We start from the raw sequence: 72,089 nt of genomic DNA, 5'->3' as shown, positions 1-72,089 counted from the left end.
AAAACATTGAAGTTCCAGGTTACTTTAGCTATACTACTCAAACAATTGATGGGAGATATGGAATTTACATTCCATGTTACCCTAGATTCCCTTGAGTATGATGTCATCCTTTGGTGAAACTTGGATAGGTGAATCATTGTATTCAATAGATGAATCCATGTAAACAGTCATCTTGAACACTCCTGCAAACAAGCAATGTACAATTGTTATTATGGGAGGAAGAGAACTTGCAGGACCTGGAATTTCCAACATATCTTACTGAAAAGATCATTGTATTCAATAGATGAATCCATGTAAACAGTCATCTTGAACACTCCTGCAAACAAGCAATGTACAATTGTTATTATGGGAGGAAGAGAACTTGCAGGACCTGGAATTTCCAACATATCTTACTGAAAAGATCCCTAGGATTCTGGTTGGATTGGAAATTTCCAATAAAATTACCACAGCTCAAGCACAGCGTTATCCAACACGAGAACACAATCTCATGACCCTCGAGCTATGGGATTTATTAGGTCAACCAACACTCACACGGCACATCCTGAAAGAATTTCCTTTATACAAGACTTGAACACGCCATATTTGGGGTACTTTAAACATACAATGTATATTGAAACTAACCCCCTCACTTACAAGTTTTTTATGATTGAGTATGTGTTGGAAGCAGATTTGATCTTGGGGCATGAATGGACTATTGCTGCCCAAGCACCACTGTGCTTTGCTAGCGATAGAGTCATCATGATGGTCAACGACAAAAGGTTGACAATACCATACTGCAAGGAAGGGGATCCAACTTTAATGGATTTCTATGATGCTGAACGCAAAAGGATACAAGACTCTTCCACAAAAGCACCTCTACACAATGACCTACTATCTGTCAAACGACCGACGCCGTTAGAGCATTTATTCCTTCAACCTCTTCCTCATCTATGAAGTTTGATGCCAAAACCTCGCAATCAATAGCTATTCGTTGTTGTGAAGAAGTTCCCACAGCTCAACCATCTATCTCTATAATAAGGAACTCAAAGGAAAAGACCCGAAGCCTATGCCTCTTCATCGACAAACCTCACCAAAGGAGACAACCACATGCTCGAAGGCCTTGTCACATCAACAATCACTCCACAAGAGACTCTAGCCTCATTATCGTCAACAATGCCCATGAGTCTCAAACATGTAGCCTCCGTGCCAACCAAAGTCAAGGAGGGCCCCAAACCTTCCACATCAACCCAAAGGAAACTCCACCAAGACAACCACAATCAAGGTAACTTAATAGTATCAAGATGTGGGTGGAGAAGCAACTACTTGTAGCTCAAGGCTACTATGAAGGTGCCAATCAAATTTGGGTTCCTCGATAGTCAAAGCCTCTTCCTCAACGCAGCACTCAGAGGCCAAGGAAAAAGAAAAGTACTCCACAACACCGTCCACAAAAGCCTATGCGAGTTCCTCAAAGAACTCTACCAAGTCAACAAGTGTGGTGGGTACCAAAAACACTATTGCAAGCACAAGGGTACTACCAAAGAAATTCCAAAGCTTGGGTCCCCAAATGCATCACAAAGTCACCTAAGGTTGCACAAAGAAGGAAGCCTCAGCACCAAGCACATCAGCCCACCAGTTTATAATGTTCATCAAAGATGGGTGCCTATGCATGTGCTTCAACAACAAGGATACTATGATGGTAATTTCATCATATGGTTGCCAAAATTGAACAATGTAAAGAAAGCCTCACCACCGACTTCAACCCCAATAGCTTCACCTAAAGTTCAACAAGAATGGAGGCCCAAGCAACAATAAGCAAATCACTTAACCACTCTCCTGCATTCAACACCAACACAAGAGCTTGTATGTTTAAGCAAACAATCAACAATCTTACCTACTGCCTCGACAACATTTGAGCAACAAATTCAAGAATCAATATCCACGTCTGCAACAACAGAGACTTATGAGCGTATCAAGAACAAAATAACAATGCTCTTGTCGTCCCTCTCGATGTGAGAAATAAATGCACAAGCTCGCAAGTCATGACCTAGCTATCCCATAAAATTAATTTTAAAAAAAACCATCGAGGTTAAAACCTGCAACTTCACAGAATTACACTTCACGGAATTCCATCTCCACAGCTTTCACTTTCACGGAATTCCATCTCACGGCCTGCACTTTCACGAAATTTCATCTCACAGAATTACACTTCACGGAACATTTGTTAAGCTTATTGTTTACTATTCTTTTGGCTAAATTAATGTCGCAACTGCTTCATGAGTATATATCCATACTCATGCATAGGAGAACATTTACACCAAAGCCTCACCATCGATAACTTCCAGGTACATCTCTGGATGGGGGGGCATGGTAGGCAAAATCTTGGTCAATGGTACAACCCATCGCTTGGAATTTTTCTTCAAATTATAAACCTCTCCAAACGACACCACCATCTTCACAAATCAATGATCTTCGATCCTTAGTGAAGATATCTATATTAGCCTCACAAGTCGACGTAATGCTTTCAATCCTTACAAATAAGTGGCTAATTCAATACATAACAGTTCAATAAGAGTCTATATGACTCAATTCTTGTACTTCTTCATATCTTCTTCATAAGAGCACTTAAATATACATAAAAACATAAAAATCACGTGGGTAGAAGAAGACAAGAACAGGTCCTACTCAACAACATTTGACAAGAATCCTGCCACACAAAGGGACATCATCAAAGGCCAATTTCTTCAAATGATGAATATCGCTTCAATGAATCAAATGAGAAACAGAGAATCATCATCTTATTCTGATGATTAAGTCTACGTTCCTCCGGATCCTTTCCTCTCTTCTATTCCATTATTAACATCTCTTAGTGTCCCCACTAACAAAAATCACTTAACCACCTTGCTGCTTCTGATTGCCAAAAACAAACTAAGCAAAAAAAAAAACATGCTCACACAAATATAAACATGCAATCATTCGTAAAAAACCCACCCCCCAACCCGTTAAGAATTCCCAAAATAAAACACTAAACTCTTCATTCACTAACTAGCTTTTCTTATTCCTTCTTCCAGAGAAACAAAGACCATTGAACATCAATCAACATCAAAGTCATTCAACAAAGCTTGTCCATTCTCCCCACACAAAGGTCTTCAACACGATCGCCATCAAGAAGGGGGGATGTTAACCTAATTCTAGGGTTAACAAGAGCTACCACCATTATCTTACATCAAGGAGTCACAATAGATACACCAAAGAGCATTAGGGAAAAAGGAAGCTCATTTTGGGGCCCTATAAGAAATTCACTATTTTTTTATTTATTTCTCTCCTAAAAGACCTCAAAAATAGTAAAATACGAAAACGTGGCTCAGGAACTGTCAGCAGTAAGGACTACAAAACTGTAAGTTCAGAAAGGAATAAGATAATCTTTTGTTTAACTAACACGATTTTGCATTAAATATCTCCTTAGTTTCTTTTTTGTTTCTCGAAGATTCCGCATCTCTTTTGACGCCGTGTGTAGGCCTCTCATAAAGAATCCATCACTGAACTTGATGATTGCACTTTTTCAAAATATTTACATGGATACCGCCACACTTCCACGATTCATGTTACAAAAAGTCTATGAGATTGACAAGCAAACTTTGCAACCTCAGAAGCACAAAAAATGGCCGATACTAGTGAGTCACAATCTCAGAAGAAGCGATTACACCATCTTCACATCGACTTAGAAGAACAATATGCTCCAGCAAAAAAAAGACAAAAGGATACGGTGCTGAATGCTCAACAACAACAGGAAAATATGAGAAGAGAAGGGCTTCAACATATTGACTTATGGTGCGATGGAAGCATATATCCAAAATGTCTAGTAAAAAACTCTATACCTCCATTTGTCAATCCAACCACACTACTGAGGTTTGCGGGCGATGGACAAAATGGAATTCTTGGTTATATTTCAGCACAGTCTGCATTTGCAAAAACATATAAAATGATGTACCTACAAGAAAACGGGGCCAGGATGCAAGAGATAGCCATTCGTGCAAAATTGGAGTAGCAGTTTTGCAGAATGAAATTGAGGAGCATTCAAAGAGTAAAAAAGAGTTGACAAGAGCAAGAAGGAAGAGAACCGTGCTTGGAGACAGACAACGAAGCAGGAAGATTAAAAACATTGCAAATTTGAAGGCTGGGACTGGTGGATGCAAGCGAAGAATTCAGGAAGCAAGGCTAGTTTGAAATTTTTCATTTTGTATACTCAAAAAGGCTCTCAATTGACTATATCTATTTTGTCCATTAACGCAAAACAAGAATGGAGGTGTTGAATGATATAGGCATATTGTGTTGTTACTATAGGAAACTATTGGAACTTGCAAAAGAAAATATGGATCCCAACCTTCTTCCTGTTAAACAAATGAAAGGATTGCTTTCTTGTGGTGTAGTAAAAGGTTTGATTTAAGAAAAAAAATACAAAACAATCAAACGCAATGTTGTAGAGGACTTTATATCCAATAATCAAGTTGATGGCACTATAATCCAAGAGGCTCTTGATGTTAGTGGAGTTAGCAGGAAGGGATAAAGTTCGATTTTCCATGCGATATCCTCAACTTTGAGAGATCAAAGGATTAAACGAGTTTTACTGCCAAATCCAGCAATCGTGTGGAGGATAAGAGGTCATTTGAATGAAAGTATAGATGAGTTTATTGGACAATATATCCATATTGAAGAAATATTTCATGGTGGTAAAGGAACCACTGTGTATGACCCTTGGAACAATATATTTGTAGATATACAACAACTTCAAAGAAGAATGGTCGAGTTTTATGGAATAACATTTGAGGAGTGCAAAGGCATTTTGAAATTTGTTATCAAACTGGATGAATGTGAGGTTGTAAAGGAAAAGAAAATGGAAAGGATTACTATTACATTGATGAATGGAGCACTTGATACATCATTGAAGACTGAAGCGAGTTTGAAGTATTTTAGTGTGCAATCGGAGAAACACATATGGTGGTTAGGCTCGTTCAAGGTATGATCATTTTTTGTTTCGTACTTGATTTTAGTCATTGTTTTCAAATCTTTTATAGTAAGACTTTTGTTTTCTATAATCACAGGTGAAGACAGAAGACCATGAAACACTAGATTGGGTGTTTCACCACACGGAAATACCAAGAATAATTAAAAGACAAGTGCAAGGAGAGAATCTCCATGTTGCAGGAAAAGGTGATTTTCAAGTAGAGTGGCACATGGCGGGGGATCTTAAAACACTTAAGTGCATGTATAACGTTAGTAAAGGAGGCAACTCAAAGTCTCCTTGTCTTTACTCTGCAAAGAATCAGCTCAAGTAATGGATTCCAAATGGTGGAAGAGAGCACCTAATAGAGATAAAGTTGACCCTGACTTCAAGGCCATTCTTGATATTCCACTATGTAATGTTCACATATGCACATTGCATGGTCTATGTCAAATTATTGAGAAATTGGTATTTTTGTATATTGGATTTGTTTGGAAGCTCCGTCCTGAAAAAAATAGAAAGGATGCTCTTCAAGCATTGGAAAAAGTGTGATCCGATATAGGTCTGCATGGAGGTGATGTTCATATCACAAAGGATTTTAAAAAGTCTACCAATGGCAAGGAGGTACCAATCAAGCCCTCTATTGGTAGTGTTAAGGCAAGAAGATTCTTGTCTCGACCCAAACACAATAGTAAGCAAGTAAGGCAAGGTAGAACAGTTTCAAGGATTAATTATGGATTGTGGAAGCAAGTCCATAATGCCGTGAAAGATCATGAGGCAGATGGGGAAGCACGAAATGTGAAGGCAGAGGTGTGGAGGTCTCTTGATCAACTCTTCATGTTCTGTGACAATGTAACATGGACAAAGAGTGATTACAAGAACTTTGAAGAGGCAATTAAACATTTTGGGAAGTCAATGAAAGACGCGTGGATAGCCTACAATTCACTACATGGTAAAGTTCTGTCTTCTTCTTTTACTTAAGTGTGATCCTCTTTTTTTTATAACTTACTATGCATTCTTATGTCTCTGAAAACAGCATATCATCTATAACCACCTTCCCTATTTTGTCAAAAAGTATGGATGTCCAGCAATTTGGTCTACCCAAGGCATGGAGAAGTCTCACTACATGGCACGTAATGCATTTTTTAGACACACACAACACTACGGAGGGAGTCAAAAGGCAAATAGTCTGAAGGAAGTCTTCTAATGGTTTTACCGAGGCATTCTACAGAGGCTGCATGCTAAAAGAAAAGTTGCTAGCTCCAAAGTCAAGCTTGCTTTTATTCTAGTCCAAAAGCAAAGACAAAGACAAACTTTGGACAATTCAATGGCAGCAGAGAGACATAGACAATGGAGGGATTCAAAGATATTTAGAAACCATAAATGGACAAGTAAACATGAATAGCAGTTTGTAACTTATTGGTGTTACGTCCACATGTTTTCAAACTCAATCAATAGATTTTTATTTTGTGGAATAAGTGACTCTTGGTGTTATGCCTATATGTTTTGAGACTCCATCAAAAGTATTTCTTTTGTGAAACATGTGATCTATATTAACAAGCATCAATACATCCATGAGCTACACACAAAAAATTCAATCAATACTACTTAATTATGCTAGACACACTATTGATCCTTACCAGTAAGGTACTGAGTGCCAAATGCTTTTAGAAGCTACTGAGTGTGGGAAGAGAACTGAAGTATCGTACGGTGATGGGACAAATGCAAAAGGGTACTGATCATCCGTATGGACAAGGAACTAATGAGGGAAAGGTAGAGGATCAAACACTTTGTACAAATCAGTTCAACTTCAACATAATGTTTGTGCTATATTTGATGACTAAATCCTATTACTCCTAGGGCCTGCCAATCGGAACTCTCTTTTTGATCTTGATTGGACTCTTTTTCTTCCTTGTTGGCTTGATGTCGACTGTCTGTTTTTATCAATGCTTGCCTTTGTTGCTTGTCTGGGAGGGGTATCCTTGTCTTCAGCTATCTCCACGTGTTCTTCTTCTTGGATTGTGTCGCCTGATGCAATCATGGGTGGCTCTCGAAACCTTATGAGCTTGTGTTTTCCATAGCCCTCCAGACATTTGGGCTCCTTAACACCACATGCTAATGCATAAGAAGTGTAAGACAAAAAGTAAGAGGCCCTAGAGTCCTGCTTATTCACATAATCCCCAAATATATCTATGGCAGACAACCTCTCTATCAAAATGATCTTTTCCTTTTGCCATGAAAGATCATGTCCACCTAAAACCCTAGACAAACATTTAAAGAAGTAAACAATGGCTTCTCCATTGTTGCTCAACTGCCTATGGTAAATCAAGATCTTAGCACTGCCTAGATCATGAATATAATGAGCTAGGCTTGACATTTTGCCAAACCCAGCCGGCCTGCTTCCACTTGTTCTTTGGAGGAATGTGTCATCCTCAATTTGTAGCTGCCACATATCAAAAGATTGGAGTGAGACAATACACAACTACAAATTTGATTTGAAGTAACAAGATCATACCTTCTCATTTTCATCAGAAACAACAAGAAGTTCATCTTTCCAAAGATTTATTCCTCTCCCCTCCAGTCCCAGCCTCTTCTTTAAGCTTTCCCCTGTATAGTGCTGAGAGATTCATAGCTTCATGTGTGAGCTGGAAGGCAGCTTCATCTGGCTCTTGGAACTTTTCAGCCTCTTTGAAACAAATAGTAAGGGCCTCTGCAGGATCAAAAGTTGTTTCCAAAGCCAGTAGTGAATGGTCATCCTCTATGCCAACCTCCTTGTCAAGCCTTGAAGCCTGGGCAATAAGGGAAATGGCATAGTCCTCCCTCAAATTGAACATACACTCTATATCATGGAGGAAAACATAATCTTTACCACCAATCAAGACACCTGGAAGCATGGGCACTGCATAGTTGCTGCTCTGAACATCAAAATCTTCAACTGGTTGTGCTGCCCTAAGAGTTTCAGTCCTCAGTTGAACAAGGTCAAGAGCAGCCACTTGCAACCCCTCATCCTGGAGGTTGATATCTTCTTCGTGCTCTGCCATTTCTGTTTCCACAGGAAAATCCTCTTTTTCCTCTGCTTCAGATGTGTCTTCTTCTTCAGCCTCCTGCCCTTGCTCTTCTAGAGAGTGCTGTGACGGAAGACAATGTACATAAGGAATGCCATGGTTCCTCAAGCACTCTACACTTTTTGGTGTGCAAGTTACAGTTGAATTTATATTCCTCAGGCAGGCTGTCAAATCTTCTATTCACATGGTACCTCAGCCTATCAATGGAGACAATATGATTTATATGCACAAAAACCTTTTCACCTTCCACAATTTTTCCTGCCTCTGTCAGTTATTTGAAGGTATCCCAATGGTTTGAAAGAAAATCTCTGTGATGCTTCAGTACAGAGCTCATAGTGAACTCCCTGTTGAAAATACTGTGGTATATGTGGAAGTTCCTCTGAGCCTTGCATTTGTGAAGAAAGTCAAATAGGAGCAAATCTAGAGATTTGTCCTCTTCTGGTTCCTTTTGTTTTGAGAGGGAAGACTCAGCTTTCTGCTCCAGTCTCTTCCTTTTGCCTAAACCAAAATTTATATATCATGAATTCTATATGCTGACATATGCAATCAGGGAATGTATAGGGTATCACCAAACAACTCCCTTCATGAGCACACATGACTCACCTGGTGATTGCTGTGGTCTAAGTATAGCAGCAGAAAAGTCCAGCTTCCTCTTGAAAGGAGGGGCCTGAGAATCAACTGTTCTAAAGCAAAAACTTTTCTCATCATCAAGAAAGAAATCCCTAGGGCCAAAGAAAGCAAAACAATGACGAAGAAGTGAAAACCAAAAGGGACAGGAATTTGCAAGAAAACGTTGTAGGGCCATTTGGAAAATGTCAAAGTACTCTCCTCGCATTTTGTTGCAAATTTTCTATTTCTATTGATATCCATCTCCAATCAAATGCTAGGATCATCTCACAGATTCCTGGATAGTAGATGATACTAGGAAGAATTTCCCAGGGCCAAAGAAAGCGAAACAATGAGGAAGAAATGAAAACCAAAAGGAATATAGGAATTTGCAGGAAAACGTGATATAGGGCCATTTCGAAAATGTTAAGCACTCTCCTCGCATTTTGTTGCAAACTTCTAGGTTCTATTGATATCCATCTCCAATCAAATCCTAGGGTGATGTACCAGATTCCTGGGCAGTAAGATTCTTCGACAGCAGGACTGGGACATGTGATAGGAAATGCTGGAGCTTAGTGGAAATTTGGGATATGGGATGTGGTGGATGGGAATTGCCCAGATATCTGGACATCAAGAATTCTATGGATGGAAGAAATATATATCAAAAGACATTGAAAAGAATATAGAACTCTGACCTTTCTTTTCCTTTTCCATGCTGTTGGGGAGTTGCACTGGTGAATCTTCTGCTCTCTCCTAAACTTGAGCTGCAGCCTAGGTAACCTGGAGATCTGGTAGTGGTAGTCATCTTCAGGCAGGTTGCAATCTGGATGGCGTGTGTTGGGGGTAGGAAGGGATCAGAGAGGGAAGGAAAAGGATGATGGGAGGGTGCTGGCAGGGATGAAAGACGGGGAGGGAAGAGTGGTTATGGAACTGATTATGAAATCATGATTGGCACAAGTTCCAAGGCAAAAAGTGTCCCATTCACATGTACCAAGTTTCAAACTCCAAGAGATCTGGGTCCCATCCACACGTGTGAAAAAACGACTCCATTCCACACGTGTGGTATTTAGTAGCTGCTTTGTTTGTATTTTGCACTAATCTTTTTTCTCCTGTTTAATCTCTCCTGACTTGGCCCTCCCCTCTCAGCTTTCTTGCCTCCCTACCTCCCTACTACTCTGCACCATCAGCATCCTGACCAGCAGCACAGGTTCATCCCCAGCACAGGGTACTTATCACCAGCACAGCACACCCACAAATAGCTTCTAGGTCAGTAAGACTCTCTATATCCTTATCTTCTTGTTTAATAGTATAACACACATACTTTTGGGATGTGATGTAGCTTAGATATTAGGATAAATATTATATGCATTCCTTAACTTTTTCCACTGCAACCACAAGCAGGAAGACTTTTGAATTGGGCTAGTTGAGTGAGAGATTGATCACTTCTTGCCTTCCATAGACTCAATCCATCCTGCATCAAGTTGCAAACACAGTGAAATGACTGAAGGCATGTTCCAGCATGCTACCTCATGAATTTGCAGGAAAACGCGAGGAGAAGGCTTTAGGAATTTCAAACAGCCGAAATCGCATTTTGTTGCAAATATAAAAGTGTTGCTTCATCCACCCCTGTCATTGTGGTTTTGTGTCTTTCCAAGTTATCCATGGCTGTACACTCCTTGCATAAACTCAATCCATATTGTATTTAGTTGTAAAGATAGAGAAATCACTGTAGGAATGTACCAGCATGTTACTTCAGGTATTTGTAGGAAAATGTGAGAGTGAGCTGTTAGGAATTTCAAACTGTCGAAATTGCATTTTGTTGCAAATTTATAAATGTTGCTTCATCCACCCCTGTCATTGCCTTCTTGTGTCATTCCATGTTCTGCATGGCTGTAATCTCTTTCCATTGCTTTGTATGCAGCTTGTCAGAGTGATGGCAAGAACCAAGTCAAATGCAAGGAGTGCTGGCAAGGGGCCAGGGCTTGCAGCAGCAGCAGCTGAGGCAGGTATCAAGGAATTTAGTGTGCCTCCAAAGGGAAGAGTTGCACATGGCAGGAAAGGGAAGCCAATGAGCCTGCTCCAGCAAAAGGCCAAGAGATTGAAACATGGTGCATGTGTGCTAAAGGAGATCAGGAAGCAATAGAAAGCTATAGGCTTTGCAATCCCCAAGGCACCTTTTCAGAGACTAGTGAAAGACATATGTGATAGTTGGCACCTTGGTTTCAGGTGGAACAGGACTTCCATTCTTTCCTTACAGGAAATGGCAGAGGATTACTTGGAGAAATATTTTGAAGATGCAATGCTGGTAGCAGCCCATGCTCACAGGGTAACTCTGATGGCCAAAGACTTCAACACTTTGTCCAGAGTGAGATGGAGGTATGACAAGCTGGTCCATCCTATGGAATGGCAGGACATCAAGATGAGAGACATATTATTAATTCCACCTACAAGATGAGAGACATATTATTAATTCCACCTACAAGAAAGTTGAAGGTAGATGAGGTTAAGGTTGTTGAAGTAACCCACTCAAAGAACACAGGGAAAGCTGCTTATGATGAGGAGTCACTGAAGCAGCAAATAAAAGAATCCAAATCTATTATAGATGTGGAGACTGTACAAAGGGAGCTACAGATACAGAGAAGGTTACAGGAGCTGGGCCCTAACATAGTTGTCCATATTGAGGATGAAACTTCAGTGAATAATTTTGACTTGACAAAACCATGCTTAGCAGCATTGGCTCATAAGAATGAGTATTGCTCAGATATTATCATTCTTGCAATGCTCTAGTAAGTGTCTTTTATTTTACATTTGTTTGCAAAACAATCCTTCTTGTACCTCCTTTACACCCTACCCTAATTATTATTTGGTCCAATGCAGCATGATGAGAAGCTGGCTTAACCACGCTATATAGCATACAGTTCATATTATTGATCCTGCCATTTCCTTCAAGTTAAGAGATGCAAAGGAAACTCCCATGGATATTTCCAATTGGTTCAGACACTACGATTTTGATGTTATCGATGTTTTGCTACTTCCATACCATAACAGGTATGTGGGTGACTGCTTCTTTTGGGATTCTTCTTTAAGATTGAGAACTCTTGTAGCCTTTGATTTCTTAATGCTTTTTTCCTTACGCAGTGACCACTGGAGCTTTGCTTCTATTGACATCCAGCAGAAGCAATGCTTTATATTCAACTCTCTTAAAAACACACACAGAGAGCTGAAATTGTAAGTGGTGTGTGTGCTATTTTTAACTTTAAACTTCATTATTTTGATTTAATGCACACTAACTGAATTATATGTATTGCAGTTGTATTAGAAGGCTTCTAGATGCATTGGATCACTGTCCTCCTAATGTCAATCTTTTGGATTCAATAGAGCCAGCAAATTTAGAGGTAGAAAGTCGTTCCCTCTACTGATGTCTATTTCATGCTATGCCTTTGAACCTATTGAATAATTTTGTTTTGTTCAGATGTTAACAGTTTCTAACATATCTTTCCAACTGTACAGACACCACAACAAGATGATTCAAGTAGCTACGGCAGCTGGAGAGTGCTGTGATCACTGCCAAATATATACTTTCAAGCTATTTTGAGATAGGACAGCCAGATCTTGTAAGAAAAAATAATTTTCATTTAGCTTCAAAATAATTGATATTGGTACAAAGTATTCTAAATCATCATATGCCATTGCAAAGATGAGAGAAGATAGCTTTAGCTCAAACTATGTATATAGTTTCAGAGCTGATATAATTTGAAAGTTTTTGAAGTATGCCTCCCCCAAACCTATTGTACCAGCCTACTGTCGAGTTGGGTGAGAGCTCTAAAGTCCGAGAAGGTGTCATACACCTTGATGACACAAATGATGCTGATGTAGTGCCACAGGAACAAGGACCTAGTGCTGATGAGGAGAAGCCACAGGAGCAAGGACCTGCTCTGCTGCTGATGTTATTGAGGAGAAGATGGAGCAGTAGCAAACAGATGCTCCAGGGACAGTAGAGGAGACAATGGAGCAGCACCAAGAGATTGTACAGGACAGGATGGAGCAGCAGAAAATAGATTCTCCAAAGAAAGATGATACGGTGAGCTTGGGCCATGTAGAGCAGCCTCTGGATCAGGCTGTAGATAAATAGAAAATGGTTATCAAGAATATGTTCTACATATATAATTAAACACTTTTGTACAAAATTTTACTTTATTGAATATAATACCTTTGTTTATGGAGACCGTGTTATCTCAATTTTCAAATTTTCAATGTCTTTGCATTTTATTGAACTCTCTCTCCTTTTGAGCACCTGCAAAAAAGCAATATGAAACAATAGGGTAAAGTAAACTAATAGCAGTGCTTAATGAGACTACGATAAGTCAGATGGTGTACCTTCTTATTGTTGTAGATAAATAAAAAGTCCTTTGAAATAGAACCTTCTGTCTCAAACAGAATGTCATTGCGCAATTGAGCTAGGGAGCAACATTGTCTTAATGAGATATTGCTAGCACATCACCATTCTCAACAACATCAATATCAAGAAGTTTATTTTCTGCACCAAAAGAATCTTCATCTTGATCCATTGGGACTAGTTTTGTGCCTAGCATTCGACTGCACTTATAATAAAAAGAAAAAATAAAATTTTGTGATGCAACCATGTACTTCAGTTGCATACAAGGTTGGACAACCTCACAAAACACTGAACTACATGTCTTCTTATCCCAACCTTTATCCAAAAATTGTGGCATGCATGCCAGACTTGTTCCTTTAACTGTGAACATTGTTTTTGAAACCTTCACTGGAAAGGTATTAAACAAGTCTACAAAAACTGTGAGAGGCATGCATAAAGAAATTTTTATTATCCTTGTGGCAATATTGGGCCTCAGAGCTTTCTGTACTTCTTTGAAAAGCTTGGCCCTATATGCCTCTGTAACACTAAAATGTGGGAGAGGCCAATCCACTGAATTCCATGCTGGAAGGTCTTGTTTTCTTAACACACCATGTGTGTTAGCATTGTCCAGCAAACAACTGATAAAAATGATCAGTGAAAAATATACCCGATTGAGCTAGCTCTATTGCACATCGACCTTGGTATTGTTGTTCTCCTATATCGATCCATGCAAAACATCTATAAATCCCAAAATACAATCGATGTTTTGCCATGTCTCATACGATGAAGGATATAAATCTGAAATAAAATAACACAAGAATGTCGATAAGCAAAGAAAGAAAGCGTCATCTTAAAAATCCATACACCTCATAAAGAACAAAACCACAATAGAAAAATATACAATTAGGCCTATGTTGTGGAAGATCATTTGGATAGTCTCGCAAGACAAGTTCTTTATGCATGTACACATGCTGAATCAAAACTTCTTTTACCGATATCTTTCCTCTGGTGATTTTAAAATCTCGTACTCTTCCCTTCCATGACGCCAAGAAAATGTTTTTTGTCTGGGGTCTCTTTCTTTTGCTATGTTGCATGAGCACCCATGCTCCTTTCGAAACACTAAACCTTTCCCAAGTTCCTTCCGTTTTGAATGTACTTGAATTCTCTACCGAAGAAATAGAAGAAGCAGGTCGATAGGGTAAGGATGTGTGGTATAATTCTGCCTTCATAGCATTATCATCCATAGAGCGTCTTTCACAAGAACGGCCATTGTTTTTATTCACCATGGGGACCTTGTGAATCTGTAACAGCAGCAAAGTAATGTAAACAAGATAACAAAGTGAAGTTTCAAGAAAGAGAAAGTGGGCAGACAGACAGTTGACAAGAAACATCTTACTCTAAGCCAAACAGGATCAAGGGAGCAGTTTTGGAAAAGAAGAGGCTGCTGCACAATGAGGCAGTGGTGTAGAATGGTAGACCTTTCGAAGGAAAGACAGCACAACATTTCAAAGTTCAAAGGAAGGTGGAAGCGAGAAGACCCTTGTCAGAGAAAATGTCATACTAGATTCTATCTTCATGTCCAAAGATCTTGTGAGAATAAAAAACCAATCTCCACATTAATGTAGCACGCTTGTACCTACATAAAGTATTGTTTCTTTTATCTATTTTCTCTTATTTTTGTGAATTTCCAATGTTACGTTGGCCCTCTGTTGATTGGTTGAGAGCTTATTTTTCCAAACCGTAAAAGGCCCCAAAATGAGCTCCCTTTTTTCCTAATGGTCATACATTCAAGATATGAAGCAATAGTGTCCAAAGCTACAGCTTGGACGAGCACCCATAATGGTATGACGGAGTATTTATGGCGATTCTTGCTTTAAGAGTGTGTGGTAGAGTAAGTTAGGATGAAGTCCTAAGTGATGTGATTCATGGATATATTATGAGAATAGTTGTTGTAATAGCATTAGGCCTCTTGTGAGTCTAAAGTGCTCAGTCGGCCATGGTTTAAGTAAGTGTGAACACTTACGGCCATGTATATAAGTGAATATCTCTTATAATACAACATACTCTCCCATTGTGCAATTGAGTCTTGCTCTTACTAATCCTCTTGCTAATCTCTCTCCCTAATGCATGCTAAAGTGAGGTGAGAGGAGGGACGAGTATCCGTGGTGCAACAATTGCGGTGTGACAACGCTCGCGGGAGGGGCAGTGAAATTGCTTCACAAAGAGTTGTAGAGCTTGGAGACCTCAAGGGTTACGAGCTCACCCATTAGAAAGATCCTCACGACAGTTGCGATTCACCAGGTAATCTCTTGTTGGATGTGTTTCAAGGAGGGTTAGGGTAAGCCTTAACAGGGAGTCACACATATGGCCTACCAAACAACTCTCAAGGATCTTCAATAGCCATTATCTTTTATTAAGCTTATAGCTTACTATTCTTTTTGGCTATGTTAATGTAGCAGCTGCTCCATGAGTACATATCCATACTCATGTATTGGAGGACATTTGCACCAAAGCCTCAACATCGACAACTTACAGGTACATCTCTGGATGGGGGGGCCATGGTGAGCAAAAGCCTGGTCAATGGTACAACCCATCGCTTGGAATTTTTCTTCGAATTACAAACCTCTCCAAACGACGCTCTATATTAGCCTCGCAAGTCGACGTATTTCTTTCAATCCTCGCCAACAAGTGGCTACTTTAACACAGAACAGCTCAATAAGAGTCTATTTGACTTAATTATTGTACTTCATGTATATATGCTTCATAAGAACACTTAAATATACATAAAAACATAAAAAGCACATGGGAAGAAGCATGCAAGAACATGTCCTACTCAACAATATTTGACAAGAATCCTGCCACATGAAGGGACATCATCGAAGGACAAATTTCTTCAAATGATGAATGTCGCGTCAATCGATCAAATGAGGAACTGAGAATCACTATCTTGTTCTGATGATTATGTCTATGTTCCTCTAGATCCTTCCTTCTCTTCTCTCCCATTATTAACATCTCTTAGCGTCCCCCACTAATACAAATCACATGTAACCTTGCTTATGATTGCAAAAAACAAAGGGAGCAAAAAAAAAAAACTGCTTACACAAATATAAAAATGCAATCATTCGCAAAAAACCCCACCTCCCACCTAGTTAGGAATTCCCAATAAACCACTAACCTTTTCATTCACTAACTACCTTTTCTTATTCCTTTCGGAGGAACTAAGACTATTAAAGATCACTCAACATCAAAGTCAAAGCTTGTCCATTCTCCTCACACAAAGGCCTTCAACGCGATCACGAGACGAGGACGCGATCGCCATCAGGAAGGGAGGGATGTTAACCCATTCCTAGGATTAACAAGAGATACCACCATTATCTTACATCAAGGAGTCAAGGTAGATACACCAAAGGGCCATACATTCAAGATATGAAGCAATGATGTCCAAAGCTACAACTTGGACGAGCACCATAATGGTGTGACGAAGTATTTATGGCGATTCTCACTTCAAGAGCATGTGGTAACAAGTTAGGATGAATTCCTAAGTAATGTACTTCATGGATATATTATGAGAGTAGTCATTGTAATAGCATTAGGCCTCTTATGAGCCTAAAGTGCCCGACCGACCACAGTTCACTTGAGTGTGAACACTTATGGCCATGTATATAAGTGTATTTCTCATAATACAACGTACTCTCCCATTGTGCAATTGAGTCTTGTTCTTGCTAATCCTCTTGCTAATCTCTCTCCCTAATGCATGCTAGTGAGTGTGTGTGAGTGAAGTGAGGTGAGAGAAGGAACGAGTACTAGTGCAACGCGGTGGTGTGACAACGCTCGTGGGAGGCGTACTGGAATTGCTTTTCAAGGAGTTGTAGAGCTTGGAGACCTCAAGGGTTACGAGCTCGATCATTGAAAAGATCCTCACAACAGTTGCAGTTCACCAGGTAATCTCTTATTAGATGTGTTTCAAGGAGGGTTAGGGTGAGCCATAACAAAGATACAAAAAGATCTGCTAATGGTTGTATGTTTAGTTTGGGAAGTGCAGTTTCATGGAGTTCAAAGAGGTAACCCACAGTTGAGTCTTTCTAGCACTAAGGCAGAGTATAGAGGTGCTACTTCATGTGAGGTAGCTTGGTTGAGAAAGCCACTTAGTGATTTGTCAGCCCATACATGATGTGGTCACTATATATTATGATAATATGAGTAGTTTATAGCTTTCTAGTATTGATGACAGTCAGAGGGAGGGGGGTTGAGCTCGTGTGTGTGTGTGTGTGTGTGTGTGTGTGTGTGTGTGTGTGTGTGTGTGAACTCTTACTAGGCCCTATGCACTAATCTATGCAGCCTGGACTAGGGCCCCAGGTTCCTAGATCCTAACACACTGAGTTGGATGGACCAAACCTTGACCAACTACATACATTAACACATATATACAACATGCTCTACATACATTGACACATATATACAACATACCCTACATCATCGGTGACCAGAGGTGGACTACAAGAGGGTTACATTAACACATATATACAACATGCCCTACATCATCAGCGACCAGAGGTGGACTACAAGAGGGTTACAACCAAACACACATACATTAACACATATATACAATATGCCCTACATCATTGGTGACCATAGGTGAACTATAGGAGGGTTACAACCAAACACACATACAATGAACTAGTGTGACCCATGATACCTCTTTCCAAAAAGACCATCATCATAGGAAGCCTCCACAAAGCTAGCTTCCTCCTTATTGTCTTGGTGCTTCTCTTGATTCAAACAATCTCTTGCAAAGTGACCCGTGTTGCCACACGCATGGAAAATCACTCCTCGACCTCTTTCATATTCTCTTCCTTGGAAGAAACCTCTTCCTCTTCCTCCACTTCTATCACCCCTGTTTGTGTATAGGGCTTGGTCTCTCGATGTAGATTCGCCATTTGTCTTCATCTTCATCTTTTGCTCATGCTCAAGCAACAAGGCTTGCACATCATTCAGAGACAGCCTAGAAATATTAGACGAGATCTCCACAAGGTCAACATAATCCTCTTTCCTCTCACAGCTCATGAGCAAGATAGCTTTTGCTTCATCATCATCAAGTTTTTTTTGCCAATGCTTGCAAGTTGCTACTTAATACTCTTGAACATATTGATATGGCTATAGTTAGATCAACACTTTCACACACATTTAGTTGATACATCTGCATAAGGAGGCGATTTGGCTTTAGAAGATACTATCACAAGAGTCCCCTCCTTTGCAACCAAAAATGATAGAATGATTAATGCTTCAAGCTACTTGTGGCTGAGCTTTTGGTGCATTCCCTTTGAATATATATAGGTCTTTATATGATTTCAGTAGCCAGCATATGAACCAACCTCTAGCCGTGGAGAAAAAAGGAAATTATTAAAAGGAGTAACCTTGAAAAGATGATCCTCACTATCGACCATGTGCATGGAAGAGATGCTGTCATCGATGCGGCACTCTGGACCACGTGGATGCCTTAGCTGCCGCTAGCACTGGGTTGCTTCTCTTCACATGGACCCTCCACGTGGACGCCTTGCTGAGGTGCACACGTTGGTTGCCACCTTCTCGCCTTGGTTTTACCCAGTCGTCGTCGCCTGCTACAGCCATCTCCTCCTATATGACTTTTGCTTGGCTTGTCTCCTTCCAGGATCCTTTGCCTTCTATGCCTCGACGCTACCTCCTTGGCACTAGCTCAGAGGCGAGCACTACGCCCTTCAACGCCTAGCTCAGTAGCACATCACTAGAGATCAGAAGCTACCTTGAATCTTCACTATCACCTTGCCAGAAGTGTGTGTAGAATATGAAACTATGGAAGCCAAGCTCACCTCGCCCCGGCTCTGACGCCATGATGGCAGTCAGGGGGAGGGAATGCTGAGCTCGTGGGGTGAATAAAACAAGATAAGGTATTACAACTCAAGGCACTTTGATTTCTCCAGGCTCTCTAAATAGGCACTTTGATTTCTTCTCACTATCATAGACACTTTGATGACCTAGATATTAATCATGCACTAGTTAAGTTTTAAGTGCCTCTTGTGCAATAAACCATACCATGAGTATTGCTCTAATTAACATACGGGTAAGCCACACAACTTACCATCCTCCTTTGAAACATGGAAAGCTTTGTTTAAACCAAAACTAGAACCTACCATGCAAGTATGGTAAAGGTTAAAGGAAGTGTGAATGTGCATATCATTGTTAAAAATAACCATGTGGTAGGAAAGGTTTATGTTATACCTACAAGACTTATGTAAGAATAGGTGTTGCTAAAATTGGTGCCACTTACTACTCCATTCAATGGAGAGAAAGGAATTCATTCAATGGAGAGAAAGGAATTCAGATACAAAGAGATGGGTGAAGAGTAACAGTATCACTCTCGAAGCCCATCTTTTGTCAATACTCATAGCTTTCCAAAGCTAAATAAAGATCAGAGGAACAATAAGGACAACATAGAAGAGAGCATGATGATAGTGGTAACCCCTCTTGGTGGCCATCACTGGAGTCAATAGGCTAGATAACAATGGGTTCCTACAAGCCTCTTAAAGACACAAGGGTATTATGAAGGAAAGAAAAATCTGGATACCAAAGTATTAAAAAATCCATAGCTTAGACTCAAAACAACCTACATCGTTTTGAGAACCTAAATGGGAAAAGGAAGTGCAAGTAGGAAGCCATGTTTGCTAGGTACCTAAAGCTAATCTAGAAACACTGGGATACTATCAAGGGGCAAGGTGCCACCCTGATATGGATACCAAAGTGAGTCCAAAAGCCAGAGGAGATGAAGTGCCAAGAGCACAAGATCCGAGAAAATGAGGTATAAAGCAGATTTAGCAAGGAAAAGGTGATTTTAGAAAAATTTACAAGACCCTCCACTTCTTTTGAAAAAAAAGGTGCCAATGCCATCCTATCCGGCTAGCATAGAGGAAAGAAACATACCAATTAAACATGAAGAAATAAAATCATCAATGATCAACCTCATCGGTGTGACAAAGGAAAGAATAAAGGGGAGGAAAAACTTGAACTTGAATTTATCATGGACCCGTAAACTAGCTTCATTCAATGGATGGAAGAGGAGATGCAACACTCCAAAATGGAGCTAGAACACCTTTGCCAACAATATCCCTTGAGATCTAAGAAAGAGAATATGTACTAGGAACACTTCTAAAATGAGTAATCAGAGGAGTAAAAGATTCAAAGGAAGAAAACGAATAGTTATACATAACTAGGAAATTGTTAGCCCCATTTTAAGGTTAACTTAGTATCTCTCCGTTACATGTAAGAGATAGCACAATAAGTGTCATGAACTGGCACTATTAATGTTGTAATTATGAGAACAATTGGCTATACCCAAGCCTATGTATCTTGTAGTCATTTAGTTCATCTCTTTTTAAGTTTTGGGCAAGGATGAGTTGTATAAATAACAAATTCTCATAGTGCAAAGACACAATCCCCTTTTGTACCAATTGAGTTTACTCTTATCTCCTTGCTCTCTTGTGTCTAGTGTGAGAGAGAGAGTTGGGAGGAGAGAGTACTTTATTCTTGGTTCATGCTCCTCTTACGCTTGTGTTCATAAGTTTGAGAGTAGAGAGGAGTGAGAGTCCTTCAAGTAGGAAGAGAGAGAGATTTGGGAGGAGAGAGTAATTTATTCTTGTTTCATGTTCCTCTTATGCTTGTGTTCGTAAGTTTGAGAGTAGAGAGGAGTGAGAGTCCTTCTAGTAGGAAGATAGACAACCTCTAGTGATAGCTTCTGAAAGAAGGAGAAAAGGAGTGGAGAGCTAACCACCGCTAGCACAACTTTCTTTCATATATACGAGCTTGGAGCCAAGAAGTTTACCACAATGTGTAAAGGTAAGCATTATTATTTACATTTAAAGAATAGTGTAGCAACTCGTAACATTTTTAGCACCACTATGTTAAAGAACCATCAGTCTCTTTCTACTCTATTTGCACTCCCTGTCATCTTCTTACAAGTCTTTTTTCTCTAGATATGGCTTCTTTAAGCTATGTGCTTAGTTGAGAAGAGAATAAGTTGTAGAAAAGGAGAAAAAAGAGAAAAAGAAGGGCTATTTTATATTCTTTTAGCATTTGGAATGGTTGTTTACATTGTTTAAGAGTTAGGAAAGCAATAAAACAAATCATTTGCATCACTACTTAGATGGTGGGAGCTCATTAATCACGCCAAGATATGCAAATTAAAATTTGCACCCCCAAACCAAAAATTTTTTACCCCCAAACCATTGATTTTTGGTCGAAACCTGTAAACTCACATCGCTGTAATCCTACAATTTGCAAAATCACACCCGTGATTTTCAATCGCTTCATGATTGTCTGACAATCCCAACTATCCTAACAACCCCAAGTTTGCACATTAATTGCACCTTATCTCTGATACATTTCATCTTATCTTATCCAATTGTGATCACGCTTTCATGGTTCACGGTTCATGGTCATGCCACATGTTGGCGTGATTTTATAGGCTGGTTGATGAGGTCACGACGTGATCTACAGTTGTGATTAGTGGTGCATCACCGTGATTTGCTAACATGGCAATCACGAGCCTGATTGCATAGACTACAGAATTACGATGAAAGTTTGGATACATTGTGTCTCATCAAGGGCCATTGGCACTTCAAATGGCAATTTAGAAAGATTAATTTTTTTGATTGTGTTTTTTGTTTGCTTTGATTCTACAGTCACAGTGGCGATGGGCCATCATTATTATGTAGACTACATAATCACAGTTTGCCATGGTGGATTTTCTAATTTGACCTAGGCAGGAGCATAGATGAGAGTTGAAAAGAGTTGACCTAGACTTGTGCTTACCTGAGCCTGGATGAGAGGCTTCTTTTTTCTTCCAACAAACCCAAGCTTACCTTGTGCACCATCACACCTATATAGACTTTGATAAACATTTAAGAACATGAAAGACTAGTGAAGAAGGAATAGGGTGTTCCTACCTAGAGAGAGTTGTGTGTGGTGGTAATGATGAGTGATGATGAAGTAGGTGCAATCGCTTGAAGTAAATTGTGAGTGCTTGAAAACTTGAAAATGATAGAAATGATGAAAAAAAGAAGAACAAATCACCTATTTCTAGCCGGTGGAATCACAGCTGTTGGGTGTTAATGCATAGTGACACGTGGCAATATCTTATAGGCCTTGATATGCATGGTCTGATCACGCCTCTACCGTTGCTGTCATCTCGTCAACTATGGCCATAATCATGTCAGTGAATCACAGTGATAACGTTAGGTGAGATGCATCAAACCAATGAAATTCAAGAGAGGAAAATCACAACACAACCTAGGGACTCAAGATTTTATAGTTTTGGTTCATTTTTCTGGGCATGATTTCTCAAGGTGTAGAATCACGATTGTAATTCATGCTAAATCACGTAATAAGAATTGATGTTAATGGACTTGTGAGATCCTATAGGACCTGATGATACATTGTCGATATCATTTATGGCTATCCGGATGGATTTAGGAAAATGTGGTGTGACGTAATTCTGAGGTAAGAATCGCGAGCATGATTCTACAAAATCAATGTGATGAATGTCCCCGTCATGTGTTCGGAGGCCTCCAAAGGATTGTTAGTGGTGCTAGAACTCAGTTAGTAAGAATCACAGGCGTGATTCTACAGAATCAGTGTGATAAATTTGTCCCAGTTATGTGTAGGCATGCTTCCATAGGGTTGTTAGTGGTGTTAACACTCAATTAGTAAGTCAATCCTCTAAAGTTGCTTCTAGAGGCTCTTCATGACATCTTTACTGGCCTAATCCTTAATCGGTTAAACCCAAGTATACATGTATGAAGCTCCTGAAGTAGGAAATCTACTCTACAACAGCTTTCTTAACATGGACCCATTGTTGCTTTCCTTGTTCTGTCCTAGTTTTGTTAGTTGGCTTTGGACAATAGTTTGAGGTGTTGGAGGTTCTTGCATAGATGACTTGCCTTTATGACCTCATTTAGGTACCCAAACCTTCTTGGTCCCTTTGTAGTATCCTTGTGCCTTTAGCAATCATTTGGGGACCCACATTTATAAACATGAGGCTTTTATCTTTTAAAGGTTTGCTATGGAGTGGGAGTCTTGACTTTGTTTGATACACTAGTTTCCTTTCTTCGGGACACCTCCAATGTCAATAAACTCTCAAAAGACTAAAGATTTGGAATACATTTGCACCTCTTGGCCTTGTTACCACAATTTTATTTTGAATGAATGTCTTTAACTGCCCATGTAAAGGTTTTAAATTTTAGTAATGTTGTAAATATTGTTTAATGTGATTCATGCAACGAAAGGATAAAAGCATCTACTCACATGTATGGCATAGGGAAGTAAGTGGAAAATGCAAGTTCAATACAATGTTGTGGTAATCAAGGACTTTGAGAATGAGGCTTCTTCATATAGATTAGTTCAGAGTTCCTTGTCCAACCCCTCAAGAACAAGAGTGAAATACAACCCTTTTCACACCTAGTGCCCAAGGATGCTTGAGGAACTCTGATGGTATCAATCAAGAGCTTCTTACTATTGCTAAATGAAAGACTAAGGAGAAGGAAAAATTCGCTTGCGAGAACGGCCACATGCTTGTATAGATTCATGGCTCATGAGGCACAAATGAAAATATGTGGAAAAGGGCAAAGGGATGAAGCTTGCACATCTGCATGAGTAAGTATGTAGTGAAAAAGGAGTAAGAAAATCACAAGGTCCTATGGTCCCTCATTAGCCTGGTTGCTTTATGCAAAAGAATGAGACCACAAAAAACAGTAAAATTACTAGAAAACAAGGTCTTATACAATATACATTTATAGTGATGCATACTTAAAAATGACCGCTATCCAAAACATCAAAAAACCTCTGACTCAATTCCATCTCGCAGCACTTCGTAAGCATCAAAGGGTCTAGCTTTCTTCATGCCTGCAGTGAAATACACCTTCTTTGTGGTAGAATCCTCTACTGTGATAGAGGTTACCTTCACCCACACAAGGATCTTTGTTTTCATTCCTTCAATGTTCATGAGCTTTCCATGTGAAAGAGTTCCTGTGACTTTCGCTGCATACCTCACAATAGAGGAGTCTTTGTACCCCACCTCACAGATTGAAGGAAGAAAGACCGTTAATTTTCCTGTATCTTCCTCCAACTCATAATGTGTTGTGTTTCTTGGGAAAAGTCCTGTAGGCAGTCCATACGACTGCAACAGCTCTGGTAGTGGTTTTTGCATCTTGCCTGTAGAGAATTCACAGATCAATCTCTCTCTCTCTCTCTCTCTCTCCAATGCAACTCAACAGTACACAGCTATGGATGGCTGAGGAAGTCGGCCCTAATGCAACTCAAGCAAAAGAATACAAAATTAGCAAAGGTCAAGAGTAGCTCAGAGAGAAGGCAAGTGGGTAATCTATCATGAAGGTAGAAGAATGCCCATTGAAGATTTTCATAAACCCACAGCCAAAACCCAAAAAGAAACAAATATTAGATGACTTTTAGGTGATTGTACTTTGACGCTTGACATTGAAAAATTACTAGTGGGTTAGTAGGATGTTTTCATGTATATATACCTAGATGAATCTAGGAACATGCCCAAATTCACCTTTTATTAGGAATGTGCATGTTATATACTCATGGTAGTCAACCCACAAGACTATGTAACTATCAACTCCATTATGCATAGTATGGACTAGACACTACGACATCCCCACTAACGTCATCAGTGCACTCTGTATCAAGATATGCTCTCACACGCACTCCACACGCACACACATAAGGGCATATATTCACACAAAGCCCTTCGTACTGAGTTTCTGTCAAACCTCCGGAGATGCAGGGCAGACTCAGCCATAATGAAGCCTAGCACTAAGGGAAGTATGTTTCTTTTCTCGACCATAGATTTAGCTCAAGACCGACATGGTCTGTTAGTTATGTAGTGGGTCATAGGTCATTTCAGTCTACTGTAGATGTCTCTCTCTCTCTCTCTCTCTCTCTCTCTCATACTTGTAATCATCTTTTGTCTCATAGTCCTATCGGGCCTTTTGTAAGACGTAAATATAACTTTCTTTCTTTCTTTCTTTCTTTCTGGATACCTGATGACAGCACCAGCCAGCAATCCAAAGAGGTACCTATGCCCACAAATCCACCCTGTAGGACTAGCAGCCCCTATGTCCCACCTCAAACTGCTGGAGTCACCCTAGTCTGCGCCCACCAGCTACAACGCACTCGATGTCCAAGGGCCTAGGTCCATGACAACTCTCTACATGGCAGCTCTAGATTGGGGACATTTTCCAACAATATAGACACCCACTGTTATGTACCTGAAGCTAACCCCGGGATTAGGCTGGCTGATTATAAGGGCTAAGGCTTTTAAGTTAATAAAGTGACTTATAAGTTTATAATCCCACAAGTATTGGAAAAAACTATATGAGTGAGGGTTATGTGATGAGTGGATTGTTCTATTGTGTTATCTTGAGACAATGTAACATGCAACCGGTATGATCGTGTAACACACAGCGAGGCCTTCTTTACACCTTTATGTTAGTGAACATGAAGCAATCCACTTTAATCTTTATTCACAAGAGAGAGAGCCGTAGAGAGAATATGAAGAGTCGACATCAGATTGAGTCCCAATCTACCCACTTAAGGGCCCCCTTCGGCAAGCAAGAGTATTTGCTTTATTGCTTTGGAGAACTTCTTCACAATGCAGAAAACTTAATGATGACAGTTGACTGAGGATTGCCAAATGCAAGGACGAGGTAGACCAGATGTAAGGTGAACCATCAAGCAGACTGAAAACAATTGTGAAGCTACTTCGGAACCCTCAGGTCTACCAAGGTATGCAAGAATGAAGGCTGAATGCTGAAGAAGACTGAGGGATGCCTTGGACTGAAGCACAATGAAGTGCTTTGCTGAAAAGCGTGTATGCACAAGTCGAGAGACTTAGGCACCACATAATTCTACTCTTGATCACTGCTGAAATGTGTGAGAACGAAGGCGCCTTTTTTATAGGGACTCCTATATACTGGTCGATTTATTAATGCTTTTTGTCCGGCCAGTTCCCCCCCCCCCCCCCCCTCCCCGAAAAGAAAAGATCCTTCCATTAGTTACCAAAATGCAGCTGAAACGGCTAAGTACATGACCTAGTCTCAATCAAGGGAGACAAGAAAAACAGTTGGGGATAGAAAGGGGCTCTTCCTCATTGGTTGGCCGCTCTCGGAGGAAGGCTATCTCATACAATTGGTTTGGGGAGGGGAGAAACAATCAAACAGGTCGCGTGTAATGCCAAGTAACCTCATTGTCTCTGACCCTAAAGAAAGGACCACTGCTCAAATCCGTAGAAAAGCCTCTCGATGCTTCCACATACGCTCACAACCACCTTGCATCTTCTCCCAATGGCCACGGAGGGGGTGTATGATGTCCGTCCATATGCTTTGGACTCCGCAGGTAGTGTGGTAGTGTCCTCTATGGCCCTCGCTACAGGGAGCACGCCAAACGTGCCATGCTGCTATACTATTGATGATTCCCCACCTCTGACAAGCAATTGTGGTACTCTTCCTTCCTGGGGCTATCATGATACTATGGTGAGAGAGGAGAAGAGTGAGGTCTTGTCCTGTCTCCTCATATGCTAGGGCTAGTGCTGACTTAGAAGCCCAGGCTACCGCCCCCCCAAGTGATGGTGCAAGCAGATGCTTGGTCCATGGTGAAGATACGGAGGATCCGCAACCAAACCTAGTGTACCTTGGGACAATACCGAAGGCAATGACGATATGACCCTTGTGGGTGTCCACACCTAGAACAGAGGGCTGGCCGACCTCCAACTGCCAACCAGGTACCCACTGCCAAGCTCCTAAGCGCTATCTGCCAGAGTGGGTTAAGAGACTGACCCTCACATCTAAGGCTGACAGACTGACCTACGTATCTCGTGCTTGACATGTCCTGGACTGGGGCTCACAATGACGTCATGGCATACGACAAATATTCCTAAAAAGGTAGTAGTAATCACAACCTTAGGCTAACTAAACTTCACTTAATGATGCTTAAAACATAGACAATTAGTGTCAATGCAATGCAATGCAATGCAACTATATTAGATGAATGGGTTACAATGAGATCTAAATAGATCTATGATGCTGTCCTAGATGAAGATCCTTCTCGGGATGAGAGGGATAGGCTAAATGCTGATGATGAGGACTGTTCCTTGCTCCAATGTTGAGGTCCACCCTTCGATGCCGGCTTCCCTCTATGTAGGAGGTAGGAATGATGAACTATGTGCTAAATATGCTGGCTATACTGCTGATCTGCTTCTCCCTTGCTCCATGGATGAGAAACGTTGAGGAGAGATGAGACAATGGACTGAATATGCTGCGCTTCTATATATATATATGGTGTGATGTTGCTGGTCGGATACCTATACTTTAGTCGGCCAGCCTTCTGTACCTTCACGACATGCAATAAATGCTATGAACTGCAGTCAGCTGCCATAAATGCCCACGACCTAATGCTATTAAATGCCCTAGATGCTATGAATGCCTTATGTGCTGAAGATGGTGCTGAAACAGTCCCATACACATGCTTATGCTGATATATGCCTGAATAATACTTGGATTAATGCTTAAATGTCCAGCTTAATGTTTATGGATGCTTGATGATGCCATGCCATTTGTACACTTGATGGGTGTGCACTTGACATTCCCCTCTGCTAAGCTGTTGTTGGGTGGTATACCTGGCAACCTTTCGACTCCTCTGCTAATCCTTCTCCATTGAAACCACTTCCCCCTTCAATCTCCGTCGTTCCTGAACCTCTGAACCTCCTGAGGCGATGTTGGAGCAAACTTCCGTCTTCTTATGTGGAAGAGAACCCCCTGTTGTTGCCAATTGAAGCTCAAAATTCCATTTACTCCTTTGATGATGGATGTCATTCTTCCCCAGAGAACTCATGGGCAAAACATGTAAGCCTTGCAGATGCAAGATTGACTGCTACGATGACTGCTATGCAAGCCATGTGCAACCCTATATGCAGTGCAAGAATGCTGATGGATGGGTTACTAATGCATGCAAAGGGAAATCCCTAAGGATGGCCTGTAAGATTTTGAGAACTGGATTTAACTGTGTGGAAGCAATTAACATGATGACTGACTGAATGAATGATGGAATGAAAATGATCTAAGGCTGGTTACCCAGTAACGCTATGATACCAATGTGATATGTGAGGGATTGTTACAATGAGATCTAAATAGATCTATGATGTTGTCCTAGATGAAGATCCTTCTCGAGATGAGAGGGATAGGCTGAATGCTGATGATGAGGACTGTTCCTTGCTCCAATGTTGAGGTCCACCCTTCGATGCCGGCTTCCCTCTATGTAGGAGGTAGGAATGATGAAATATGTGCTAAATATGCTGGCTATACTGCTGATCTACTTCTCCTTGCTCCATGGATGAGAAACGTTGAGGAGAGATGAGACAATGAACTGAATATGTTGCGCTCCTATATATATGGTGTGCTGCTGCTGGTCGGGTATCTATACTTCAGTCAGCCTTGTGTACCTTCACGACGTGCAATAAATGCTATGAACTGTCGTCGGCTGCCATAAATGCCCACGACCTAATGCTATTAAATGTCCTAAATGCTATGAATGTCTTATGTGCTGAAGATGGTGCTGAAACAGTCCCATATAGATGCTTATGCTGATATATGCCTGAATAATACTTGGATTAATGCTTAAATGTCCTGCTTAATGTTTATGGATGCTTGATGATGCCATGCCACTGGTACACCTGATGGGTGTGCATGTGGCACATGTATGGCTAGTGTAGCCTGACATGATGTGTCTGTGTGGCATATGAGCCTGACATGACAGTACATGTATGACTGGTGTAGCCTGACATGATAGTACATGTATGGCTCATGGAGCCTGACATGATGTAATTCCTTGGGACTAGCTATCCTGGAGATCTTTTGTATTTATGTTCTGGGATACAACTAAGCAAATGGGTGTTTCTTCCAGTCTAACTGCACTCGTGTGTGCATGACTTTGATTTTACCTTTGGATGACTTGTCTTGTTTGCCTGGACAATGCCTGAGATTTCTGCCTACGTTGTCCATGGGGCTCGGGACGCCTGGGCGCCCTATGGATGTGGATGTGGATGTGGATGTGCATACATGTTAGGGACTCACAAGTGGTCTACATGTGTTTTGCAGGTGGTAAGTGTCCCCAAAAACCCAATTTACAGCTTTACGTTTTCACATACTAATAATTATGGGTGTAAGTTCACACACACTTATAAGTGGCCGGACAACTTATAAGTTCACACACACTTATAAGTGGCCGGACAACTTATAAGTTGTACACATTGGACGGGACTTATTTAATACATGTGGCAGCCATAAGTTGGGCACCGGACCTCATTTGTACCCACTTCTAGTAAGCGCCCCCTTCTGGACCTAAAAAGCACACGTTTGAGCTATTTCCGGCGGGGAGCCCTTATTACTGGCAAAAAACTCAGATTTGGAGCATGCACCTGTTTTTCTGGTGTGTATGGAGCTGGTTGACTAGTTTTCTCTCTGTTGTACAACCTGCTGCAGCCATCTATCGCGATGGAAACCTACTAGGTGTCAATAGAAGGCTGGCCGACTGTGTTTGTAGGTTCTCCTACTGCTGGCCAGCTGTTTACAGGTCTGAAAAGCTGCTGGCCAGGGCATATAAATAGGAGGAAGAGCTGGTTGAAGGGCTGGGAACAGATCCTCTACTATTTGAAGACCTTCTGGCTTGTGTGTAGCTGCTGGTCGATTCCTTCTATGGCTACTGAGGACTGGTTGACTCCTGTAAACAGCCTTTGTGGGCTGGTCGGCTTGCTCTATAAACCAGACAAGAAGAAGACGATGATGTTGAGTTGTCCTGGGCTGATGTGGGAGTGCTATGGACTGTCCATAGTTGTCCTGCATGTGCTTGATCCCGGGAATGCTCTTGGTTTCTGAGGAGTGTCCAACTCAAAGCTTGTGAATTGTTTTGATCTGTTTTCATATTGTATTGGACGAGAAGAAAAGGAAGTTTGAGTCAGGGCTGCAAAGAATCATTCAGAAGAGCCTTGCAGTGTATCCCCACAACACCTTACAGGCGCTCATATATTCAACCACTATTTCTGAGGAGTTGCATGGTAAGGGAGCTTCAAAAAGACAAGAATTCAGTCCATGCAAGGGAAAATTTAGAGCTGGAAATGAGCAGAAAAAGGGCGGACAACCACCTAAGTTTATGCCTAATGAGTCCAAGGATGCAAAGGGGGGCTCAGAAAAGAAGCCAGGGGGTAAAAAGGATGATCCTAAGCTGTCCCGACAGCATATTTTTGATTGCATGAGAGGGGAAGTGCTTCACATGTGGGAGCAAAGATCACATGAAAGCTCAATGCCCACAAAATCTCAAAAAGAATAATGTTCAGGATGCCAAACCAAGTGTAAATGTTATACCCGATGTTCAGGGTAACACTGCATATGAACCAAAGAGCAAGATCTTATGCAAAGCTTGGGGCAAGTTAAAGGACCAAACAGCTTTATTCCTTTTTGATAATGCCTCAATAGATAATTTCATATCCATAGAGATGGCTGCTGCTCTTGGGTTAAAACTCGAGGAATTGGGCATGGACTTTCATGCAGATGTTGCCTTTGAGAGCAAGGAAGTTAAGGTCACTCCCATCATTGGAAAGTTTCGCATACAGATACAGGGATATTTGGATCATGAAGACCTCATGGCACTACTTACAGGATGTGATGTGATACTTGGGATGCCTTGGCATTATCGTTTGGATCCCAAGATTTTGCACAAAGAAAAGAAAGTTATGTTTACTCATAGGGGTAGGAAAGTTTGTATTGATGCGGGTACTACTGGGAGTAATCTTATTACCATTCTAGCGCTTGCAAAGAAGTAAAAGAATCAGGTTTACTAAATTGAGTGATGAAAACATAATTACTTGTACAAAGACGAGAAAATCTATGAAATTGGGAAGTAATTAGTCCATCTATGAAATTGGGAAGCAATTAGTCTATCTTTAGCAATATCAGAAATACTTGAGGTGATGTGAGGCACATGGTCCACTCTATAATATGACTAGCGTGGGCTCAGAAGGCTGGCTACACTACAACCTCTAAAATTTATCTGTCAAATCCATTAACCTCCTATGATGACTTCAAAGCAATAAGGTGTTTCTGTAACTCCGCCCACAAAAACAGCAGTGGTGTTGGGTGTCTTGTTAACAAGCTATTCCACCAGTAGCAAGCACGAGTGTACAGAGCTTGAGCACTTGCACAGGCAAGCATGCACATGCATGCATTACAAAGAAAATCAAGGAGCATGAATTTAAGCCACTAAAATAGAAGAACAAAGTACCTCTCAGTCTGTTATACAGACGTTTTGCGCCTTCTTCAACACTGTTAGACAGCGACTGCAAGCACCGAGTTTAAATTTTAATCAAAATCCCATGTATTTCATACATGTTGCACCTCCAAACACTATTCAGAATTAGCACTACTATAATACTTTGTATGTGAAAACTGCACACCTTAAACCCAAACTGAGCCTATCTGTGGGATTACATCTCAATCAATTATAATACAGATCTAGAACCATGCACACTTGACAGCAGAAAACAAGGCTGAATTTCCTTAGAAAAGATCGTTCTTTTTATTTATTTATTTATTTTTAACATCACCCCAAGAGTCTGCAAATGTAACTCAACAGGGGGCTTAAACACTTGAAATTAATGCAAATTAACCATTTATGGATGACCACAGCCACATTCATACAAAAAAAACAAAGTGAAAAAGAGAAATATGCGCAGTCTACACCTTTGGGCCGGAATGGACCGACCCCCCCTCCCTTTTGGAATATTTTACTGCCAATGAGTATTTTATATGTACAAGCCCAGGGGCCTCCTCTTCTGCCTGATGGAGAAAGGCCAGATTATCCAAAGCATAATAATCAATGTTACAACAGCATGTAGACCTCTGACAAGTGCCCAAAAGCACCATATCCTGATGTAGAAAAATCCAACACCTGTGTGGGTACTAATCTTTCCTGTTATCACAGACCTTCATAAACTGTATAAAATCCAGTCAAATCTGTAAACGCAATATACATCATAATTACCTACAAGTACATGTCCGTGTATTCAGCCAAAAACTCTTCCAAAAAACAGTCCGTAGTTGAATCCATGCAAATCAGCTTGTACAATCAATAAATGGGTGAATATAGTAAACGAGTAGGTATACAAAAAGCAAGCACGACAAACACAGTAAAATAACGAGGCAGGTGCGGAACTGTACGTACAGGTACGGCCTCTATACATACTGTGCAGAGCGGTACGGATAGTTGTACAGAACTGTAGGTACAGAGATGCCTTTGGGCTGCTGCAGATGCAAAAACAGGCTGAAAACAGAAAGAATCATCCTAAAAGAGGTCGCCTTCTTCCAAAAGATTAGGGCAACATATTCTCATGCATGGAAGATTGTGCCAACAGAAAAGCAGCACAAATATGCCCCAAAAAGCATGCTCACGCCCTTTTTAATGTGTCCAACCATAAAAAGCGTGTCCAGTAAAAATACAGTGTCCCATCAAAAATAGTGTCCATACACAAAATAGAGTAAAGTTGGGTGTCCTCGTGGGTAATCCCTTTCACTTGTATTTAAAACTCTGTACCCATGTAATAAATCATCCAGCTTTTGACGGGAGCTGGAGCACCCCACATTCGCAAACCTGCCGCCTCTCCCCGTCTCCTTCGTGTGGCACCCGTCTCCCTCTTCTCTTTGCTTCCGCCCGCCTTCACCCTCTCACTCCCTCACCGTCTCCTGCGCGCTGCTCCCCCTGGGCGTTTCTGCCTCCTGCCTCCCATTTTTTACTGTCTTCTGTCCTGCTGCCCCTGCTCCTGTGCACCCTTGCCTCCATTGTCCCGCCTCCTCCTTTGAGTCCCTTTGCAGCCCTTCCTCTCCGACTTCTCCCACCTCTGTGTCGCCTCCTATTCCCTCCTGTGAGCTCCCCCTTTGCCTTGCCTCCTCCTCACGCCCCCACCTCGCTTCCCCCTCTTCCGCACTTCTTCACAGCAGGTTTTGGATTTGGGCTGTTTTCTTTCCGCAGGTGTCGGCTTTCTTTGGTCTTCACCCCTTCATGAGGACTCCATAGCAGCTGCTCCATCATCCCCGACCAAGACCGGCGCCCCCTGCCTCTACTCCAAAGCGAACCTCCAGCTCCTAGCATCAATAGTAGCCTCCCTCGAAGCCTCAGCATTGGTTTGCAAGATTGTGGATAGCCATCCAATGCGCAGCCAGCTTTGTGACCTGCTCCAGGCCAGCCTCCTTGGCGAGCCAGGCAAGATAATAGATATGCATACCCTCAGGCGGGGCTACTACCACGTGGAGTTCAACACCCCAGCAGCTTCAGACCGCATGCTTCAGCTGAGCCCCGTTGCGTTGCGCACAGCCCAGGCAGTTTTTGCACATTGGCAGCACGGTTTAGATCCCACCGCCGACCTTATAGCTGGAGTATCTGGATTCCCAGTCACAATCATTTTTCTAGGCCTCATGAAAGAGTACCTTCTGCTTCTCCCCATCACTAGGAGAATGACAGGGCAGGTGTTGGAATCCCCACTAAAAAACAACCACCTCGATGCTGGCACAGGTGGTTGGGATTCCTTCACTCCGCAATAGCATTTCCTCTCATGAGGCAGTACCCCATGTCATCTCTCTTCAAAGCCTTCGGGGGGACCCCATCCTTCAGTAGGTGGAGTACTAAAGCATTCCTGGCCAGTGCTTCAGTTGCTGTCAGATGGGTCACATCGCCAGAGCTTGTCCTCGTCGCCAATCTAGGTTAGCTCTGCACCACCACACCAATGGTTCAACCCACCCCAACCCCGCCTCCCCGCAGTGGCAGAGTGGCGAGAGGGGACTGAGCACCTTAGCGCCACCTCCTCCCTCTAGTGAAACAGAGCCCCAGCACTCTACCCATGACGATGAGAATGAGGGTAGATGGCAGACGACAGGATGGAGACAACGCCAACCCCAGCCAGATCAGCACACCACCGCCAGGCAAGAGTCTGAAGGCACCCAGGCAGAAACAGTCGTGTCAGAGAACCATTTCGAGCATTTATCTCACATCCATCTGGAGTGGAGCCCCACCCTCCCACTAGAGAGTCCCAGCGTCAGATCCAGCCTGTAGACCAGTCCCACGGAGTGATTCAGTGCCAATCTTCCCAATTTTTCAGAACTACTCCGCCCTTACCACCGCCCCACCCCCCCCCCCCCCCCCCAAGAAGGATCTGACCCCCCAGCAGCAGGTGCCCTTTGAGGAGTAAGAGCAGATGCTGTCCTCCCCCTCTCCACAGGATCCCCCCACCCCGTGGCCTCTCCAGAGCACTCCCACCAACAGCCATAATGGACAGGTAAGCCCAGATCTCCCACCTTCTACTTAACATCTCTCTAGTCATGATCTACTTGGCTTTTGTACTAGCTTGTGAATCGATGGTCCTCTATTTGGCAAATTTCAATCAACAAAATCTCTTGATCCGAGGTTCGAGAGCTAAGGAAATGAATCGCCATCGACACACTCTAATAAACATGCACAAGGTATAATGTTAAAAGCAACTGAGAAAATACCTACATTTTCGATGTTTCATAGTAGACACCTCTCATCCTTATAGAAGAAAGACCATTCTACACTATATTCTAGGATTGTGCCAGAGGGTTTGTAATTGATGCTAGTAAGGAAAAAACAGGCTTACTGTCATTGAAAATTTAACACCTCAGAACTGGATCATTGGATTGAGCTGCTATGCCCAAAGTAACACTTCAAGGAAATTGCTAAGATGTTTTTGTTTGTGACAATTTTGGGATTCTTTCTTCTGATAGGCCCACAGTTAGTGAGTGCCAAATATTGACAAGTCAAAGAGAATCAGTTTATAAAGTACCACCAAAGCCTAATTGATACCCTGGGGACTGATACATGATTACCACCACCAATACGACCACGGATGTTCTACTGGAAAAACATGAATTTATTCTCCTTGTCAGACATTCCGTGCAGAATCCTGTGTGGTGATATGATGAAGCCCTGCCTGTCATCATCAATCTCAGAAGTTCCTCATAGCGTCCTTGAACTGTCATGAACTGTATGTTCATGATGGAAGAAAGTCCTTGGTTCAACCAGGTTTTCTGGAAAGCATTCCCAATTGACAGGTCGCCCATTGCTGGAGAACCAGCCTCAACATGGCCATTCCCTAGTTCGCCATCGTCCTTGGTTATCCCAGCTGGTAGTTCCTTGCCACTGCCAGTTGCGTCGATTGCTCAGATGTCATACAGACAGCTGGTTTATCTGACATCCATTGGGTCGGAAACTGATGTGTAGTGCGACTCATGAGGAGTTCCTCCCAAGAGACCATGACGTCACAGAAAGGTCATGGGTCTGCACATTCTGCAGACTTCAAAAATCCAATCCTGGACAGATCAGAATCTGCTGCAGTCACCTGTCATTATCAGAGGCAGAATCTGAGAACACTGCCTGTCTCCATCTCATCAGGAATCGATTCTGCAGAGGCTGATGTGGCCTACACTGATTGCTTCTTCTCTCACTCCCCCGTCGTTGACAGCCAGGAAAGAACCTCGGCTGCCACCGTTCACCCCTCCTCCTCCAGGGAAAAGACACCTGAAGTTCTTTCCCTACTCCTCCATCATCATCATCCATTTTTCAGTTTGGGAACCATATCCAGACAAATTATGTGCAAAGCAGAGTGGCAAAATCTTTCAGACAGAAGGTTAATACGAAAAGAATGCAAGAAGCACCATGCTCTTAGGCCGCACGCACATCACAAAGAAGACGGCAAACAGAGGAATAGAAAAGGGGGTACATTAACATCGTCGCCCATGGATGAAAACTCCTGCTTGGCACGGCGGGTAAGGAAGAAGCTGCTGGCCTTCGTGAGAATGTTGTCCATGGCGACGCTGCGGCCCTTCGGTGATCTAGCTACGCCAAAAACAACATAAATACAAAGCTTACCAAATCTCAGTTCCCAAGTAATAATAAAGAACTTCAATATAAGTAATGGTGGTGGATTATATTCTCTCTCTCTCTCTCTCTCTCTCTCTCTCTCTCTCTAGCATGGTGGTTTACACATGAGCCTCTTAACTTGTCCCATCCAATGCACTTAGTTGTTGTCACATGAATATGTGGTTTGCACCCCCTGCCCGCAAGGATCCCGATTCCCGACCTTCCACTCATCAATTGTAGATCCTAGACATACTTCAACACCACGAAGAGGCCACACCACAGCTTGGGGACATCATTACAACTCTCTACACTTTATATCGGAGGAGGATGATATTATGATTACTAGATGAGGTACCCATTCCCCCCCTGCATCTCTCTCTCTCTCTCTCTCTCTCACACACACACACACACACACACACACAATGCACATCTTTCATGAATCTTGGAGTAAAATCATCTTACTACATGTCTAGAAGCAGCAAGTTAACCTATTATCCTCTTGCTAACTGAAATTTGCTATCATGCAATAGTCAAGAATCCATGTTGGTAAATCTCAATTGTTAGTTACCTCAAATTATATTGAGTATATGATTTAAGTAGCTAAAGTTCAAGTTACTCGGTTGTGTCACTTGAAAGTCCATGTAACGCTCTCGTAATTGAAGGACTAGGTAGACTTAATGAAAGATGGTCTCCTCTTCTTTGACCCCCACTTTTAAGTAGTGTACTCCATGTCCATAAAATCAAATCCATGCCTCTATTATGTACATAGCGATGACATCCAAGTTAAGATTAGTGACCTATAGTTTTACTTATAGAAAGGCAACAAGCCCATGCCTCTATTATGCGCAAAGTGATGGGATCCAAGTTAGGATTGGTGACCTATAGTTTTAGTTATAGCAAGGTGATAATACTTTTGAATTGAGAATGTGGTGGAGGATAGTATGTCAAGGAGGAAACAAGTTATTAACTATATCATCCTTAAGCTTAGAGAGAAGAGCTTTCTAAAATGGACTAATCCCCTATATTCTTTTATGTGGGCATTAGCATTACTTAGCATGTTAATTAGAGATTATTCCCTAACTAGGACATTTATCCTTTAAGTGATGCTATATAAAAACCTTGATGTGCTATATAAAAACCTTGATGTGGTGACATGATTACAAGTTAAGTAACTCATGAGATAACTTCACTTGGTTATTTATCCTTTAAGTGATGTTATATAAAAACCTAGGTGTGGTGACATGATTGCAAGTTAAGTAATTTCATGAGATAAACTTCACCTTGGTATAAAATCCAGCATTGTACCATTAGTAGGTACGTATTGGCATCTTATTCTTTTATTGAAACCAAAGTGTGTTCTTTAAAAAAGAGCTTTCATTCCTAGCTGTCTTTCTAAAAACAAGATTCTAAAAAGTTGTGTCACACCCACTTGGTAGGTGGTTTATTTGATCATGATGTGATGGCACATTCATATTTTTCCCTCTTGTCCATTACATCCAACAATATAAAGGATCAAAAGTTTTATGTCATCAAAAATACTTATTTAGTCTATGTTTATGTTGGTTTTTAAAATTCTTTACAAAGGTAGGCATAGTGATACTATTGACACAAAACATGTTGGTCTTGCTAGGTGTTAATGAAAAATGAAAGGAAAGCAAATATTTATCAAAACAAAATCTACATATTCTTCCTTGTTTCAAAGAGTGGTTCACATGAATGATCGCTACATTGACAAAGCTAGCCTAATCTTTCACTCTTAAAAGAGTGATTTCACTTTTACATATAATCTTGTTTCGAAGAGTGGTTCACATCAATGATCACTACATTGACAATGCTAGCCTAACCTAATCTTTCACTCTTAAAAGAGTGATTTCACTTTTACATATAATCTCTCTCTCTCTCTCTCTCTCTCTCTCTCTCTCTCTCTCTCTAATAATAAACACAATGTTAAGAAAATCTCGAGTTGTAAAATAGCCAGAGTGCTACTATATGAATAGTTTTCTTGGAGAGAGTTTGTGAGTTTTTTCCCATATAATTTTTTTAAATGATTAAATAATATTTTAATAAAACTCTTAATTTAAATATATATTTTTCCATATGTTTGTGTGCACGTGTAGGGCCTAGTCCCTATGGGCCCTATATTGCTAAACTAATTCCATCCTGAATCTCCAAATGATGAGAACATATATAATGCCACTTTTGGGTCTAATACCATGTCCAATTAATTTTTGCCTATAAATGAGATCAAAACTCACCGTGAAAGGAAAGATCACAACTATGAGGGATAACAACTCACAACTCATCTATAGATCACATCTCATCATGACAGGGAACAACTGGGTAGTGCTTATGAAGCATGCATACCCATCAATTATGCTTGGTTCTAACCAGTCTTTTTCTTAGATGGATATAGGGGATGTACTACCCCTAACTGATTTTTGTTCAAGTCTATTATGCTCAAAGCTTCCAGAAGCATATCGATCTTGTGAAAACACATGGCAATGTTTGGTGTATGGAAAGTGACGTCAATATTCTTTTGTAAAAAAACTTGCATATATTTTGGTTTTCACTACGTGATTTAGCAAAACCAAGTGGTCTCAATGCTTATGTAGATGTGCTTATGGAAATTGTTTGAATAATATATTCAATCGTGGACGTGGCAGCCATCTCGGTCAAGCCTTGTTGGGGAGGCAACAACGTTGTCTCTCCACATTAAACGTTGTGTGTGATATTGTAATCTATATTGTTATCGTGATGTAGTACTCCGTATCGCTTTTTTGTAATTATATATGTAAAGTGTCTGAATAAGACCCCACTCTCACCCCATTTTGCATCTCTCTTTTTGGTTATAGGCATTGTAAAATTGGCAAAACATAGTGGTAGTTTGATATTTAAACCTCCCTTTTGTTGCATTGAAAAAAACCCTCCCTTCTGTTGCATTAAATTTTTTAAATAAAGATTCAAATTTGTTCCATTATTACAAAGAGAATCCTAAATAATAAGAAATCATCATATGAAGTTGATGCCCACTTCATGCTCATTTCAAAGTAGAAGAATGGAGCATATGGTGTTGTTGCACTCTCTCGCTCTCTCTCTCTCTCTCTCTCTCTCTCTCTCTCTCTCTCTCTCTCTCTCACACACACACACACACACACACACACACACTCACCTTTTGGGATACTAGTAGGCCATCTTACAAATAATACTACTTACAAAGAGGATTTACACACAAATTTTAACTTAAAAGTGGGTGGGATAGGGAATCATATCATAGATCAGGAAGAATCCCTATCCATGAGGAATTAGTTAGGGAAATCTTGCCCTTTTTATGGGCAACCCCTTAAGATCAATCCCAAAAAAACAAGTGGGTGGGGGTTACAGCTAAAGTAACCTCTAATTTCCATTTCAAAAAGCCATGATGCTATATTAAATGAAAAGTCTCTTTGACAATAAATACTTACAAAGAAAAAATTCAAAAATTCAAAATGTTTGTCTGGTCTATTGAGTTTGATGCTAAGCTTAATGGATGGAGATGTCTCTTTATTAAAATACAAAAGATTGAATTGAAAAGTATATAATGTCTAATCAAAGGAGTACTTACAAATGATTTCATACATTCGAGAATTACATTAATAATTAGAACTTTATAGCATTCACATTATCAACTCTAGTTCAAAAAAGGGCTACTTGACCTTTGTTTCGAGTTTAAATGTATAGAAAATTTACTGAACATAACTTTAGATTGTAGATACTCTCATGAAGAGAGATTATTTCTTTGAAAAAACATACTATATAAGCTTTAAGTTTGGAAAAATTAGTGAAGAGCAATAACATGATGGAAGAGTGATGAAGAGCTATTTTTACGAGTGAAGAGATATAACACGATTATGAATATAATATTTAATTTATTGGTTTAACCTATAAATGTTATTTCCATTTAAAGTTTATATAAGTATATTAGCTTTATTAAAATAATAATTTTTTGGTCATAGTGGTCGTGCTTAAATAAAACTAATCATCTTTAAATTTGATTAATCGGAGCCTGCTTCTATACATTTTCAATAGGCATAAGAAAAGAAATTCACAACACTCAAAGTAGATTGATGAGAATGAGCGAAGTACAGGTGAAGCAACATGATAAAGTTACACACTCACTCATAAGAGTGTGTACACATACTCGGGGGGGAAAAGTCATAAAGTGGGAAAAAGTACCCCAGCCCATTATTAGCCTATGTCCATACATCACTACCACATAAATGGCTACAAATTTCCCCTGCAGTGAGATGATGTGAACACCACATTGTTGTGTGTAGAGACATTAGCTAAGCTAATCTCTCCTACATTACCTTGTGTAGAGACATAAGCCAGGCTAATCTCTCTTACACAGTGAGCCTCACATAATGATAAAACACCTTAATATGCTTTGTGAGAGTATGAACCACTGGGTTCCTTGCAATGGCCAATGCACTCTTGCTGCTGTTAGTGAAGATGGAGGTGTGGGATTGTTATCCACACCACCAACACCAAGCTCTACCAAAAGGCGTCCAAGCTATACACGCTCCATAATACCCTGTACTCAGCTTCACAGCTTAAAGTGGCCACCATTGGCTACTTCTTTGCTGAGCCATGATTCTCCAATATGAAAGCGAAAGCCGCTAGTGACACTCGCATGTCATAAAATCTAGCCCACCCCTTTAACATAGAATAGCCCAAGGAAATTGTAAGTATCGAAATACTCACTTGGCAGTAACCTCTGCTTACTTTTGAGACTGTGGATAAAAACTTTCTCAATTGGAACACTCCAAATTGAATGTTTGACCTCATATTGCATAGATAAATGAGGCACCCAAATGCCTACATCATCAAGTGATTTACCTACATCTTGAAGACCAGACCTAGCACCTGTCTCTAGTAACATAGCAACATGCTTACAATCTTTAAGACCAAACCATGTAAGCAGTCTATGTATGTTGATTATAACAACACACTAACCATCATCATGTTGCATAAACTACATACCCAAATAATAATACAATGAGCCCAACTCTATTCTCTCAACAAATGACACATGTAATTCAGCCTTGAAGGCTGAGATCTTCTCCTCATTACGGAATGTGAGCATCATGTCACCAATGTAGTAAAAATGATGACCAATAAACAATTCTTACTCTTCTTTACATAGATACGCTTAGTTAAACTGTTGCAAAAACTATTTACACCAAGTATGCATTTTTCTTTTTAAAGGGAGCCTACTTAAGGCCATATAAATATTTTCTTAACATGTATACTCTAGACTTCAATCCTTTATGAAAAAAACCATTGCCCATTGCCTTACACTGAACGTGTGCTTGACAGGGTAGTAGAAAAAGAAACTTAAGAAGCTTATAGCTTCTTAGATGGATTTTCATGATACAACCAAGTATTCACAGATCCCAAGGTTCAACATAAAATTGCATTCACTATAAAAGACAAGACATTTGCATATAAAGAAATGACATTTAGATTTATAAACATGCTAGCTACGTTTCAACAACTGATGTCCATCGCTTTCTTACATAAACTCTTAAAGGTCTTCATGGACAACCTTTGTGTGAACTCAAAGTTGGGAAGAGATCATATCCCTCATCTACGATTCAGAGGTGCTGATACTATAGGCTATGCCTAACCTAGAAAAGTGTAAATTCATAATTAGGCATGGTAGAATCCTAAGGCATGTGGTGTCCAAAAATGGGGTCACAAACTGATGAAGGAAAGACTTGAGTTATTTTAGAACTCAAGAGATCTGAAAACCCAAAGGCTATCTAAAGGTTTATCAGGTACACGTGATATTAAGATTCATATTTATGTACTATGTAGAAATTACCAAACCTCTATATGCCTAGTTGGCATGTTTCCACAAGCTAAAGCAAGCTTTGATCTTAGCTCCAATTTTGAGAGCACCAAGATGGGATATTGTCTTCCATGTACACATTAATGCATTGACTTATGCTTTAGGATGCATATTAACTTAACCAAGAGAAAAGAACATGGATTTCCTAGTTTGCTATGCTAATAAATAGTTAAACGAGCCACAAAAGAACTATACAACCACAAAGAGAGAAGGATTACCGATGGTTTAAGCAATGAAGAAGTTTCCCCATTCTCTTTTGGCAAATGAGTTTATATTTTATGTTGACCATCAATCCTTACTCTATCTAGTGAATAAACCATGCACCACATAAGTGACTGAGAGACTCATTTATCAGTGAGAAATCCTTTCTTCCACTGTGGACAGAGTTTCCTGTCGAGAATAGCCCATGGACCCTTATTGAGTATTTTTGCACCGCATGTTTTATGTATCCAGATGCATCCCTCGCCTATATCACACGGACATGCATTAGGCATCTTCATATTGTTAAGACTCTTGCATTGACACCGAGCCAGGGATGAAGAAACCACAAAAAAGAAAAATCACTGCTAACAAGTTTCAGATCACCAATCCAAATCCATACCAGCGATCCCAAATTTTGGATCACCACCAAACTTCTGATCGCCAATCCCAAAATCTAAACTTTTGATCGTCGATCCCAATTTGTTTTGGATTGCTAATTTTGACTTTGGTCGATCCTAACTCTACAGATTGTCTTTTTCAGATCGCCATCTTAACTTTGGTCGATCCTAACTCTATAGATTGTCTTTTTCATATCGCCATCTTAGAGCTCATGGGCTCCCCTTCACCTTTAATGGTAATTGTCTTATCTCGTAAGGGTGTAATCTTGTTTAGGTGAGCTTCCCACTCTCTTAGTGAAGCCAATGAAGATCTGCCTCCATGGGAAGAAGATACTTCTAGGCTTTTTATGTAGTTTTCTCCTTCTTGACTGAGTGATTATGGGTAATGTAGAAGTTTCTTCTTATGTGGAGGAGTCCTCGCAAGATGACTTACTAGCTACTCCTTGTTCTGTGGAGGAGTCATCATTACAAGTTAATTCTTTTATGGAGGATTCATTGCAAGATGAATTACTAGTTACGCTTGGTTCAAAATCATTATTTTTTCCCACAAAAGGGATAATGCACACTAAGCATAAACATAAGGGTTATTCCTATCCCTGTCTAGTCTTGCAACCTTGTTCCAAGCTTCTATGGGGGGAGAGTGTCCACGATTGTCAAGACATGAACCCAATCCTCATAGTCATTAGGGTGCTTTAGAGGAGGTTCATAATCCTGGTACTCATCTTTACTATCCAATAACTTGTTGCAACACTTATCAAATGTTGACTGAAGAGTCCAAATAGTTGTGTCAAACGCATTGGTGAGAATGCCTTGACCATGGGATGTGACTGAGGGGATGAGTCTTCCATGTTTTCAAGGACTGGTGTGATTATGAACCAGTCTTGCTTCTCTCATGTAAGGTCTTATGAGGATCATGGCATCTAGAAATCCATCACCACAAATGTGTGGTGGAAACTTAGTTTAAAGTTCTTAATCTTTGCATCTTATAGGACACCTAAGGGTTTGGTTGTATTCTTGTCAGCAAAATTGGCCACGATGCTGGTGCCTACTAGTGGTGGGCTTCCCAAGTTCTCTCATGTAAGGTCTTATGAGGATCATGGCATCTAGAAATCCATCACCACAAATGTGTGGTGGAAACTTAGTTTAAAGTTCTTAATCTTTGCATCTTATAGGACACCTAAGGGTTTGGTTGTATTCTTTGTCAGCAAAATTGGCCACAATGCTGGTGCCTACTAGTGGTGGGCTTCCCAAGTTCTCTCCTAACAATCCTTTGGTGATTACATAGACCATCATTCCTTTAAACGATAGGTAACACAACGTTCACTTTCTCACTTTCAAAGTAGTGTCCCAGCTTGTTGCTTGTTCATGGGCACTTTTTGGCTATTCTTTGGTTTGGGTTATGGAAAGAGAGTACTCTTATGTGGGCCAACTCATCCTTCTCCTCTTCAGGCTTAGGTGTTATGTTATGTAGGCTCCCATTTATTTATTCAGGTAAGCCTCTCTAAAGATGATAATTCCCTTGTAAAAGAGAACTCATTAGTACGACTCAAACTTTTTAGGAAAAGAAGGTTGTAAGGCCTACTATGTCCCATAGGTGATATTAGCCCTCACTTTGTTTGTACTCGCTCAGAGGTGGGCTTGGACTTGCCAAAGTGTAAGGGATGTGCACTGATACTTCCTTGGGAGGCCGTGTCTTTGAAGGGGATGAAATAAAGCTATCACCAATCACTCATAGAAAATATTAGGGTGACTATGATAACCCATGGAAGGCTACCTTTCACCTCCCACTTTGTCCTCCCTCTCATGGTTTCTAGCAATGTCGGGCTTGGTTGAATTGGTTCTAGAGGCGAAGGCTCTAGAAATGGATTAATCCCTTTTGAGAATGGTCATAGGTTTGGTCAAGGCCTTAGGCATGCTGTGAGGTTATATGATCAGCTTTGGTATGGGGTTGGGGATCTTCTTCACAAGTTCTTAGGCTTGTTTTATTTTTTCTTCAAGGGTTAGGACACTCCTTGAGTTTCTTTGGAAGGTTTTTATAATCAATGGGATTCCTTTCTTTGGGAAGAGATAGTTTAAGTGGGAGATATCTCATGAATTCTACAAGGGAGGAGGCTTTAGAGCTCTCATCTCAACCACTTTAAATGGTCACAATGTCATTGTCCTTGACATCATGTATTACATTTTTGCTGCTCGTTAAGGTCTCTTCCAGGTCTTCTTATTTTGGACCTCTGGTTCTTGATTAGCCTTTTTGTAGGCTATTACAACTTTTGGGGCATGCACCTCAAGCTCTTTATTGCTTACTTTAAGGTTAAACCTCTTTAGATGCTTGCTTTAAGGTTAAAGCTTGACCTTGAGCTTTTTACCCATTTGTTGGTAGCCTTCAAGTTTAGATGCTTGCTTTAAGGTTAAAGCTTGAGATTTCTACCTATTTGTTGGTAGCCTTCAAGGTTTTTTGGGATCTTTCTATGTTTTTCAATTAATATTTGATGTCTTCTTCTTTTGTACCTCTTGTTCTTGAATAGCCTTTTTAGGGGCTATTGTTGTACCTTTAACGAGATATTGCAAATTTCGGGACATGTATCTCAAGCTCTTTAGTTTCTTTCTTCAAGGTTGAAGCTTGAGCTTTCTCTTTTATTAGCAGCCTTTGATCCATGTTCCCTTTGGCTGTTGCCCTCATCTTGGCTTGGAGCCTTCTATGAGAGAGGGACTGTATAAATAAGGCCTCCTTGTACACATATAGTTAGGAAGTTAATGTAGAAAATCAAAGTGTGATGTGTTTGTAATGATAAATTTTGCCTAGAGCTAAGGATAGAAAATAAAGTGTAATAAGGTTTATTTGTATAGTTCATAAAAGTGATTTAAAGAGGTGCACTTGTATGCACATGTAGGGTGATGTGAAAGGTCATGGGTTTCACATGAAATGGAGATAACCACCAACTACCTCTATATTCATAATGTAATAGTGTTCTTCTCAATGCAATAATCTATAATCGTTTCTTCTTCTCTAATTTTTTGTCTATGCATCATAATGTAAGAGAAAGGATAAGAGTGAGGCCCCCAAGGATAGAAAATTAAATGCAATAAGGTTCAATCCTATGGTTCCTAAGTGATATGAAGATGCACTTTTATGCACGTGTATGGTGATGTAAAAGGTCATGGGTTTCACATGAAAGGGTGATAACCTCTACATTAATAATGTAAACATGTTCTTCTTAATGCAATTATCAATAATTATGCATCCCCTCTCTTATTGTTTACCTATGGATCATGTTGCCATGTGTGTGTGTGTGTGTGTGTGTGTGTGTGTGTGTGTGTGTGTGTGTGTGAGAGAGAGAGAGAGAGAGAGAGAGAGAGGGGTGGGGGAGAGCCATTCTATTCATTTTTACCCAACTATTTGGTATCAGAGCCTATAAGCCGGATTTATAGTTTGTAGACCTACATATCTCACCATCAAAATCACCCAAAAAGGCTTTGTTAACCCCAGAAGCAACAAGGGAAACTACCTTCCATTGCTAGCACTACAAATTGAAGGTGGTTAATGAGTCCCCACACATGTAAGAGCAAAAGATGATCGTCAACATGAAGATTTGAAGTGCCATAGAGTGCTAAAAGCAGAACTAACAAAGTACTATCATCGTTATAGCAAAGTTCATAAGAAACGAAAAGCTTCTCTCTAAAAACAATAGAGCTTGCAACATCAATATGTTGTCATTGGTTTTTCTGAAAACATTTGTAACAAGTGGTGGAGATAAAATATAAGAAGAATTTTATGAATTCAAAACACTCAACTCGATGACTTAAACAACTAAATGATGGCATTGGGACTCTTTCCACATTTAGTCATAGTGCCTATTCACTCTTTTATATTAATTAAAATTTCTTCGGTGCAGTTTATTAATTTATTGAGATTTTATCATTAATTAATTAATGATAAAAAGGTTGTACCCTATCTCTAAGAGAGACACCTTGCTTTGCCTCTTGCGTGTAGTAGAAAACTCAGGCACTTCTTCTCCCCCCATCACCTCTCATGCAATGGAGAAAAAGATAGAGAGAGATACAAAGAGAGGTCTAAGCATGGAGAGAGGAAAATCTAGCACGTATATAAAAGAGACAACATAATGAGAGCCTAGCAGATCAAATGTTAGTGGGAGGGAGGGAAAGATTTCTCACATCCATGCATCTAGAAAAAATGAGAGAGAGAGAGAGAGAGAGAGAGAGAGAGAGAGAGAGAGAGAGAGAGAGAGAGAGAGAGAGAGAGAGAGAGAGAGAGAGAGAGAGAGAGGCCTTTGTGTTGTGCATGTATGCCACATATATTAATCAACAACTTGAACTAGGGGGACATGAGATAGAAGGCCATGCAAAGATTATAAAAGGGGAGAGTGGGAGAAGAGGATGGCAAAGTGTGGGCATCCTTGGTAGTTAATACACACGTGTCCTAGTATGACGACAATATTCATGTGTGTGCAGTATGCATGGGTGAGACGAAAGATGGTGGGTGATTGGGATCATCTTGACAAGGTGAGAGATGGAGGATGGGGAGATTGGGAAGCCATGGATGAGATGAAGAGGCTGAGGGAGCATCAAGAGGAAGACTGCATTGCTAATAGGTGTGGTAGGCAAGACGACTGGATAGTTGAATGCTTGCAAACCCAACAACTCCAAGAAAACTTCAAGCATGTTGGCAAGGTATGTGTCAATATCGCACTTGAGCTGGTTAGAAGATAGGTTGGCCTTTTCTCCATGTGTAGTGTAATTGTGTTATGTACTAGTGGGAAACTACCTAGTAAGGCTAAGCTAGGAAAATGGCTGCAAGACGGGGTATTCTATCTTGGCAAGGGTTTCTTCAACGGCTAGTTGGCCATCTCAATCAAAGGCCAGTCAGTCGTCTCGATCGCGCGCTGACTTGTTCTTCATTAAAGGCTAGTCGGTCCTCTTGGTCGCACTGACTTGCAAGGGCTCCTTTGTTTTTTGGGCACAAAGTTAATGCATGCAATTCCCTTTGACCCTTTCCTTTGATGTTAAATAGAAGTCTTAGGGAAGCATGTCCTGTAAGGGTGGATATAGTTGGGTGCATGTAATGCCCTTTGACCTTTCCTTTAAAGTCAACAGAAATCTTAGGGAAGCATGTCCTGTATGGGTGGATATAGTTGGGCTGCCACCTTGGCCGAGGCCTGTGTTGAAAGACGTGGCGAGGCGCATTGGGACCTATGTTATTCATGCGAAGGGACGATGATAACAACTGACATTCAAATAAGGTGTGCATTTCTTGGAACACTTTAGTGGAAACACCCAAAACAATAGAAATGAGCCTAGGAGAACTAGGAAAAATGGAACTGATGCTAAAATTTGGGGGCTTACTTCAAATGCAGAGGATTGGGGCACATAGCAAGAAACTATGGGTCGGAAAGAATGAATATGGATGATACTAGAACAAACGAAGAAGGCTCAAATGGGGGGAGCAAAGCTGGAACTACTAACCAATCAGGGTGACAAGGAGGACAAGGGAAAAGGGAAGATAACCATAGAATAAATAGAGCATGAAGAAAAATGTTGGACAAGGCTAAAAGACAAGTCTAAGGGGGGAGCAATCTGAGGCAAATCAAAGGTCAGGCGAGGAAAAACTTAACCAAAATTGGTGAAAAACGGGTGGGGGAGCAAATATATGGAAGGGCAGAGTCCTCTTGTATATTCCAATCCCCTCAACCCTCTTGGGGAGGATAGTGAAATTCCATTGGCAACAAGTAGACACTGTATGGAGGGAGATTCAAGCAACAAACAAGGAACAAAGGGAGAACTAGGGTGTGAAGAAGAGTTGGAGGTTGAGATGGTCCCAACTACTGTAACTATAGAATGACAAGATTAAGGGATGCACTTGGAATGTCAAGGGGTTCAAGTATAAGACAATTTTTTAAGACTTTTGGGGGTTGGTAAAATATTGGGATTTATCTATAATGGCTATCCAAGAGCATAATCTCTTTGGTATAGGAGTAGGGAGGAAGCCTAAAGCTTTAGAGACTAGGCAGTGTTGTATGGGGGTTTAAAAGCTAGATTCAGTGGGGTAATAACTATTATCAAGAAAAACCTAAAATCCAATATCATTGCTAATCAACAAAATTTTGGTTGTTGAAGTTTAGCTAGAAGAAGAGAGGATGCAGATCATTAATATTTATGGGGCTCACAACCATAAAATTAGAGGAGAGATGGAGTGGATTGCTAGATTGGATGCTCAATGTCCTTGTATTATGATGGGGGATTTTAACAAGGTTGAGAAGAAGATAGACAGGTGTAGGGGTAGTACAGTTTTGATGGGACAAGAGAAAAAGAAATGGGAACAACTGAGAGGAAGGATGGGGCTAATTGGCTGGGAAATAGGGCCATGGGGATCTGATCTGGGACATACTTACTTTAGCTTGCAATATTTTGGATCATCCTCTAGACTCGATAGGGTGTTCTTTAGTCATCAAGCCTCTTGGTTACCACATACATTCCTAGCTAAAGTTTAAACTTCCTCCGTGTTATCTAATCACATGCCTTTCATGTGGGGATGACAGATAGCTAATTTGGGGGAGGAGGAACTCGGAAAGTTCCCTGTGAGGAAATTAAGGGTGAACAACCTGCTCTACTGAAAGATGAACTATTTATTTTTCTTGCGAAAAAGGCTATTAGTAGGTTGAAGAATAAAGGGGAAAGGGAGGGGTCCTAGAGGAAGTTTGCTAATAAAATGCAAAGTATCATTAGAAGGGTGGGTAAATTAAGGGCCTTGTAGAGAAGGCATGAGATGAAATATTGGGGGAACCTAATGGAATCATTACACAAGAAGAGATAGAATGAAAACTTATCAAAGGGGGAGATTGACCAATATGTGGAATGCCAAGAGCATCTAAGGATGGAGGATGATAAGCTAGCTTAGGAAAGAGATACAGGGAACATGTAAGACCAGTTAGATACTTGTTTGGGTTGACCAAAGATAGTGGGAGCAAGGAACTACATGGTTAAGTTAGAGATGAGAGAGGCCATGAATTGAGAGATATCGATTAGATTGCTCCAAAATGAGTAGAATTATTAGGCACCACACTAAGCCTCAAGAGGATGATTCACATGATAGGTTTTAGGCAGAAACAAAGCTATTAGATCTGGTCAAGAAAGGCATACAAATTGATAGATCCAAGTGGCTAGAGAGGGATATTGAGATGGATGAATGCTGGGAGGCTCGGCAAAAACTGGGTAAGGAGAAGTCCCTAGGATGGGATGGACTATCAGCAGAAATTTTAATAGCCTTCTGGGACTCTCTGAAGGATTGGGTATGGTTCACTTACAAAAAGGCTTTTGCCACAGGAAGCATGGACGATGATCAGAGGTAGAGAATGGTTAAACTAATTCCTAAACAGACTGCTTGTAGCAACTTTCACTGGAGGCCTATTAATCTCCTTACTGTAGTGTATAAAATTATTGCCAAAGTGATAGCACTGAGGATTAGCCCATCTTTGCAAGAGGTGATTTCCAACAAAACAACATGGATTCATTAAAAGAATCTATCTATATATGATAACATTTTTTCAACATTGATAAGAAAGGAAATTGCTTAAAGGACTAGCCAAGAATGTGTTATCCTTCAACTTGATCTAGAGGAAGCCTATGATAGAGTACATTGGCCTTTTGTAGTAAAAGAGTATTGGAGAAATTGGGTTTTGGGAATAGAATTGCCACATGTATCTATACTTACGCCTGGAGCTTTCTTTAAGATGCTGAACTCAATGGGAGATTGGTTGGGGGATTTGAGATTAAAAGATCAGTAAAGCAGGGTTGTCCTTTGGCCCCTCTGTTATTTGCTGTGGCCTCTCACCCTCTCCTTGTAACTCTAGAGGATGCTACAGAAAGAGGAATAATATCTGGACTGAAACTTAAGAATGGGGAGCATATGATAATTCAATGCTTTGTTGATGATTCCTTGTGCTATTCTTGAAAGCTGAGAATGAGAATGTGTGGAATGCCCTACAGGTAGTGTAGCTGTTTGCTAAGGACACTAGCTCCAAATGCGGCATTCATAAATCTAGGATCATTAGCTTAACAGAGGAGGACAATTTTGATATGAAAAGATGGGGGTGTGAAGTCATCAAAGGATGACAAATCATTAGATACCTGGCCCTTGGGGGTGGGAGTTACTAACAAGGATTTAACTAAATGGGCTATTGAAAGATTTTATGGTAAGCTTAAAAAATGGGTAGGGGTTAGAGTGTCATTTCATGATGACAAGTTGGCCATTATCAACATAGTTTTGAATGCCTACATTATGTTCCTCTATCTTGTGATTGAATTTAGAAAATGCCATTGGAAAAAGGATTATTGCCCCAATTAGAGATTTTATCTAGAGAAATTGTAAAGATTGCAAGATGGTACCTACATGGCTAGCTTGGAACCAAGTTAGCATGCCTAAAGAAATAGGGGGACTGGGGGTTTTGCATTTGCCTACTCATGCAAAGGCTAGGATTGCAATGAGCCTTCCAAAAATTTTGCATCAAGATGGTATCTGGGACCAGGATGCTCAGAGAGGTGGTGGAAGAATCTGAGGTACAACTTAAGGGCAAATGGGTGGGACTGGATTAGAAGGAAAAGGTGATGTCTTCCCCCCCCCCCCCCCCCCCCCCCCCCGCGCCCCTAAAAATATCCAACTCTCCCTTTTGCAGATTTTTATGCTTCAATTGGAAAGAGGTGATGGGTTTGATCGAATGGGATGGGTGCACTAGAGCCTCTGGGAACTCCTTCTTCAATTTGAATGTCTACTGGACTAAGAGATATAATCCCCCCCCCCCCCCCCGCGGCCGTGGCCCACCAACTCAATGTTATAACATCTAGAAGATTAAATAACTTGGGCATAAGAAGACTAGGGGATCTATGGAATTATGCACTGGTAGGTTGGAAAGATCTACATCATATTGAAAAAGATTTTAGAATTTAGCAAAATGAGATGGGGGTGCTGAACTCTGTGCTAGAAGAGTTTGAGAAAGGCTGGACTTCTATTGCCTTTAATGGAAATTCCTGGATACATGACTGGACCTAGTTTAATGGGGCCAAATTAGATAAAATAACCACTAAAGCTATATATGAGCAGATAAGCAAGGCGACATTATTGTTAGATACTGCAATAGGATTTGGAAAGTCAGTTGGGGATTTAGCATGTGGAAAAAGAGATGGAGCTTAATTTTGGGAGTCCCATGTCCTAAGAAAATCTCAAATATTTCTCTGGAGAGTATGTCTGTTGGCCTTGCCTCTTGGGTTCAAATTACTTCAAAGAAACTTTACTGTTGGGAATTTGTCCCTAGATGTGAAACAATCATTGAAGAGGGGAAGCATGCTTTCGGGGACTACCTTGCAATTAGAGGGTTTTGGAGCAAATTCGGCAAGTGGCTGGGTTAGAGCTTAGGAACTAAGGAGTCATGGGGTGACTGGCTATTAGGAAGGGTAATGAGTGGGATAGATGGCACTAATTAAAAATCCTATGGGAAAAAGACCTGTAGTAAAGATTTGGACCAAGGGGGATTAATTTGAAGAACAAACTCCAAAGGGCTTCACTTCAGAAATCCTTCTGATTGCATGAATGCAGCTAGGCTTTCACTTAGTATATGGGGAGAATCTTCATTTGTTTGGAAGGATGAGAGTTGGGACTTGATATGTGATCTTCTCAACAAAGGACGGGGAATGCTAGGGCTATGGGGATGTTGTAAGAGGATCTTTTTGTAAAGGACAATTGTTTATAAATACATAACAATTATTGTTCCCCCCCAAAAAAGGCGGCCATGCAATTTCTTAAATCATTATCATGACATAAATCTTCCAAATCTTGGGTGTAGAGGTCAGAAACCTTAACAAAAACCTAAGGTCCAACAAATTTTTAATGTACAAATAAACTAATTAATCCCAAAAAACGATGTTGGTATCTATTCAAATCTTGATATGATGTGTGTGAAAACGCCAAACCCCGTTTTGAACAAATGGCATAGATAGGAGCCCAAAAAGAACATATGGCTACGGAGCCCACCAACCTCGGAGTGTCCTCCCCTGCCGGCAAGTCTTTTGTAGCACTAGGGAGGTGGGGGTATACATAAAAGGGCCCTCTGTCATCGTTTTCTTGAGCTTCCATACTTGTGCGGCTGGCTTCTCAAATCTAAGTACGTGGGCACAGCACAGGTAAAGCTTGTCTTGATAATGCTAGAGGTTATTGCTGAATACATTCGGTACGACCTTACGTACGTGTGTGTGTGTGTGTGTGTGTGTGTGGGGGGGGGGGTGTGGGTGCGTGCACGATAATTTGGATCCTTTATTATTATAGCTGTGCGTATGTGTATGAGAGAGAGAGAGATGAGACATTACGCTAGTGTTGACATGAGTCGTGTGTGTGTGTGTGTGTGTGAGAGAGAGAGAGAGAGAGAGAGAGAGAGAGATATGCGACCTTACCCTAATGTGACATGACTTTGCGACCCGCTGTCGTAGTTTGCAGAAAAAGGGATGGAGACGCAGGTGCCGGCGGAGAGGCAGGGAGCCGTGGTGTACACGGGGCACGAGGAGGCGCTGAAGCAGGCGGTGGCGCTGCTGAAGGAGAGCGGGCTGCCGGAGGGGCTGCTGCCGCTGGAGGAGGTGGTGGAGATGGGTTACGTGAAGGAGACGGGGTACATGTGGATCCAGCAGAAGAAGAAGGTGGAGCACGACTTCAAGATGGTGAAGAAGCTGGTGAGCTACGACGTGCAGATCACGGGCTTCGTGGAGGTCGGGCGCATCAAGAAGCTGAAAGGGGTGAAGGCCAAAGAGCTCATGCTGTGGCCACCCGTCGGCGAGATCACCGTCGACAAGGTGGCCGCCGACAAAATTCACTTCAAGAGCTTCGCCGGAATCACCAAGACGTTCCCCGTCGTCGCTTTCGCAGCCGGGCAGTAAAGGCTTTCTAGCCAGTCGATTTAATGACCTTCGAAAACGTGCGTAATAGATGCTTGTTTTCAATAAGCGAGTAACTCTCAACCTTAAAATTTAGCATTTTGAATGCTCTAATCTCTCTTCGCCCCTACCTCTATAAAATGACACCTCAATTAGCAAGATCTCATAAATTATTGTATTCCTCTTTCATTTGTGTAATTATATATATCTCTTTTTGAGTTCTCAAGTACCTTACATCTTTTTTTAGGTCAATTGTTACGTCCATGTGATACCTTATAGCTTGATACTTACCTTTAATTCATCATGATTATCTAGCAAGAAACCATATAGGAAAAATTATTTTAGTTAGATATTGGTCTTCCAAGAATTAAATGATCATTTTGTATTCTTTACATTATTACAAGCAATAACATTTGGTAGCACTAACGCTCTCCATTATTGTTATGTTTAATGTTGCTTTACTTATTTGCTTGATTTTTTCATTATGTGGAGTAACTTGGTTGCAAATATTAACCTCTACATTGAGTTGGGATTTGTGATCCATGAGGTACCTTGAATCACTTATGCCATGGATTAAATAATTATTCATTCTTGTCAAATACATCTCGGTTGGTTGATAGTAATGGTGCTTAAGTTTGTAATAAAGAATTCTATCCTAAAGTTGGGAGAATTAAGGCTTGCAATTTAACAAATATCACCAAAGTGAATGCTCCATAATTTTTTCTTCTAAATTGTATGAATATTCCTTGAATAAAGGCTATTAAGTTCATATGGCTTTGGAGTAGCAATGCTACATTATTTAGTATTGGTGAAGTTATTTTGGTGCTCCATTTGGGTATCTTGATTTGATACTTGTTCAATGTTTAATACATTCTTCTTATACCTTACAATCTTTTTGCAATGGTTCTTGGCTCATTCAATAGCTTACTTTGAACCTCATTGACATACTAAAGTCAATCAAACAAATCTTCTAGAAACTTGATATCATATCATTTGCGGTTTCCCTCTATTGAGCATGTTTCACCCCTTTTTGGCACTAGAGATTGCGCTTTGGGTGGGTGTGAAGGTTAACAAAAAGTGATAAACACCACTTGCCCTCATCGTTATGATAATCTCTCCTTCATTCTTCCACCATGACTCTTTCTCCTTGATTGTAGAATCCATTCTATTACAATAAGTAAACTTGATAGAAATTTACCATTTCTCCAAAAGAAATCTCTAATGGGACCCACTATCTTTTTCTAGTGACACTTCCCAAATTCAAGCACACACCATCAACATCCTCATACACCCTACTTAGCTCACATGTCTACTTAAAGTAATCAATGTATCTTCTTAAATTAGCCCTTCCATTGAACTTAACCATTATTGTTAAATTTAGTCTCTTACCTTACTGATACATGCACCTTGGAGACTTTGCCAAAAAGGGCCGCATGTTGAACTTTCATTTGTGTGTATTCCAGATTTACTATGTGTCCTCTCCTTGTTGTCACACCAAAGAAATCCTTATTGCTAATGTAGTGTGAGACGAGAGCTTTTCTTATCTTGATCTAGAAGCACAAAAAGGCCATGTCCACTTTGCTCCAATCCCTTAAGAGGTGGATCGAAGAAAATCTAAGTAGAATCACTCCTAGATATGCTAGCACCCTTTAACATAAGGAATAAATAATAAATGCAAGAGAAGAGGGACGATAATAGAGAGCTCACAAGTCTTCATTTACAATGGGATATGAATATCCATTTCTTAATGTCAAAATTGAGCTATGTACAAGGATCTTCTATTAAAACACTTCATGCTTAATATATAAATATTCAAATGAGGAGAAGGTATGCTAGCTCTACTAGCTTTTCTTCATGACATCTCCCTTGTTATCACATGAAAGAGCTCCTCCTTTGTTGATGGGGGTGTGAAGAGAGAATCTATCTTGCCTTCTTGATGGAAGCAAGAAAAGGTCATCACTTGGCTCTAACCACTCTGGAGAGGTGGATGGAAGAAACTCTACGTAGAAAGGAAAACCTATTATTATCATTTTCATCAACACAAGGCATGAATCAAACCACAATATGCAAAAGGTGGATGGAAGAAACTTTAAGTAGAAAGAAATCCCAATAAGTATCACCTCTAGATATGCTAACATCCATCAACACAAGGCATGAATCAAACCACTATATGCAAGAGAGAAGAAGGTAGACAATAGAGAGCTCACAAGCCTTGATTCACTACAAGGAATGATTATCTGTTGCTTAATGTCAAAATTTATCTATATACAAGGAGATTCTATTCACACTTACTCATCTAGCTTTCAAAATGTACATCTTTAAATTCCTAGAGTTCACCATATTTTTCTATCAAGCACAAAGCAAGGCCACTTTTTTATAGATGCTTGTGACCATATTAAAAAAGACAAGCATGTATTACAAAATATGACACATGCACCTTGTAAGAAGAGGAATAGGCGAGGTAATCACTATAAGGAGGAGGCTCTAGTGGGTAGCTGAAGAAACACTATGGGCCCCTTAGAAAGTGTCGATAAGAATGTTGTATCTAGCATGTCACAAAGAGACATTTTTAGCAACACTTTTAGTGTCACTAAGTGATAGTATTTAAGTGAATCCTTTGTAATATAGTACCATCTAAAGTGTCTCTTTGCGACTCATTTCTTGTGTTGCTAAGTGACTCACTGGATTCAATCATTTTTATATGTGATGTAGCTTGTAATATTCTGTCTCTCTATCTCTCTCTCTCTCTCTCTCTCTCTCTCTCTCTCTCACACACACACACACACACACACACATGCACACACACACACACGCATGCACACACACACACACGCACACAATTATCTCTCTCTCTTTCTCACTTGCATAATCATTCTCACTCTCTTATCACGCTATCATTGATCTATGATCGTGTGCAATATGACATATGTATATGCATGTATTCGCAATGTGTGCAGCCAAATGCTTGCATTGACGATTACTCTCCATGGAGGTTGTCTTATCATTCTTATTAATTCTATGTATTTAATTGGTTATAAGATCAAAAAAATTTAAGTACGTGTAAATATACATGTTTCTTCTATTAGAGTTTGTTAATACAAATAATAGAATGTACCTACAAACAAAATTCATAAAAAGGTATAAACACAAAACCACACTGATTATGTGTATATATATAAATGATAATAAAGTATATAACATCCGTCTATGACTAAGTAGTGACCAAAATTAAAAATATATAAGCTATACTAGTGCATACTTATGGCATGAATACATGGCCATGTACAAAGATAATAATGGATACATCTGCACTCTCTCATCCTCCCTCTCTCTCTCTCTACATCCTTCTCATTTTTTAACAGAGTATACATAACTCATGTTTTGTGTACATATCCTTCGAGTCTAACACTACCTTCTATCCACACAATACAGAAAATGCCAATTCTTTATTGCTTTGTATGACATGTTGAGCACAAACATTCTTGAAACTCTCAATGATTATGGCAAAAACCCAACATGCATTGCTCTCGCAAAGCTTGTCTTGATAATGCTAGAGGTTATTGCTGAATACATTCGGTACGACCTTGTGTGCGCGCGTGCGCGCGTGTGTGTGTGCGTGTGTGTGTGAGAGAGTGAGAGAGAGAGAGAGAGAGAGAGAGAGATATGCGACCTGACCCTGATGTGACATGACTTTGCGACCCGCTGTCGTAGTTTGCAGAAAAAGGGATGGAGACGCAGGTGCCGGCGGAGAGGCAGGGAGCCGTGGTGTACACGGGGCACGAGGAGGCGCTGAAGCAGGCGGTGGCGCTGCTGAAGGAGAGCGGGCTGCCGGAGGGGCTGCTGCCGCTGGAGGAGGTGGTGGAGATGGGTTACGTGAAGGAGACGGGGTACATGTGGATCCAGCAGAAGAAGAAGGTGGAGCACGACTTCAAGATGGTGAAGAAGCTGGTGAGCTACGACGTGCGCGCATCAAGAAGCTGAAAGGGGTGAAGGCCAAAGAGCTCATGCTGTGGCCACCCGTCGGCGAGATCACCGTCGACAAGGTGGCCGCCGACAAAATTCACTTCAAGTCGTTCCCCGTCCCGGCTTTCGCAGCCGGGCAATAAAGGCATTACTTTCATCATCGAATGCAGCGATAGTTTTCTAGCCAGCTGATTTAATGACCTGCGTAATAGATGCTTGTTTTCAATAAGCGAGTAACTTTGAACCTTAAAATTTAGCATTTTGAATCCAAATCCTTTCTAATCTCTCTTCCCCCTACCTCTATAAAATGACACCTCTCAATATCAATTAGCAAGATCTCATGCATGATTGTATTCCTCTTTCATTTGTGTAAATCCTTGAAAACATTGTATACTTTATTGAATATTATATATATATATATATATATATATATATATATCTTTTTGAGTTTTGAAATACCTTGCATACTTTTTCAAGCCAATTGTTCCCCTTCATGTGATACTTGATAGCTTGATACTTACCTTTGATTCATCATGATTATCTAACAAGAAACCATATAGAAAAATGATTTTAGTTAGATATCGATCTTCCAAGAATTAAATGATGATTTTGTTGCTACAAGCAGTAATTGTAGTATGAAGCTATCCATTATTGTTATGTTAAATGTTGCTATACTTCTTTGCTTGATTTTTTCATTATGTGGACCTGTAACTTGGTTGCAAATATTAACCTCTACATCGAGTTAGAGTTTTTGATCCATGAGGTATCGTGAAACACTTATGCCATGAGATTATAATCTAGAATTCTATCCTACAGTTAGATAAAATAAGGGTGGCCAATAAAGCAAATATGGCCAAAGGGAATGCTCCATAACTTTTTATAAATTGCATGAGTATTCCTAAATAAAGCTATTAATGCATATGGCTTTCGAGTAGAAATACTACATTATTTAATATTGGTGAAGAACTTTATTACTTACTTTGGTGCTCCATGTGGGTATAGTCATTTGTTACTTATTGATACTTGTTCAATGTTTATTCCATTCTTCTTCTTACACATTCTTCTTACACCTTACAATCTTTTACAGTGGTTCTTAGCTCATCACTTTGAACCCCATTTCCATACCAAAGTTCAATAAAAAAATCTACTAAAAATTTAATATCATGTCATTTGGGATTCCTTCATTGAGCTTGTTTCACCTCTTTATGGCACTAGAGATTTCACTGGCTTTGGTGGGTGTGGGCATGAAGGTAAATGAAAAGTGCTACACACTACTTTGCCAACATCATCATAAGAATCTCTCCTTCAAATTCTTCCATGACTCCTTCTCCTTAGTGGTAAAATCCATAAGAAATTTCGATGTGATACATTAATTTGTTGAGTTTTGTCTCCATCATCATCCTCATACACCCTACTTAGCTTACATGTATACTCAATGTAATACATATATCTTGTTAAATTAGCCCTTTCATTGAACTTAACCATTAATATTAGGCGTGGCAATACTAACATATTGTGTCATGAAAAATTAATATCTTTAAATTTAAACTTTCGTATATATTTTTGTGGTTTTGCAATGATAATAAGGTGGAAGCTTGTTCAAGAAGATTACAGCACCTATAATGGAATGGTAGTGGAATGTTGGTGTAACGGATTTTGGTGGCTACCCCGACCATAGCTTTTAATAAATTTTATTTCCCAAGGTTTTATTTCATGCGTCGATGTGCACATTGTAAATACCACAAGTATACTCTTTGAATAATTTGGTATAGTTTTTTATTTTAGTGATGTGGAAATAAAAGTGGATCTTATGTCTACATGTCTTAGAACTCTATTAAAATAAGATGGCAACACATGCTAAGATTCTGGATGGCATGTGGAGAGTCTGTGGAGGAGTGAGGAAGGATGCAAGAATCCTTCTATAAATCCTATATGGACTAAGGATGCTTTCAACATGTGTACATGAGGGGCCTATATGTGGGCTCAAAGTGGAGTTAGATCTTATCGCCCGAGGATAATTGATAGTGACATCCAGCCTTATGTTATGGAGGGTTGAAGACGTCTATTTTTATAATTTGTAACAAAGCGATCGTCCATCTATAAAAGGAGCACTCCTCTCACTTTCAAAGAAGGGATTGAATGAGAAATCCTCCTCATTTGTGCGTTCTTGTGTCTCTGCTACTCTATCCTTACATTTTAGCTCTACTTTTTAGTTTTGCCTCTTTTATTTTCTCCTAAATCTAGTAATTTCATCTTGTGCTTTAGCATTAGACCTCCATGCCTTGTCTATTCTCTTTTCAATGAATCAAAGTAAGGGATATTGAGGAGTTATTGATCCATAAAAGACTAGAGGCCTTAAAGGCACTTCTTGAGGTAACTCTTTTCTTATTATTGCCTTCCTTTGGAGGTACCAATGGTTTTAATGATAGGTGAGAATGTGAAAAGATATCAAGAACCCTCGGGCGGTTCACTTAAAAATATGTAAGTCTATTACGTGCGATAGTTAGAAGGGGTTTTTTAAACCAAGATTTTGAGAAAAATTTACAAAAATCTACTTACATAAGGGGGTTTTAAATGGCATTTTGAAAAAAACCCATAAGTTCATGAAGAATAAGGAGTGATTTTATTAAGCCAATATCAAAGAAAATGGTTTTTTTAATACCCTTCAAACACATGTTGTATGTAGGTCTTCCTAAAAGTATGCTCCCAAGCAAGAACTCAAGTCTAATAAGGGCAATGGTATACTATTTCTCTCTATTTTGAATCATTGAGAAGTTATAAGGCAAGAGTGTTTGTGCAATTGAAATAGAGGAGTGCAGTTTTCATAGTTTTTACCCCTCACTAAAATGGCTATAACTTTTTGTTCTCCGGTGTCCAATCTAAATTTTTTATATATGGACATGAAGATATCTTCAAGCTCTATCCACCTATGCGATGCAGTATTAGTGAAGCCATAAGGATAAATTTTTTTAATTCTATCTTTATTTCTATTTTCAAGGCATTTTGATAGTTTTTCACCCCTCTAATAAAATGGGCATAACTTTTGACTCCCTTGTCTGTTTTCAAAACTTTTATATAGGTGTGAAGCTCTCTTTAGGATCTATGTATCTATGTGATTTAATGTTCATACATCATTTTGATTAAAGAACAATTTTCCTCTATTTATCAACATAACGGTCCAACACCTCTCTTAAAATGTGTTATTTCTTTTTTTTTTTTTGTGGAATGATCATTTCCCATGTATCGAATTGATCTTTGAAACCTTTATACCTTCTCTTTATCGAAGATATTTTTCCCAAATCGCATCAATAAGCCATACCAACACTCATCTTATTTCTCCGTTCACATAATTTTGAGCTGGAAGATTTTCTTCTAACAAAGAATTACCCTCTTATTTGGAGTTGTGAGATTAGCCAAAATCTTTGCTTCTCCCAATCCATTGATCGCCTTTCCTTCTATGAATTATGATCTTAACTTTGATATCTTTATCTTCATCTTACTTTAGAGGGAGGGATGTGAGAATGTGGTGTAGTCTCATGCAGGTGTACGTCTAACTTCAAGAAGTGACCAAAGTGAAACCCCTAACTTTGTGTCACATCTTTTGGTTCCTTTGAGAACGAATGGCCATTCTCTAACTTCCAGCAGAGGGAAAAATCTCCCTATTCTAGAGTGTGATTCTGCACCTTCATGCACCTATGCTCACGGAGATTGTTGTAAAACAATCCATTATTTAATGATACTGAACCCTCCTAAGTGTAAACTCTTGCTAGATTTGACCCATCGGTCATCAACACAACATGGAGCCAAATAGTATGGGTCTTCGATAGCACCAATGAAAGTGAAAAGCACCCTAGCATAGGACAACCTACCCCCCCTGACTTAGAGGTAGGTGGGTTGAGAACCCACGAGTGTATGGACAGACAATTATCCCGATAGTAAGCACTAGGGTCCCTACACATTCATAGAGAAGTCTTGCCTTGATAATAAGGAACTTCATGATCCTAGGAAATGCATAATCAAAAGAGCCCCACCCCTAGGAAAAAAGCATGGACCACTAACCAAAGAGAACTCTCACACCCCCAATGGATCCAAGGTCGGAGGTGGGACATGACCTAGATAACCTAATCCAATGCGATCCAACGGTTTATGGAGCTATATTGACTACCGTGCTAGTGGATTTATTTCAAGAACCTAGACTAGTGCCATGTCTAGGTAGAGACTTGGTTAACCCAGTCCGTGAAACTTTCTACCAAGGAGAGAGACTCCACCTAGAGCACCCCAACCAACATATAGCACCCATGTATAATAACTACCCACCTCTCGGGGTATACCCCAAATTATACTATACGGATCCCTACAGAGTGCACACTCGCAATCACTGAGACATGACCCACAGATGGGATATTGCCCTCTAGACTTTTCTTTCCTACCTTACCGCACCTCCACTTGCACGAGCTCTGGCTATTGTAGGGTTGACCTTTGAAATGTTGAGGTTAGCAAATGGAAATAGGGAGCTTTGGGGATTGTACCACTAGTACCCATGTAGCCGATGCCACTGCCGCCGCCGCTGTCGAGACCAAAAAGGAACAAACTGGCCCATATCTCCAAACTTATTACTAAGTTTGATGGAGCAAGGGATCCCATTCCTCATCTAGAGATGTTTAACAAGACTTATGAAGCATTTGGCCATGTAGAAGTTCAGATTAAGGTGAGTGCCTTTGGCCTCACACTTGATGGAAATGTGGGTTAGTGGTTTCGATCACTAAAAACAAAAGACATGACTACCTTTGATTCCTTGAAAGAGGCCTTCAAAGTAGGGTATTCAAGACAAGGAACTCGATGGGGTCCAGTCAAACAGCTGCATAATGTGAGACTAAAGGAAGGAGAATCCATCTGGGACTGTATCAACGGGGTGAGGTATCTTCACTCTTGCTATAATAATAGAGACAAGCTATTTGATGAAGGACTCATTGGTTGACTCCTAGAGGGACTTGAAGATGTGGCCTTACATATTTCCCTATATACTCTTGGACAAACCTCTTTGGGCAATGCTTTAGAAGTGCCATGCATTTTGAAGACAATTAAAAAAAGGTAACTTGATCCCAAGAATTGCATGAAGGCACTTCTGAAGCTTCCTTTAAAACCACAAGCACAAAAATCTAATAGGAAAGTGAAGGAAACCTCTTTAGGGCAATAGAAGGTAGAGTAATTAGCAACAAATGACCCAACAATGGAGAATAGGTCAAGGCTAGGACTAGTCCACATTTGAGACCTAGACCAACTCTCTACTATGCTTACTTCCAGAGATGGGAAAACCATGAAACATCCAATTGCTACCACCAAAGAGCTACTCAAGCCAGGCCTTTATCACAAGCTTTACCACCTAATCCTAGGCAGTGCTACTAGCTTTACCAGCACACCTACACATGACAATGAACCTCAACCTAGCCATGAAGTGGCCCACTAAGGTATTTTTAGGGTACTTGATGCCACCTCTAGTCCTTCCACCCCACAACCTTCATTTATGTTGAGTGACCCCAGCTCACTAGTTTCCCTTGACAAATTTTTTTTGAAGAAGGTGAGGAGGGAGAGGCTACTAACAACATTATTTTTGAGCCATCTAAACCAAGTAGCCCACCTCCACAAATCCTAAGTCATATGTGATGGAGGGTGAGCACTTGTACCCTATATACCTCACCCTATATACCTCGCGCAACTGCAACACCACGAGGGAGGACTTAAACAAGATTGTTTTTGAGCCACGTGAACCAAGTATTCCACCTCCACCTAAGTCATATATGTTGGAGGGTGAGCACATGTACCCTACATACCTCACGCAACAGCAACACCACGAGGGTGGGATGTAAAAAGTATTCTAAATGAGCACCTATGTAATGCTACCACTGCATTGGACCTAAAGGAATATAGGTTAGTGATTGGATATATATAATTAGGTCCAGTGCAAGTGTGTAGGATGGCTTCATCCACACAGTGCCTCTGAATGATGCAGTCACACAGATGCAAAGCAGGAGGAGAGCCACTACTCATGCTGTCTCACTGCTGCTGAAGCATCTACTTCATAGAAGCAGGGAACCCCTGAACAACCAAGGGTCCTATCTTCTAAAGAGGTTCCTGAGCAAGCAGCAAGCACGAGTGACACAAAGATCGGCAAGGGAGACATCCATGTCACTATACAAAGTGGACCCGATAAGGGGATAGCTACAAATGTGTCATCTTACTCAACATATGGGATAAAGAACTTTTTACCACTCGCCCCTCAAAAAAGGGAGTAGATAGATCCTGATCATCTGCAAAAAGTTGGTTGAATTCCAGAACCCAATCTAGGAGAAGAGTAGGCTAAAGGCTGCTTAAGACCTAGTCAAAGAATGTCAAGTCCAAGTGAAGGAGGAACCTTGACAGGCACTTCATGATCTGGAAGTCCTTTGATGCCTAGCATAAAACCTATTAATGAAATCCATGAGCCAAACAGAGGACTTAAGCATTAGGTACTCTTTGAGGACTTAAGCATTAGGTACTCTTTGAGGATCTCACCCGAAATGTTGAAACTGAGCCAATACACAACAACTTTGTTGGATCCTATGTTGCTGCTTATCTTAAGAATCTGAGGGATGACCACCCAAGAAAATCTAACATTAATGTTCATATCCCTATACCATACACTCAGAGAAGCCTAAGCATGAATAGGGATTGTCAGATTCATGAGTTCGCCCCCATTCCAAGAGACATTGTTGGTCTTTCTTCCTTTCTGTCTTCACAAGTCCAGATTCCCATTGGCACCTTGCTTTAAGGTAGCCCAAGTATATGGAAGGATTTGAAATATTGGATGGAGAGGAGACTTAGAGCTTGAATGGAGGAGCAAATGGAACTAGGGAGTCCAGACAAGTTGGATGACGAAGGATCCATAGAACTAGATAGAACCGTAGGCATACCCACTCTATAGGTAAATAAGTTAGGACAATATTTTGAAGGAGATGAACTTAATGTAGAAGTGCAGGCCCTAGCTTTCGATGAACTTCAAGTAACCTCCATCCTACATGGTGGTGCAGGAGTGAGCATTGTCACCAAGCAATGTTGGGAGGAGAAATGGTGTAAACCTCCTATGGATGACATTGCATTGATTGTGAAACTAGCTGATGGAGCCACTGTGAAGCCCATGGGTATTCTGTATGATTTGAAAATTAAGAGATTTCGACACACCTTAGTAGTGATGAACTTTGGCCAGTTTCCTACGATTGCATCCTAGGATGGCCCTTCATGAGAGAAACCAAGATGATCCATGATTCGGTTACGGATCACATTTACATTTGGAAAATCTAGAGTCAGAAGGCTTTGAGAATTGGATGCACATTCTTGCCACCACGGATATACTCCCAAAAAAAAATAGAACTAGATTTGGCATAGAAGATGGGAAAGAAATTACATTTCTCTGCATGTTGAGTGCCGCATATATGCCTAACACCATGGAAAACAACCTCGTGAGCATATAAGAGATAAGGCCGAGAAACCTACCTGTAAACCTCTAGAACTAGTGGTTTTAAGAGAAAAGAGGCTTATGTCTTCCCGCCGATAGAATCTAAAGAACATGTATGTAGAGGCTATTAATGTACATTCAAACTTTTGCTAACCCTAGCAAAATGAGCTTGATGAGTTAACAAGGTAACCACTAAACGGGAAGAGTCACCTAACTCACAATCATAACCCCAAAAACTCTCTTGATCCGCTTATAGAACATGAAACAAAAAATTGTCACAAATCGAGCGAGAAGCCAAAAAAAGGGTAGATGAGGAAAGTGCTAAAGCGGAGGAGACCAAGTAGGTTCACGAATACTTTAAAGCCTATAGGGTGGGCAACCACTTTGTCCAGTATGAGATAGCTCAAAGATTCCATGATGTAAAGCCTAGAACATCTTCCAATGGTTTGGCCGAGGTTAAGAAGATCAACCTGACAGGTCTAAATGAAGATGCGAAACTTATCTATATTGGGAAATGCCTATTTGAAGAAGAGGGAGACCTTACTTGTTGAAATTTGAGCATAATGATGAGCTATGGTGGATCAAACACTAGAATCAACATCATTAACAAGGTGATTAGCAAATGATTAAGATGTAATTAGATATAATTAGTGAATAATTAGCAAATAATTAGACGTAATTAGTGAATAATTAGCAAATAGATTAATGTAGGCATGGATACTCAAAAACCAGCAAATTCTCATTAGGACTATGCCTCAATTTATAGAGTTTACATCAAGCATCAAATCCCATTGATTTCTCCATGATTCACTCCCAGAATATCTCCACCTTCTGATTCTCTCCAATTCTCTTTTCCCTGAATATCTCCCAGAATAACTCCACACTCCTAACTTCTCTCATGCTACCCTTTATTCTCTCCCAGTAGATTCTTCTCACCTTTTCACAGGTTCTTTCACAATTACATCTCCTCTTTTACAGCCTCTAACCAAGAGCTTGTTCCCACACACACCCTATTCACTTGTATATTTCAACACCTCCCCTCAAGTGAATAATCCTAGCACTGCTGGACCCTGTATCAAGTTTCCCTCTTACTTGATAGCCCGCGACCAGTGCCTCAAGTCCCTAAACTCCATAGTCCTTGACACACTCTCTCTCTATGTGTCCAAGGCTACTATAAGTGCCCGCGACCTTGACTAAAGTGCTCACACATACATCTACCACGTGGCCTACATCATCGGTGGCTCAGAGGTGGTTTTACTTTGTTGGGGCAGGTTACATTGGGTTGTGGGGTCTCTCTCTCTCTCTCTCTCTCTCTCTCAGAAAAGATGATCCGACTCCACTTCCCTTGGAGCCTCCATGAAGTTTGCCGATGTCGTTCCTTCTTCACTGGGTTTGCTGTAGCAGTCTCTCGCCATGTGTCCTGGCTTTCCACATTTGTGGCAAGTGAAGGTCCTCCCTCCTACTCTGCCTCTTCCTCGTCCTCGTCCTCGAGAGAATCCTCCTCGGGTGAAGAATGCTTTTTCTTCTCTTGCTGTTGAGTCGAGCCCTTTCTTCTCTTTGCCTCTGCTCTCTTGCTCTAGTAGAGCTGCTTCTATCTCGTGTATCTTCAATTCAGGTACATTCTTTAGTGTTGCTACAATGTTTTCATAATTCATAATGCTTCATCATCTTCTACCTTTTTGCCAATAACCAACTGTTGCTTAATGCTTTTATATTTGTTCAATTGTGTGATTAAAGGTTCACTTTCCTTCATGTCCAATTTGTAGAATTGCATTAACAGATTTATCTTTGAATTTTTTGCTTGTGTACCAAATAATTTATTGAGTTCATCCCATGCATCTTTTGTCCACTGTATCCCTGTGATGTGATGAATGATTTCATCATTTAAACTAAGTGCAATAAGTCCCAATGCTTTTTCATTCCTACTCTTCCACTCATTTTCTCCTCTCTCTGGGCATTCATCTCTCCCTTCAACTAATCCCCACAGATTTTTCCTCATCAGCAAATACATGGTTTTTGTCTGCCATGTATAAAACTGTTCCCCATTAAATTTGGCTATTTCCTGTGCTGAACTCATGGTGATGTGAAGGGGGTCTTACCTTTTGATCCAATTTCAAGATTCAACGACAGTGTCTACCCTTTTACAACTCAATTTGGTGTTTAATAGATGATTACAACAATTTTATCAGCATAAAATCACCAGAAATTACACTAAATTAAGGGTAACCAATTTGTACGGGATGATTGGAGTATCAAACCAACTCCGATTTGCAATCTGAAGCTTTAGGGATCTGTATGGTTAATTTGAACCCTCAATTGTACCAAAATACAGTGATTAGCACTGATTAGTCATTGATTAGCAAATTAATGCTCTGTTTTGTGTGCAGAAAACAGAGTATGCGGGGAGTCCAGATCTGGTGCCTTCCACTTCAAATGAGCTCGAATGCTTTCAAAGGCATCAATAGCAATGATTCTAGTAGAGGATTAAGCCAAGAAACACAAGATTTGACCAAATATTGAAAGCTTAATCTCTGTTTTACCAAAGTCACCTGCTCTACAGATTTGATGAAGAGCTTGGATCTCACTGTAGACTTGATGAAACTCAATTCTGTCTTCACCAGCTTGTAGAGCATGCTTGATTACACCTTGGGCTAGGAGGAATTGAAACAATTTGATTTGAGCAAGGAGAAATCTGCAGTTTACTCAGAAAAAACGCGCTGACCAAAACGTCGATTTCTCCCGAGTTTCTTCGCGGTTTGCTGCGCCGTCTAGATGAGCATGTAGCCAAGGATGTTGGCTAGCTTGTGTTAGAAGCTTGTGCCCTAATTTAGAGTGTGCAAGGTGCTAGAGATCCTCCACTGGCTGGGGGTGAAGGGGAGAAGTGAAAACTCACTAAAATTTTGATTATTTGCTAATTTTCTACTAATCCTAATTAATTAACTAATGGGCTCATAAATCTGATGGATTCTAGGCATGGCTTTGATACCATGTTGAAATTTGAGCATAATGATGAGCTATGGTGGATCAAACACTAGAATCAACATCATTAACAAGGTGATTAGTAAATGATTAAGATGTAATTAGTGAATAATTAGCAAATAGATTAATGTAGGCATGGATACTCAAAAACCAGCAAATTCTCATTAGGGCTATGACTCAATTTATAGAGTTTACATCAAGCATCAAATCCCATTGATTTCTCCATGATTCACTCCCAGAATATCTCCACCTTTTGCCTGATTCTCTCCACCTCTTCTCTTTTCCCTGAATATCTCCCAGAATAACTCCACACTCCTAAATTCTCTCATGCTACCCTTTAGTCTCTCCTAGTAGATTCTTCTCACCTTTTCACAGGTTCTTTCACAATTACATCTCCTCTTTTATAGCCTCTAACCAAGAGCTTGTTCCCACACACACCCTATTCACTTGTATATTTCAACATTACTGACCTTCTCATTGAATTCCAAGTTTGTTTTGCTTGGAAATACACTGATATAAAAGGTGTACCTCCTGAAGTGGTCAAACATACCATCCCCATGGTGGAAGGGGAATGGCCACAGTAAAGCATAGAGCATATCCTATGAATCCTAAGTACTCCAAGATGGTATGTGAAGAAATTGATTGTCATAGATGCTAGATTCATCTACAAAATAGAGCACACTGAATGGTTCTCACCCATCATGATAGTATCCAAGAAAAATGAAAAAGTGAGAGCATGTGTGGGCCTTAAAACAATCAATGTAGAAGCGATGATCCGAGATCACTATCCGTTACCCTTCAAAGAGCATGTGCTCGAGCAGGTGGCAGGAAAGGAGGCCTATAACTTTCTTGATGGATTTACAGGCTATAACTATTGAGATGTCAAGATTAACATGAGCTAACACTCACGAGACACCTTCATGACCATTTGACATTCATTTACATCACTGGCAGGTTTGGTAGCGGGCACCGACATATCTTCATGAGAGATTCTACAACTGGACTACACTGACATATCTTCACGAGAGATTCTACAAGTGGACTACACTGACCACACCTACCCACTCCTTTTAGCGTGTTCACATTATGGACTTCTTGTATATACCCTATTATGTGTGTTAGTCACTTATCTTCTTTGTAGACCTCTTTTGTTGTGTGAAGAAGAAGAAAAAATTTTAGCCTCTCACCTTCTGTGTTCTCTTCTAGGGTTTGTGTGAGTGTGTGTGCTTGTTGCAAGAGCTCAAGCTCTCTTCTTCCTTTCATCTTTTCATGGTATCAAAGCCTAGTTCATGCTAAGGGTTCAGAGGCAAGCAAGAGAAGCTCAGGAAGCAGTACGAGAGGGTAAGAGCTTCATCTGCTCTTTCCCCTTTGTGTTGACTACTACACCCTTGTTGGGAGATCTTCGAGAGGCACCGTCAAACAAACTATGCGAGACGATTTGAGGAGCTTTCTTCATGACCAAATCTACAGGCACTTACACTATCTACTGGACTTAATATTTTGGGCCGAAAACGCATTTTGGGCACCTCTGGACCTCAATTTTTTAGTTCACAGGTGTTTACGGGGAACCTTGCATTCTTTGCAAAACTCTGTTTTTGGAGCTGCAGGAAGGGCGATTGGTTGTGCAGACACTGTGTGTACTGCAAAGAGGTCTCAAAGTTGCCATTGGGTGTATGTATGCAAATTGAGGTCACTGGTTGTGACAGTTTGGGTACAATATAGTATCGCTGTGCAGAGAATACAACAGTTTGTGCAGGTCAAACATAAGAGTGTTGTTTTTGGTAAATTTGTGTTGCACACAAGATGTTAAATGATGGAATACACCAGATTGTTGAGAAGCTTGACAAGAACAACTTCCATGCTTGGAGGTTTAGATTGACAAATTTTCTGATGATGGAAAAAGGCTACTAGGACTACATTGAAGGTGAACATGAGGAGGCACCAGAGATACCAGAGATTAATCCAACTGCTGCAAATGTAAAAGAATTCAAGGATTGGAATCAAGGAGAAAGGAAAGTCATGTATTGGCTTTCTTTTAGCATACAAGATACCATGATTGGGCATATACAGGATGCCAAGTCACCTAAGGCGGCACGGGATACCTTGGTGAAGCTGTATGAAACTAACACCAAGGGATGAATGATTATGCCTTGAAGATTAAGGGCATTGTGGAACCCCTTGCATTTATTAGTTTTTTTTGTTGATGAGATGATGAGAAGGTGGAAGTGTGTCTATGTGGTCTCGGGCCACAATACAAGGCGTTCAAGATGTCTATTCAGACTCGAGAGAAGAACATTCCCAACTTCATAGATTTGGTGTCAATGCTGATCATTTAAGAGAAGAATTTGGGTGAAGATCCACAATCTTCACAAAACAAAAAATATTTCAGAGCAGAAGGCCTTCTATATGAGTTCATGTAGAGCACGAGGTAGGGAAGGTCATGTACATGGCCAAGGTGGTGGCCGACTAGGTAATTAAAATTATGGTCAGCGCAATAGTAACAGTCCTAGGATTCATAACAACAACACACAGGTGGAAGAGGCTAGTTTAGAGGCAAGGGGAGTCAAAGAGGTCGTGGTGGGTAATTGGCAAAGGTAGCATAATGATACACGAGGATATTTTTACTATGGTAAGCCTGGACATACGTAGGCAGATTGCTATAAGAAACAAAGTGACAAAGGTAGCATAATGATACACGAGGCTATTTTTACTATGGTAAGCCTAGACATACGTAGGCAGATTGCTATAAGAAACAAAGTGACATGCAAAATGAAAAAGTGTAGCAAAATAATTATGCATCCTCTGGCATAAATAATGAGGATAACGAGAGGTTGTTTGTTATGCTACATGTAGTCTAGAAATGATGTAGCAACATGTAAGGATGATGTATAGTATGTTGATTCAGGTGCTTCGAACCACATGACAAGTTATGGTGAGTGGTTCAAGGAAATGAAGAGTCTTGAAAGACTAGGTTTTGTTGAAATAGGGGATGATACTACTCATCTGAGTGCCCATGTTGGAGATGTGCCATTATCTATGCAGGATGGTAAGGTGAAGTACCTAGCAGATGTACTTCATGTTCTGAACATTACAAAGAATCTAGTTTCAGTTGGCCAGATAATTGAGCAGGGTTTGCAAGTCAGGTTTAATCGTGATGGTTGTTATGTAGAAGACTTTAAAGATAAGTACAGGTTGGTTGCAAAAGGCAACAAAGTGGGCAAAATGTTTACATTGAATGTAAATATGCCTAAAATGAGTGCAAAAATGTTTGCAAATGGTTCAGGAGTTTTTGCAGATACATACATGTGGCATAGGAGAATTGGGCATGTAAATGTGCAAAGGATGAAGTCTATGCAGACTAAGAAATTATGACAGGGCTGCCTAAGTTTAAAGTTGAAGCTATGCAGAAAGTATGTGAAGCATGTCATGTCCACTCAGGGGCCTTTTCGATAGTTCATAGCTCATAGTACCCGGCAATATATTCACTTATAAAAATCCAGATGGAATCTCCTTTGAAGATCAGCAAGATCAACCAACAGATCCATATAAAAGAGCCATGGACTCATCCGTTGTTGAGGACCAACAAGGTCAATCAACCAGATCCATGTACGTGTGGGTATCTTCGGTGACACAGAGCCCGATCACCGTATGGTCAGCACCCTCTAGGATCCTTCACAGGTCACCTAGCGCTTCACTCATAGGCTGCTTCCTTGGTCCCTCATCCACCATACCGGAAGCTCACCATTTAAATCAATCCGAGGCTGGTCAAGACCTCGGCCAACCTTGCTACGCGAGACGTCCTCCGTTGACTCTCCGCCGTCAGCTGCTGCAACTTGATCAGTTAGGTCTCCACGATCTCATTTGCAAGACGGTCAAAATGCTTCCCCAGCATTATTGACATAAAATAGTCATTTAAAAATAGGTCATAAATACAGTTTCTATAAGACGAACTCTCATCTTTCCACATTGTTCTACATCAATCCACATCCAATTCATATGTATTCCCATTCTCATCCAATCACATCTTTTTCCATCTCATCCAATCACATCTTTTTCCATCTCATCACATCTTTCCTCATTTATCCTCATCACATCTCATCCACTTGCATCTACCCATATCCACATCTCATCACATCCTGTTCATTCACATCTCATCCATTCATATCTACCCCGATCCACATCACATCACATCCA

The 72,089-nt window shown here is 40.5% G+C and overlaps 2 protein-coding genes and 1 pseudogene across 2 annotated transcripts; 2 read left to right on the top strand and 1 right to left on the bottom strand.

Annotated features, from left to right (window-relative positions):
- Positions 1–23,694: 23,694 nt before the first annotated feature.
- LOC147634671 (uncharacterized protein At5g01610-like) lies at positions 23,695–36,088 on the bottom strand. The gene is made up of 3 exons (XM_086803802.1): positions 35,907–36,088; positions 31,403–31,457; positions 23,695–24,262 (listed from the first exon to the last, which is right to left on the bottom strand). The coding sequence occupies exons 1-3, from the start codon at positions 35,991–35,993 to the stop codon at positions 23,883–23,885; spliced, it is 522 nt and encodes a 173-aa protein (XP_086659928.1). The 5' UTR covers positions 35,994–36,088; the 3' UTR covers positions 23,695–23,882.
- Positions 36,089–52,620: 16,532 nt separating this feature from the next.
- On the top strand, positions 52,621–53,687 carry LOC147634670 (uncharacterized). Its single transcript, XM_086803397.1, has 2 exons — positions 52,621–52,720; positions 53,024–53,687. The coding sequence occupies exon 2, from the start codon at positions 53,039–53,041 to the stop codon at positions 53,462–53,464; it is 426 nt and encodes a 141-aa protein (XP_086659523.1). The 5' UTR covers positions 52,621–52,720; positions 53,024–53,038; the 3' UTR covers positions 53,465–53,687.
- Positions 53,688–57,173: 3,486 nt separating this feature from the next.
- Positions 57,174–57,567, top strand: LOC147634669 (uncharacterized; annotated as a pseudogene).
- The last annotated feature ends 14,522 nt before the right edge of the window (positions 57,568–72,089 follow it).

This window comes from Cibotium barometz, chromosome 10 (genome assembly GCF_041138505.1).
Source record: "Cibotium barometz isolate CiBa-2024 chromosome 10, ASM4113850v1, whole genome shotgun sequence".
In the NCBI taxonomy this organism is placed as follows: Eukaryota; Viridiplantae; Streptophyta; class Polypodiopsida; order Cyatheales; family Cibotiaceae; genus Cibotium; species Cibotium barometz.
This window is presented reverse-complemented; position numbering and strand designations above follow the sequence as displayed.

What these genes read in the sequence shown, in the direction of transcription:
- LOC147634671 (XM_086803802.1), bottom strand. Translation starts at nt 35,993, where the DNA reads ATGGACAACATTCTCACGAAGGCCAGCAGCTTCTTCCTTACCCGCCGT. An exon ending in CCATGGGCGACGATGTTAAT is followed by an intron (nt 31,458 to 35,906) that starts GTACCCCCTTTT and finishes CGGTGCTTGCAG; the next exon opens with TCGCTGTCTAACAGTGTTGA. An exon ending in TCTGTATAACAGACTGAGAG is followed by an intron (nt 24,263 to 31,402) that starts GTACTTTGTTCT and finishes AATTCTCTACAG; the next exon opens with GCAAGATGCAAAAACCACTA.
- LOC147634670 (XM_086803397.1), top strand. Translation starts at nt 53,039, where the DNA reads ATGGAGACGCAGGTGCCGGCGGAGAGGCAGGGAGCCGTGGTGTACACG.